The sequence below is a fragment of the Triticum urartu genome, chromosome 3 (genome assembly GCF_003073215.2).
Source record: "Triticum urartu cultivar G1812 chromosome 3, Tu2.1, whole genome shotgun sequence".
Classification (NCBI taxonomy): Eukaryota; Viridiplantae; Streptophyta; class Magnoliopsida; order Poales; family Poaceae; genus Triticum; species Triticum urartu.
Genome location: NC_053024.1, coordinates 125380545 through 125452633, shown reverse-complemented (window position 1 = coordinate 125452633; position 72089 = coordinate 125380545). Strand labels below are relative to the sequence as shown.

The following is a 72089-nucleotide window of genomic DNA, read 5'->3' as shown; positions in this document are numbered from 1 at the left end:
TAATATAAGAAAGAGACCCGGGGGACGTAGGTTTCACTAGGGGCTTCTCTCGTGAAAAATAGCAAACGGGGGGTAAACAAATTACTGTTGGGCAATTGATAGAACTTCAAATAATCATGACCATATCCAGGCAATTATCATTACATAGGCATCACATCCAAGATTAGTAGACCGACTCCTGCCTGCATCTACTACTATTACTCCACTCATCGACCGCTATCCAACATGCATCTAGTGTATTAAGTTCATGGAGAAACGGAGTAATGCAATAAGAATGATGACATGATGTAGACAAGATCTGTTTATGTAGAAATAGACCCCATCGTTTTATCCTTAGTAGCAATGATACATACGTGTCGGTTCTCCTTCTGTCAATGGGGTCAAGCACCATAAGATCGAACCCACTACAAAGCACCTCTTCCCATTGCAAGATAAATAGATCAAGTTGGCCAAACAAAACCCAAATATCATAGAAGAAATACGAGGCTATAAGCAATCATGCATATAAGAGATCAAAGAAACTCAAATAATTTTCATGGATAAAAAGAGATAGATCTGATCATAAACTCAAAGTTCATTGGATCCCAACAAACACACCGCATAAGAATTACATCATATGGATCTCCAAAAGATCATTGTATTGAGAATCAAACGAGAGAGAGGAAGCCATCTAGCTACTAGCTACGGACCCGAAGGTCTACAAAGAACTACTCACGCAACATCGGAGAGGCACCAATGGAAGTGGTAAACCCCTCTGTGATGGTGTCTAGATTGGATCTGATGGTTCTGGATTTTGTGGCGGATGGAATTGATTTTCGTCAACTCCCCTAGGGTTTCTGGAATATTGGGGTATTTATAGAGTAAAGAGGTGGTCCAAGGGGCACCCCAGGTGGGCACAACCCACCAGGATGCGCTTGGGCCTCCAGGCGTGACCTGGTGGGTTGTGCTCCCCTCGGAGCTGCCCCAGGTCCTTCTTCGGCCCATTGGATGCCTTGTGGTCCAAAAAAATCCACAAAAAGTTTTGCTGCATTTGGACTCCATTTGGTATTGATTTCCTACTATGTAAAAAACATGCAAAAACAACAACTGGCACTTGGCACTATGTCAATAGGTTAGTACAAAAAATGATATAAAATGACTATAAAATGATTGTAAAACATCCAAGAATGATAATATGAGAGCATGGAACGATAAAAAATTATAGGTACATTGGAGCCGATGCATATAATGCAATATCCAGGATGCCGAAGAGTTCCCTAAGGGAGTTTGGACTTGGGATGTGCAGGGCCGAGTATAGCCCCCGGTGTTAAGGCCGGCACCTGTGGCAGTCTGAAGTGGGGGGAATACAGGTGATAATAGAAAATAAATGGGTACCAAACAAAAGGTGGTAATCAACTACTTCCTTTATACCCCTATTAAGACATCGAGACGTGTTATTGCAGATAATGCCATAGATATCAAGGCCATTTTACATGCCAAGAGTTTACACATGGCCTAAAAGTAGTGATTCGAAAATCCCAATGATGCCCTGCTGCACGTCTGCGTTGTTTCTCCTTGGTGAGTAATCCTTTGAGAGGAGGAATCGATGGTCGTCTGCGAAACGGAGGGTCCTAGAAAAGAGCCCATGTACAACCGTAGAGTCGGCAGGTTTTTTTAACGAACCCGAAGTGGAGAAAATATGTAAGGTCCGAATAGGGTCAAGCCGTACTATAAACCTTTTCCGCAGTGTGCCTCCGGCGCTGCCCAAGGTATTTTAAGTGCATAGTGATGTACGCGCGGCGCATATGCTGCAACCTTATGGGGCGGTCGGAAGAGGCTAAATTGCTATTTAAGCTCCGGTTCCACCATGCCATCGCATTGTGATGCCGATCGTACTCTCTTAGCAGTGTCATGGGTCTTGATGACTGATGAGTTGTTCGGCTTGATGAGGCCGCCCTGTACTTCAGCTGCTAGGGCTGCGGTGTGCTCCTCAGTTCGGAGGGAGCGCTCCATATTCCCATTTACTGTGATGACGCCGTGAGGTCCAAGGAATTTGAGCTCCAGGTAAGCGTAGTGCGGGACCGCATTAAAACGGGCGAAATCTGTTCGTCCGAGCAGTGCATGATAACCACTACGAAAAGGGACGATGTCGAAGATCAAGTCTTTGCTTTGGAAGTTGTCTGGAAAGCCGAATACTACTTCAAGTGTTAAGGAGCCCGTGCAGCAGGCCTCCACGCTGGCTATTACTCCTTTAAAGGTAGTATTACTGGGCTTGATTCTGGAGGGGTCGATACCCATTTTATGGACATTATCTTGATAGATCAAGTTTAGGTTGCTACCGCCGTCCATAAGGACTCTAGTGAGATTGTATCCATCGAATATATGATCGAGTACTAGGGCTGCCGAACCTCTGTGATGGATACTGGTTGGGTGGTCCCTGCGATCGAAGGTGATCGGACAAACCGACCATGGGTTGAATTTTGGGGCGACAGGCTCTACGGCGTAGACGTCCCTTAATGCGTGCTTGCTTTCTCTTAGGGATGTGGGTGACATATATCATGTTCACCGTTTTTACCTCGAGGGGAAACTTCTTTAATACTCCAGTGTTCAGAGGGAGAGACTCATCATCGTCCTCGCTTTGAGGTCCTTTCCCCTTATGTTCGGTATTTAATTTACCAGCTTGTTAAAAAACCCAAGCAGTTTCTGTTGGTGTGGTTGGAAGGCTTGTGAGGGGTGCCATGAATCTGGCAAGGCCTATTCAATATTTTATCCAAATTGGAGGGACCTTCCCTATTTCCATTGAACGGCTTCTTCCGCTGACCGGATTTAGAGCCACTGAATCCGGCGTTTACTGTCGTATCCTCTGTTTCGTCGTTGTTGTTTCGACGCTTATTTTTGTTGTGTCGCGGCCTTCCATTGTCGTCCCACACCTCAGAAGTGTCGGGGTCGCTGGTACTGTTGCTTCTATGAGCCAACCAGCTATCTTCGCCCGCACAGAAGCGGGTTGATGACCCGCAAGTATAGGGGATCTATCATAGTCCTTTCGATAAGTAAGAGTGTCGAACACAACGAGGAGCAGAAGGAAATGATAAGCGGTTTTCAGCAAGGTATTCTCTGCAAGCAATGAAATTATCGGTAACAGATAGTTTTGTGATAAGGTAATTGGTAACGAGTAGCAAGTAATAAAAGTAAATAAGGTGCAGCAAGATGGCCCAATCCTTTTTGTAGCAAAGGACAATCCTGGACAAACTCTTATATGAAGTGAAGCGCTCCTGAGGACACATGGGAATTATCATCAAGCAAGTTTTCATCACGATCATATGATTCGCATTTGGTACTTTGATAATTTGATATGTGGGTGGACTAGTGCTTGGGTGCTGCCCTTACTTGGACAAGCATCCCAGTTATGATTAACTCCTATTGCAAGCATCCGCAACTACAACAAAAGTATTAAGGTAAACCTAACCATAGCATGAAACATATGGATCCAAATTAGCCCTTTAAGAAGCAATGCATAAACTAGGATTTAAGCTTCTGTCACTCTAGCAACCCATCATCTACTTATTACTTCCCAATGCCTTCCTCTAGGCCCAAACAATGGTGAAGTGTCATGTAGTCGACGTTCACATGACACCACTAGAGGGATGGCAACATACATCTCATCAAAATATCGAACGAATACCAAATTCACATGACTACTAATAGCAAGACTTCTCCCATGTCCATAGGAACTAACGTAACTACTCACAAAGCATATTCATGTTCATAATCAGAGGGGTATTAATATGCATAATGGATCTGAACATATGATCTTCCACCAAGTAAACCAACTAGCATCAACTAATCAACACTACTAGCAACCCACAGGTACAAATCCGAGGTTTGGATACAAAGATTGGATAGAAGAGATGAGCAAGGGTTTGAGATGAGATGGTGCTGGTGAAGTTGTTGATGGAGATTGGGCCCCTCCCAATGAGAGGATCATTGGTGATGACGACGGTGATGATTTCCCCCTCCTGGAGGGAAGTTTCCCCAGCAGAACAGCTCTGCCAGAGCCCTAGATTGGTTCCGCCAAGGTTCTGCCTCGTGGCGGCGGAGTCTCGTCCCGAAAGCTTGCTTTTGATTTTTTCTCGGATGAAAGACCTCATATAGCAGAAGATGGGCATCGGAGGGCCACCAGGGGGCCCACAAGGCAGGGGGCGCGCCCGGGGGGTAGGGCACGCCCCCCACCCTCGTGGCTGGTGGGTGGCCCCCCTCTAGTACTTCTTGCGCTCAACATTTTTTATATATTCTGGAAATAACTTCCGTGAAGTTTCAGGACTTATGGAGTTGTGCAGAATAGGTCTCTAATATTTGGTCCTTTTCCAGCCCAGAATTCTAGCTGCCGGCATTCTCCCTCTTTATGTAAACCTTGTAAAATAAGAGAGAATAGGCATAAGTATTGTGACATAATGTGTAATAACAGGCCATAATGCAATAAATATCAATATAAAAGCATGATGCAAAATGGATGTATCAACTCCCCCAAGCTCAGACCTCGCTTGTCCTCAAGCGAAAGCTGAAATCAAAAAATATGTCCACATGTTTAGAGATAGAGGTGTCGATAAAAATAGAATACGGACATGAGGGCATCATGATCATTCTTAGAACAGCAACATATATATGATCTCTTATGCTAAAGTAACAATTCAATCGCAATTTCAAATATGAATCATAAACTTCATTGAGAACCAGCAAACTCTAATCTCAGTCATTGAGGCAATTGCAATTTATCATAATATAGGAAAGAATCAATATAAGATATTTTCAGCAAGTCCACATACTCAACCATCTTTTAATCTTTCACAATTGCTAACACTCACGCAATATTTATGGGTACAAAGTTTTAATCGGACACAGAGAAAGATAGGGGCTTATGGTTTTGCCTCCCAAAGTTTTACCTCAAGGGTAATGTAAACAATAATAGTTCATGAAGACTCACATCCAATTAGCTATATATATCAGGATCTTTCCAACACATTGTGCTTGCCAAAGTATAAAATGTAAAAAGGAAAGGTGAAGATCACCATGACTCTTATGTAAGGTAGAAGATAAAAGTAAAAGATCGGCCCTTCGCAGAGGGAAGCAGAGGTTGTCATGCGCTTTTATGGTTGGATGCACAAAATCTTAATGCAAAAGAATGTCACTTTATATTACCACTTGTGATATGGACCTTTATTATGCAGTCCGTCACTTTTATTTCTTCCATATCACAAGATCGTATAAAGCTTATTTTCTCCCCACTAATAAGTTATACATATTTAGAGAGCAATTTTTATTGCTTGCACCGATGACAACTTACTTGAAGGATCTTACTCAATCCATAGGTAGATATGGTGGACTCTCATGGCAAAAACGGGTTTAGGGATATTTGGAAGCACAAGTAGTATCTCTACTTGGTGCAAAGAAATTGGCTAGCATGAGAGGGAAAGGCAAGCTCAACATGTTGGATGATCCATGACAATATAATTTATCTCAGATGTAAGAAAACATAACCCATTACGTTGTCTTCCTTGTCCAACGTCAACTCTTTAGCATATCATACTTTAATGAGTGCTCACAATCATAAAAGATGTCCAAGATAGTATATTTATATGTGAACCTCTCTTTCTTTATTACTACCTATTAATTGTAACGATGACCAAAACTATGTTTGTCAACTCTCAACAACTTTTATTCGTCATACTCTTATATGTGAAGTCATTACTCTCCATAAGATCCATATGATCTCTTTGTTTCTTTTTATTCTATTCCCTCAAGATCATAGCAAAATAAGCGAGCCCTTGACTCAACACTAATCTTTATTATATAGCTCACGGACTCCATTACATAGAGGGATCATAAAGCAAAACTCACAACTAAATCATACTAAAACTCTATTCTACTAGATCAAGATATTATCAAAAGGATCGAACTAAAAAACGGTAAAGATAAAAGTGATGGTGATACGATACCGGGGCACTCCCCCAAGCTTAGCAGTTTCCAAGGGGAGTGCCCATACCCGTGTGATTATGTCTCCTTCTTTGGGGGAGGAGATGGAGTTGTTGATGGTGTAGGCTTGTCGTCCCTCTTCCAAGGCATAGGCTCACCATCATAGAAGGATGATAGAGTCTCCGGAATCCTCAAATCTGTAGCCAAACTCATACTCTTGAATCTATATTCATACTCACAGTTTTGATTTTGCAGGTCATAGATCTGGGCTTGGAGGTGCTCGATTTTCTCATGATGCTTGAAGATGGCCTCCCCAATGTCCTTGCCGTCTAGCTTGTGGTTGTTGGTGAACTCCGTGATCATTATGTGATTGGAGTCGAGTCCACGCTCCACCATCTCCTGACACTTGAAAACTTGTTGCTCCATTGCCTCGAGCCTTGTCTCCACGCTTCCGGTTCTCCTTGGTCCCTCAACATCGCGGATGTACAACAACCCCTCACGCATCTCAATGGTTTGAGGGTGTTGCAGCACCTCCGTGAGGTAGGGGTTGATGACCTTCTCGAAGAACTTGTCCTTGGGGGCACTTGAAGACGACATGGCGACCTAGATTTGTCAAAAAAAACAGCTCGAAACAAAGACAAGAGGTGTTTGTGTGATACGGTGCTCAAAACCTTCGGGAGATTATATAGTGAATTTTTACCGACCAGGAGGAGTATCTTGCAAGAAAACGGAGTCTGGAGGGCACACGAGGTGCCCACGAGGCAAGAGGCACGCCCAAGGGGGTAGGGCGCGCCCTCCACCCTCGTGGAAGTCTCGTGTCCTTTCCGGTCTGCTTCTTATTTTCCTATTTTTCTAAATATTCCAAAACGGAGAAAAATTGCCATTAGAACTGTTTTGGAGTCGGTTTACCTACTGTAACGCATACATATTCCTTTTCGGAGTCTGAAACATTCTGGAAAGTGTCCCTTATATATTCCTCCAGGGTTACGATTTCAATAATATTGGTTTCAACATTTATGGGATTACCTGAGATATAATGTTTGATTCTTTGACCGTTCACCACCCTCAGATTTGTGCCTTCGAAGTTGTTGATTTTTATGGCACTGGAACGATAGACCTCATTGATGATGTAAGGACCTTCCCATTTAGAGAGGAGTTTGCCTGCAAAAAATCTTAAATGAGAGTTGTATAACAATACATAATCACCTACATTGAACTCATGCTTTTGTATCCTTTTATCATGCCATCTTTTAACTTTTTCTTTAAATAGCTTGGCATTTTCATATGCCTGGGTTCTCCATTCATCAAGTGAGATAATGTCAAATAACCTCTTCTCACCAGGAAGTTTGAAATCATAATTGAGCTCTTTAATGGCCCAATATGCCTTATGTTCTAGTTCGAGAGGTAAGTGACATGCTTTTCCATAAACCATTTTGTACGGAGACATACCCATAGGATTTTTGTATGCAGTTCTATAGGCCCATAATGCATCATCAAGTTTCTTGGACCAATTCTTTCTAGATCTGTTAATAGTCTTTTGCAAAATTAATTTGAGCTCTCTGTTACTTAATTCTACTTGACCACTAGACTGTGGGTGATAAGGAGATGCAATTCTATGATTAACATCATACTTAGCAAGCATTTTACGAAAGGCACCATGAATAAAGTGTGAACCACCATCAGTCATTAAGTATCTAGGGACTCCAAACCTCGGGAAAATAACTTATTTAAGCATCTTAATAGAGGTGTTATGATCAGCACTACTAGTCGGAATAGCTTCTACCCACTTAGTGACGTAATCAACAATGACTAAAATATATGTATACCCGTTAGAGGAAGGAAAGGGTCCCATATAATCAAAGCCCCAAACATCAAATGGTTCAATAACAAGTGAATAATTCATAGGCATTTCTTAACGTGTACTAATATTACCAATTCTTTAACATTCATCACAAGACAAGACAAACTTATGGGCACCCTTGAAGAGAGTAGGCCAATAAAAACCGGATTGCAATACCTTGTGCGCAGTTCTATCTCCAGCATGGTGTCCTCCATAAGCCTCGAAGTGACACTTGCGTAGGATCTGTTCCTGTTCATGCTCAGGTACACAACGTCTAATCATACCATCTACTCCTTCTTTATAAAGATGTGGGTCATCCCAAAAGTAATGTCTCAAATCATAGAAGAACTTTTTCTTTTGCTGGTATGTGAAGCTAGGTGGTATAAATTTAGCAACAATATAATTAGCATAATCAGCATACCATGGAGCAGTACGAGAAGCATTTATGACATTTAATTGTTCATCAGGAAAGCTATCATCAATAGGTAGTGGGTCATCAAGAACATTTTCTAACCTAGACAAGTTATCTGCAACGGGGTTCTCAGCTCCCTTTCTATCAATAATATGCAAATCAAATTCTTGTACCAGGAGAACCCATCTAATAAGTCTAGGTTTAGCATCTTTCTTTTCCATAAGGTATTTAATAGCAGCATGATCAGTGTGAATAGTTACTTTAGAATCAACAATATAAGGTCTGAACTTATCACAAACAAATACAACTGCTAAGAATTCTTTTTCAGTACGTAGTAGCATAATTTCTCTGGGCATTGTCTAGAGTTTTACTAGCATATTGAATAACATTAAATTTCTTATCAACTCTTTGCCCTAGAACAGCACCTACAGCATAATCACTAGCATCAGACATAATTTCAAAGGGTAAATTCCAATCAGGTGGCTAAACAAATAGCTGCAGAAATCAATGCCTTCTTAAGTATTTCAAATGCTTCTACACAATCATCATCAAAAACGAAAGGAATATCTTTTTGTAATAGATTAGTCAGAGGCCGAGAAATTTTTGAGAAGTCCTTAATGAACCTCCTATAAAAACCGGCATGACCCAGAAAACTTCTTATACCTTTGATGTCCTTGGGACACGGCATCTTTTCAATAGCATCAAATTTAGCTTTGTCAACTTCAATGCCTCTTTCAGAAATTTTATGACCCAAGACAATACCTTCATTAACCATAAAGTGGCACTTCTCCCAATTCAAGACAAGATTAGTTTCTTCACATCTCTACAAAACTCGATCAAGGTTGCTTAAGCAATCTTCAAAAGAGGATCCATAAACGGAGAAATCGTCCATGAAAACCTCACATATCTTTTCACAAAAGTCAGAAAATATAGCCATCATGCATCTTTGAAAGGTAGCAGGTGCATTACATAAAACAAAAGGCATACGTCTATAAGCAAAAGTACCGAAAGGGCAAGTAAAAGTGGTCTTTGATTGATCATCAGCTAACACAGGTATTTGAGAGAAGCCAGAGTAACCATCTAGAAAGCAAAATTGTGTGTGTTTGGATAATCTTTCTAGCATTTGATCAATAAAAGGTAGGGGGTAATGATCTTTTTTAGTAGCCTTATTTAATTTGCGGAAATCAATTACCATCCTATAACATGTAATAATTCTTCATGGAATCAATTCATCTTTATCATTAGGAACAACAGTAATACCTCCCTTCTTAGGGACACAATGGACAGGACTTACCCACTGACTATCAGCAACGGGATAAATTATACCTGCCTCAAGGAGCTTTAATATTTCCTTTCTTAATACTTCTTTCATATTAGGATTCAGCCGTCGTTGGTGATCAATAACTGGTTTGGCATCTTCCTCCAAATTTATTTTGTGTTGACATAGAGTGGGACTAATGCCCTTAAGATCATCAAGAGTATATCCAATAGCAGCACAGTGCTTCTTTAGAGTTTTCAATAATTTCTCTTCCTCCTTCTCTGAAAGGTTAGCACTAATAATAACAGGATATGTTTTCTTTTCATCAAGATAAGCATATTTAAGAGTATCAGGTAATGGTTTAAGTTCAAACACGGGATCACCCTTGGGTGGAGGAGGATCCCCTAGGATTTCAATAGGCAAGTCGTGTTTCAGAATAGGTCCCTGTTTAAAGAATACTTCATCTATTTCCCTTCTTTCATTCATGAAGATGTCATTTTCATGGTCTAGCAAATATTGTTCTAAGGGATCAGTAGGAGGAACAGCAATAGAAGCAAGACCAATAATTTCATCTTTACTAGGCAATTCTTTATCATGGGGTTGTCTACAAAATTTAGCAAAATTAAACTCATGAGACATATCCCCTAGACCAACAGAAACAATATCCTTATTGTAGTCTATCTTAGCATTGACAGTGTTCAAGAAGGGTCTACCAAATATAATGGGACAAAAGCTATCTTGTGGGGAACCAAGAACAAGAAAATCAGCAGGATATTTAACCTTCCCACACAAGACTTCAACATCTCTAACAATCTCAACTGGTGAAATAGTATCTCTATTGGCAAGCTTAATGGTAACATCGATATCTTCTATCTCAGCTGGTGCAATATCATGCATAATTTATTTGTATAAGGAAATAGGTATTGCACTGGCACTAGCACACATATCACATAAGCCATGATAACAATGATCTCCTATTTTAATAGAAATAATAGGCATGCCTACAACAGGTCTATGTTTATTTTTAGTATCAGGTCTAGCAATTCTAGCAGCTTCATCACAGAAGTAAATAACATGCCCATCAATATTATCGGCCAAGAGATCTTTAACCATAGCAATTTTAGGTTCAACTTTAATTTTCTCAGGGGGTTTAGGTGTCTTAATATTACTTTTGTTGACCACAGTTGAAGCTTTAGCGTGATCCTTTATTCTAACAGGGAAAGGTGGTTTCTCAACATAAGCAGTAGGAACAATAGGATCATTATAAGTGATAGTCTTTTATTCAACTTTAATAGGTGCAACTACTTTTGTTTCAATGGGAGGATTATATTTAAACCACTTCTCCTTGGGGAGATCAACATGATTAGCAAAATATTCATAGAAAGAAGCTACTATCTCAGAGTCAAGTCCATATTTAGTGCAAAATTTTGCGGAAAACATCGGTATCCATAAAAGATTTAACACAATAAAACTTAGGTGTTATACCTGACTCCTTACCTTCGTCGAGATCCCAATCTTCAGAGTTGCGTTTAATTCTCTCTAATAAATTCCATTTGAATTCAGTAGTCTTCATCATAAAGGAACCAGTACAAGAAGTATCGAGCATGGAGCGATTGTTGTCAGAAAGCCGAGCATAAAAGTTTTGAATAATCATTTCTCTTGAGAGATCATGTTTGGGGCATGAATATAACATTGACTTGAGCCTCCCCCAAGCTTGAGCGATGCTTTCTCCTTTGCGAGGCAAAAAATTATATATATAATTATGATCATGATGAACGAGATGCATAGGATAAAACCTCTAATGGAATTCCAATTTCAACCGCTTGTAGTCCCATGATCCCATATCATCACATAGCCTATACCATGTCAATGCATCTTCCTTCAAAGATAAAGGGAAGACCTTATTCTTGATAACATCATCGGGCATACTTGCAAGCTTAAATAATCCACAAACTTCATCCACATAGATTAAGTGTAAGTCGGGATGCAATGTTCCATCTCCTGCAAAAGGATTAGCTAGCAGTTTCTCTATCATACCCGAAGGAATTTCAAAGTAAACATTTTCAGTAGGTTCAGTGGGTTGAGGATTAACTAATTGTGTTTCCGGACAAGGTGAAGATACCCCGAACAAACCCCTCAAAGTATTATGTTCCATAGTAACAAGTGACAGTAAATTTCAGCACACTTTATAAATTTTTCCTTGCCAAATTCCACCTACCAAAGGCGCTTCACTCCTCGACAACGGCACCAGAAAAGAGTCCTGATGACCCACAAGTATAGGGGATCTATCGTAGTCCTTTCGATAAGTAAGTGTCGAACCCAAGGAGGAGCAGAAGGAAATGATAAGCGGTTTTCAGCAAGGTATTCTCTGCAAGCACTGAAATTATCGGTAACAAATAGTTTGTGATAAGGTAATTGGTAACGAGTAGCAAGTAATAAAAGTAAATAAGGTGCAGCAAGATGGCCCAATCCTTTTTGTAGCAAAGGACAAGTCTGGACAAACTCTTATATGAAGTGAAGCGCTCCCGAGGACACAAGGGAATTATCGTCAATCTAGTTTTCATCACGATCATATGATTCGCGTTCGGTACTTTGATAATTTGATATGTGGGTGGACTGGTGCTTGGGTGCTGCCATTACTTGCACAAGCATCCCACTTATGATTAACTCCTATTGCAAGCATCTGCAACTACAACAAAATTATTAAGCTAAACCTAACCATAGCATGAAACATATGGATCCAAATCAGCCCCTTACGAAGCAACGCATAAACTAGGGTTTAAGCTTCTGTCACTCTAGCAACCCATCATCTACTTATTACTTCCCAATGCCTTCCTCTAGGCCCAAACAATGGTGAAGTGTCATGTCGTCGACGTTCACATGACACCACTAGAGGGATGACAACATACATCTCATCAAAATATCAAACGAATACCAAATTCACATGACTACTAATAGCAAGGCTTCTCCCATGTCCTCAGGAACTAACGTAACTACCCACAAAGCATATTCATGTTCATAATCAGAGGGGTATTAATATGCATAATGGATCTGAACATATGATCTTCCACCAAGTAAACCAACTAGCATCAACTACAAGGAGTAATCAACACTACTAGCAACCCACAGGTACCAATCTGAGGTTTGGATACAAAGATTGGATACAAGAGATGAACTAGGGTTTGAGATGAGATGTTGTTCGTGAAGATGTTGATGGAGATTGACCCCTTCCTGATGAGAGGGTTGTTGGTGATGACGACGGTGATGATTTCCCCCTCCTAGAGGGAAGTTTCCCCGGTAGAACAGCTACGCCAGAGCCCTAGATTGGTTCCACCAAGGTTCCGCATCGTGGCGGCTGAGTCTCGTCCCGAAAGCTTGCTTCTGATTTTTTCTCGGACGAAAGACCTCATATAGCAGAAGATGGGCACCAGAGGGCCACCAGGAGGCCCATGAGGCAGGGGGCGCACCCAGGGGGGTAGGGCGCGCCCCTCTAGTACTTCTTGCGCTCAGTATTTTTTATATATTCTGGAAATAACTTCCGTGAAGTTTCAGGACTTTTGGAGCTGTGTGCAGAATAGGTCTGTAATATCTGCTCCTTTTCCAGCCCAGAATTCCAGCTGCCGGCATTCTCCCTCTTTATGTAAACCCTGTAAAATAAGAGAGAATAGGCATAAGTATTGTGACATAATGTGTAATAACAGCCCATAATGCAATAAATATCGATATAAAAGCATGATGCAAAATGGATGTATCACGGGTCATAAGTGCAGTAAGAGCTGCCATGGTCTTTGGCTTTTCCTGACCGAGGTGTTGGGCAAGCCATTCATCCTGGACACTGTGCTTAAATGCCGCTAAGGCTTCAGCGTCCGGGTAGTCCATGATTTGATTCTTTTTAATTAAGAACCGATTCCAGAGTTTGTGAGCTGACTCTCCGGTTTGCTCAATTATGGGACTCAGGTCGTCGGCGTCCGGTGGCCGGACATAAGTGCACTGGAAGTTGTCCCGGAAAGCATCCTCTAAGTATTCCCAATTGCCCATGGAGCTCTCTGGGAGCCTATTCAACCAGTGTCGTGCTGGTCCTTTTAACTTTAGAGGGAGGTATTTAATGGCATGGAGATCGTCTCCACGAGCCATGTGAATGTGGAGAAGGAAATCTTTAATCCATATGGCGGGGTTCATACGTCTCCAATGTATCTACTTTTCCTAACGCTTTTCCTCTTGTTTTTGACTCTAATTTGCATGATTTGAATGAAACTAACCCCGGACTGATGCTGTTTTCAGCAGAACTACCATGGTGTTGTTTTTGTGCAGAAATAAAAGTTCTCGGAATGGAACGAAACTTTGCGAGGAATTTTTATATAATATATAAGAATTTCTGGAGCCAAGACCTACCGAAGGGGGGCACCAGGGTGGGCACAACCCACCAGGGCGCGCCCCCTCACCAGGCGCGCCCAGGTGGGTTGTCCCCACCTGGTGGCCCCATAGACCCTAAAACCGACGCTGTAAAATCATATTTCTCCAGGAAAAAAATCAAGGAGAAAGAATTATCGCGGTCCACGAGACAGAGCCGCTGTCACCTCCTATTCTTCATCGGGAGGCCAGATCTGGAGTCCGTTTGTGGCTCCGGAGAGGGGGATCTTCGTTCTTCGTCATCACCAACCCTTCTCCATTGCCAATTCCATGATGCTCCCCACCGGGAGTGAGTAATTCCTTCGTAGGCTCGCTAGTCGGTGAGGAGTTGGATGAGATTCATCATGTAATCGAGTTAGTTTTGTTAGGGCTTCATCCCTAGTATCCACTATGTTCTAAGATTGATGTTGCTATCACTTTGCCATGCTTAATGCTTGTCACTTTGGGCCCGGGTGGCATGATTTCAGATCTGAACCATTTATGTTATCACCATTATATCCATGTTCTAGATCCGATCTTGCAAGTTATAGTCACCTACTACGTGTTATGATCCGGCAACCCCGGAGTGATAATAATCGGGACCACTCCCGGTGATGACCGTAGTTTGAGGAGTTCATGTATTCACTATGTGTTAATGCTTTGTTCCGGTTCTCTATTAAAAGGAGGCCTTAATATCCCTTAGTTTCCAATATGGACCCCGCTGCCACGGGAGGGTAGGACAAAAGATGCCATGCAAGTTCTTTCCATAAGCACGTACGACTATTTACAGAATACATGCCTACATTATAATGATGAACTAGAGCTAGTGCTATATCACCCTAGGTTATAACTGTCTCATGATGAATATCATCCAACAAGTCACCGATCCAATGCCTACAAATTTATCCTATATAGTTCTTGCTAAGTTACTACTGCTATGATCATTGTTACACTTGCTGCAAAACTACTGCTATCACTGTTACTGTTACCATTGCTACTGCTACTACTATCAAAACTATCATATTACTGTGCTACTGATCACTTTGTTGTAGATAATTAATCTCCAGGTGTGGTTGAATTGATAACTCGGCTACTAATACCTTCAAATATTCTTTGGCTCCCCTTGTGTCGAATCTATAAATTTGGGTTAAATACTCTACCCTCGAAAACTGTTGCGATCCCCTATACTTGTGGGTTATCAAGACCTTTTTCAAGCGCGGTTGCCGGGGAGAATAGCTACATTTGTTGAGTCACTTGGGATTATTATCATATTATCACTATGAAGAATCTGAAGGATGCTAAGACTAAGATATTTCCCTCAAAGACGAAGGGAGGTAAGGAACTGCCATCCAGTTCTGCTTTAGATTCACCTTCTGTTATAAGTAAACACTACTAGGAAAAGGGCTATAGATGAAATGGATACTAATGGCGCACCTGACATGTGGTGCGCCACTACAATATAGCAGTGGTGCACCATGTGCAGGTGCGCCATTAGTGTGGAAGACACTAATGGCGCACCAGATACATGGTGCGCCACTACTAACATTTTTTTTTCATTTTTTCAAACATACTAATGGCGCATCAAGTAGACAGTGCGCCATTACTAGTTAAAACTAGTAATGGCGCACTGTCCATAGGTGCGCCATTACTAAGTGTTTTTCAAAAAAAATCAATTTTTTTTAAAACTAGTAATGGCGCACCGTGGGAGTGGTGCGCCATTACTAGTTTAACTAGTAATGGCGCAGCACTCCCACGGTGCGCCATTACTAACTTTCCCCCCTCTATCCCTTTTCCCCCGAGCGCCGCCTCCTCCCCGGCCGAGCCCAATCCCCTATCCCCCGAGCCCTCGACCTGCTGCTCCGCCGCCGCCCCGACCCACTGCACCGCCACCAGTCACCCCACGCCGCACGGAGATGTCCAGGAGGACCGTCGTCGACTGCTTCTTCATCTACGGGTTCTCAATCGACCGGAGCTGCACCGTATCGTCGCCATCGTCGTCTTCCCCAACCTCGGCCTCCTTCATCTACCTCATCACATCGCTCTGCCCCGGCCACCCCGACCTCCCGAGATCATCGTCGAGCACCTCTGTGAGGCCCTTGACCGATTTCCCCCTTCCCCCGTCAGGTTCTCGCGCTCCGTGCGCGCGCGGCCCTCCTTGTTGCGGCCCTGGAGCTCCTTCCGGTCCATCACCTTGGCCGCCACCAGCGCCCCACCCTTGCCCTTCACCTCGGCTAGGTAGACGTTGCCGATGTCCCCGGCCCCGAGCCGCTGCATGAAGCGGATGTCGGAGAGCTGCACCGTGCCGAGGCGCGGGGCGAGGGCGGAGGGGTTGGAGGAGCGCGACGCGGGGACGCCGGCGATTGGCCCCGAGGAGGAGGTGGTGGAGCAGGAGGCCGTGGCGGTGGAGACGGTGGATGCGGAGCGGGAGCGCTCGGAGGAGCCGAAGCTGAGGCTCTGCAGCTCATCCGCCGCCAGCTCTGCGTCGCCGTTCGGAGGCATTGCTGCCTGCTGCGGTGAATGGTGAGGTGAGGCGGGTCTGCTCTGGGCTGCTGGATGTGGCAAGTGCGGGGACATGGGAGGAATAGGAGGAGGAGGAGGAGGAGCTCGAGCGCGAAGTGGGTGTTTCTCTCAAAAATTTCAAAAGAGTAGGATGGGTCTTTGTTCAAAAATGATTTATAGGAATTATAGGGTCTCCCAAAAATTTTGTGGCAATTTTATAAAAATTATTTGAATTAGTTTTAGTGCAACAGAGGCAACTCAGAGTTTGAGAATGGCATTAAAGGAATTTGTTTTGGGGGTAAATTCTATTATGAAATATTTCCTATTGTTATTTAAAATATAAATGAAATGATTTGGAACACCAAGCAAGAGTTACGTTTCAAGTTGCTGAACATTTTCATATAATCTTGCAGAAGATTTAATTGATCATACAAAAAATGAAAAACGAAGGTCATACCGATCCTAGTTGGTATTATTTTTCATGGCTAGAAGATATATTGTTGTACCCCGAGTGAAGGGAAGGAGTTTGCTAGGTTTCGTCTCCGACCATCGTGTCGTGATGATTTTGCAGGTACCCGAGAGGCCCTTGAGTTTGCTGGAATGTTGTTAACTTCCGTTCCGGCAAATTCGGGTACTCCATATGTCCTATTTTCAGCAAAGGTCATGCTGAAATTTTTTGTGAATTTTAGCATGACTTTTCTAAAAATAGGACATATGGGGTACTTGCGACAAATGCATGGGCTGGGGTATCTTAGTACTTAATTAAGTAGGATCAACTGCCACTTGTGTTATACATATAGAAGTGTGATATCAACTCATAGTTATTACTAATGTCAGCTGCTCGTCATCGATAAACCCTAATCTGGAAGAGGAACCACTCATCCTATGTAGTTTTGAATTATGAACGTAGGAAATGTCTTCATCGGACGACGAAAGTCTCCCGGGGGAGTGCGACTGGTGCCACGACGATCGAGGTCTGTGCGACAGGCCTCACCTGGACGATGATCGACGCTTCAGCATTAAGCTCGAGGAGACCTTCGAAGTTGAAACGGTACGCAACGACGACAATTGTTTTTTCATAATTAAGCATGACTTCAACTATTTCAACGTGTACTTTTCATCTTTTACAATTCGAGTATAGCTTATCCCATGCCATGCAAGACGCTATGTCTTGGAGAGGATGGATTTTGAAGACCATGAAATTTCTGAAACAAAAAAAATTCACCTAAGGACTCATCACAATGTGGACTTTGAAGTAAATCTGTATAATTCTGGGAGCGTAACACATTTTGGTTGCAAAAATTGGGAAGCATTTTGCAATATATATGGTTTTGATGAGGGTATGGTTGTCACCATGGATCTTGGTAATCCTGACATCGACCAAGACAATATGGACATTTGGGTCCTTGTTGATACGCCTCCAGTTCTACCGCTATGTGAGTTTCTCAAACATAGTTATTAGCTAATTTATATTGTTTATTTCAAAATAGTTGACAGCTTATTTCCATTGATAGCTTATTTTTATTGTTCAAAGAATGTGCGGGAGATGGTAGACAAAACCCACTACACCGATGGCTCCGAATTAACAACTTACAAGGAGAAAAATCATCTGGTCGGATTTTGTACTCACATTGAGAATTACAATATCTACAATCAAACTCCTCAACATTATGGTCAATACGTGCCACTAGTGCATGTGTTCAACTACGGTAACTACCATGGAGATACCCTAGTAAGATTTTTACTATTATGACATCCGTGCATCTTTTGCATACTTCTAAAACCAGTACATCATTGCTAACTATGAAGTTATTACTATGTTTTTCAACAGATAATCCCAGAGAATTGTGTGCCTCATTTGATGTATCAGAAAGGTACTCTTAATGTTTTGAACATACAGCCAGGTCATCCTATGAATCTCAACTGTCCATACGAGATTTCTAAAAGAAGTGGATACATGAAAATCAAAGGATGGAAAAAATGAATGGACAGTCGTGAGGAGGTTCTTGGAAGAAAAAGGAAGTGAAGCGCAAGAATTGGAGACAGGATGTTCTCCATTCTCCATAATGGAGAGTCAGGGTCTATATTGTTTTATGCTATTTTACCTTAAATAGGGTATTTAGGTCCTACCTAATACTGATGATCATGTGCTAAGAACAATTAAGTAGGGTTGGTTCGATGACTATCAAGATGATGATCGTATGACTTGTTATTCGGTCTTTTGAATTCGGAGACTAATATGATGAATTGTATTCGGAGACTAATCTTCTATTGTATTCGATGAATCTGTTGTTGTTGTGTGGTGCTGTCTATATTCTGTCAAATAATATATTTTGTAACCTGTGCAAAAATCAGAAAAGTAAAAAAATAAAACCTAATATTCATACTAATCGCGCATCACCCCATAGTGCGCCATTAGTATGCCAAAGCACATGGGTAAATATGGCCCCCTGGGAGGCATACTAATGGCGCATGTTGGTCTATACTAATGGCGCACGGCGTGGTGCACCATTAGTATACCAGATACTAATGGCGCGCTAGTGGTGCGCCATTAGTATACTAGATACTAGTAGCGTGGTACTAGTGGCGCACCAGTAGTGTGCCATTAGTAGGCAAAACTGGTGCGCCACTAGTAGGCCTTTTCCTAGTAGTGAAACTTGCAACACCACCACATGCTATTAATTTTGATATGTCACAAGTTATTAATGATGCTACCTCTACTATGGATAACGCTTATGATGATGCTAGTACCTTGCTTAATGATGATGTGCCACTTGGTGACTTTCTTGATAAACAAATTGCTAGAGTTATACAACATGATGTTGTTGAATCTGATGATGAGCTTGAAACTGAAACTCCTGAAACACCTGCTAGAACTAGCCCTCCTAGATATGAATTGCCTAAGGTACTGGAAGGTTATGTTATGAGTGAGGAGACAACTAGAGATATCCTTGCTTGGAGAGATAGAGATGATCTAGAGAAATTATTATGCAAGTATAAAGAAAAATCTCTGAATGCTAGAATGAAATGTGATCCTAAGTTTGCTACTTCACCTACCTTTATTGATGATAAGGATTATGAATTCTCTGTCGACCCAGAGTTAATTACTTTGGTTGAATCTGATCCTTTCCATGGTTATGAAACTGAAACTGTTGTGGCACATCTTACCAAGTTGAATGACATAGCCACCCTTTTTACTCACGATGAGAAAACTCGCTATTACTATATTATTAAATTATTTCCTTTCTCATTAAAGGGTGATGCTAAAGCTTGGTACAATACTCTTGCTCCCGGTTGTGTGCGTAGTCCTGAGGATATGATTTATTACTTCTCTGAAAAATATTTCTCTGCTCATAAGAAACAAGCTGCCTTACAAGAAATATTTAACTTTGTGCAAATTAAAGAAGAGAGTCTCCCACAAGCTTGGGGGAGGCTTTGCCAATTACTTAGTGCTTTGACTGATCATCCTCTTAAGAAAAATGAAATACTTGATATCTTCTATAATGGATTAACCGATGCTTCTAGCGACTTCCTAGATAGTTGTGCTGGTTGTGTTTTCAAGGAACAAACTGTTGGGGAAGCTAAAGAATTATTGAATAACATATTGAAAAATCATGCTGACTGGAATCTTCCTGAATCACCTCCTAAACCCACTCCAAAGAAGAGGGGTATATTATATCTCAGTCCTGAAGATATGCAAGAGGCAAATAAATATATGAAGGAAAAAGTATTAAAGTTGAGGATGTTAAAAATTTACCTCCTATTGAAGAAATACATGGGCTTAATAAACCACCACTGCCTAAGATGGTAGAGGTAAATTCTCTTATGAAGTTCAACGATAATGATAATCCTCACAAAATGCATCCTAACCAATGCCTTTATGAGTTTGAAAATTATGTTAGGAAACAAGATCACTTCAATGCAAATGTTATGAAACAATTGAAATACAATTCTGATATGATTGCTCGCTTGAGTAACTTGTTATTTAGAATCTCAAATGATGTTAGAGGTGTTGGAAAACATGCTTCTATGGTTCAAACTCGGTTAGAACTATTGGAAATATGCCCTAGATGCAATAATAAAATGGTTATTATTATATTTCCTTGTTCATGATAATTGTCTATTGTTCATGCTATAATTGTGTTATCCGGAAATCATAATACATGTGTGAATACATAGACCACAACATGTCCCTAGTGAGCCTCTAGTTGACTAGCTCGTTGATCAATAGATGGTTACGGTTTCCTAACCATGGACATTGGATGTCATTGATAATGGGATCACATCATTAGGAGAATGATGTGATGGACAAGACCCAATCCTAAGCATAGCACAAGATCGTGTAGTTCGTCTGCTAAAGCTTTTATAATGTCAAGTATCTTTTTCCTTTGACCATGAGATTGTGCAACTCTCGGATACCGTAGGAGTACTTTGGGTGTGCCAAACATCACAACGTAACTGGGTGGCTATAAAGGTACACTGCGGGTATCCCCGAAAGTATCTGTTGGGTTGGCACGAATCAAGACTGGGATTTTTCACTCCGTATGATAGAGAGGTATCTCTGGGCCTACTCGGTAGGACATCATCATAATGAGCTCAGTGTGATCAAGGAGTTGATCATGGGATGATGTGTTACTGAACGAGTAAACAGACTTGCCGTAATGAGATTGAACAAGGTATCGGTATACCGATGATCGAATCTCGGGCAAGTGCTATACCGATAGACAAAGGGAATCGTATACGGGATTGATTGAATCCTTGACATCGTGGTTCATCCGATGAGATCATCGTGGAACATGTGGGAGCCAACATGGGTATCCAGATCCCGATGTTGGCTATTGGTCGGAGAGATGTCTCAGTCATGTCTGAATGCCTCCCGAACCCGTAGGGTCTACACACTTAAGGTTTGATGACGCTAGGGTTATAGGGAATAGATGTACGTGGTTACCGAATGTTGTTCGGAGTCCCAGATGAGATCCCGGACATTATGAGGAGTTCTGGAATGGTTCGGAGGTAAAGATTTATATATGGAAAGTCCAGTTTCAGTCACCGGAAAGGTTTTGGGGTTTATCGGTATTGTACCGGGACCACCGAAGGGGTTCCGGGGGTCCACCGGGAGGGTCCACCTGCCCCGAAGGACCTAATGGGCTGTAGTTGCGTGGGAACCAGCCCCTTAGTGGGCTGGTGCGCCCCCCCCAAGGGCACAAAGCGCCTAGGGTTGGAAATCCTACGGGGCCGCTGCCCCCCCCTCCACCGAGGGGCCGCCGCCCTAGGCCCCCCCCCCCCTAGATGGATTTAGGGGGCCAGCCCCCTCTCCCCTTCCCCCTATAAATAGTGGGGGTGTGGGAGGGCAACCGCACCCCTTCTCCTGGCGCAGCCCTACCCCTCTCCCTCCTCGTCTCTCGCAGTGCTTGGCGAAGCCCTGCTGGAGTGCCACGCTCCTCCACCACCACCACGTCGTTGTGCTACTGCTGGACGGAGTCTTCCCCAACCTCTCCCTCTCTCCTTGCTGGATCAAGGCGCGGGAGACGTCACCGGGCTGCACGTGTGTTGAACACGGAGGCACCGTTGTTCGATGCTTAGATCGGAATCGACCGCGATCTGAATTGCTTCGTGTACGACTCCACCGACCGCGTTCTTGCAATGCTTCCGCATCGTGATCTTCAAAGCTATGAAGATGCACTCCCCTCTCGTTGCTAGTAAAATCCATAGATTGATCTTGGTGATTCCTAAAAAAATTTTAATTTCTGCAATGATCCCCAACAGTGGTATCAGAGCTAGGTCTATGCGTAGTTTCTATGCACGAGTTGAACACAAATTGTTGTGGGAGTCGATTTTGCCAATTTACTTGCCGTTACTAGTCTTATCTTGATTGGGCGGCATCGTGGGATGAAGCGGCTCGAACCGACCTTACACGTACGCTTACGTGAGACAGGTTCCACCGACTGACATGCACTAGTTGCATAAGGTGGCTAGCGGGTGTCTGTCTCTCCCACTTTAGTCAGATTGGATTCGATGAAAAGGGTCCTTATGAAGGGTAAATAGAAATTAGCATATCACGTTGTGGTTTTCGCGTAGGTAAGAAACGTTCTTGCTAGAAACCTATAGCAGCCACGTAAAAATTTGCAACAACAATTAGAGGACGTCTAACTTGTTCTTGCAGCATATGTCATGTGATGTGATATGGCCAAAAGGATGTGATGAATGATATATGTGATGTATGAGATTTATCATGTTCTTGTAATAGGAATCACGACTTGCATGTCGATGAGTATGACAACCAGCAGGAGCCATAGGAGTTGTCTTAATTTATTGTATGACCTGTGTGTCAATGAAAACGCCATGTAATTACTTTACTTTATTGCTAACCGTTAGCTATAGTAGTAGAAGTAATAGTTGGCGAGACAAATTCATGAAGACACGATGATGGAGATCATGGTGTCATGCCGGTGACGATGATGATCATGGTGCCCTGAAGATGGAGATCAAAAGGAGCAAAATGATATTGGCCATATCATGTCACTATTTGATTGCATGTGATGTTTATCATGTTTTACATCTTATTTGCTTAGAACGATGGTAGCATAAATAAGATGATCCCTCATTAAAATATCAAGAATTGTGTTCCCCCTAACTGTGCACTGTTGATAAGGTCCGTTGTTATGAAGCACTACGTGATGATCGGGTGTGATAGGTTCTAATGTTCGCATGCAACGGGTGTAAGCCAGATTTACACATGCAATACACTTTGGTTGACTTGACGAGCCTAGCATGTACATACATGGCCTCGGAACACGGAAGACCGAAAGGTCGAACATGAGTCGTATAGAAGATACGATCAACATGAAGATGTTCACCGATGATGACTAGTCCGTCTCACGTGATGATCGGACACGGCCTAGTTGACTTAGATCATGTATCACTTAGATGACTAGAGGGATGTCTATCTGAGTGGGAGTTCATTAAATAATTTGATTAGATGAACTTAATTATCATGAACATAGTCTAAAACTTTGCAATATGTCTTGTAGATCAAATGGCCCACGCTAATGTTGCCCTCAACTTCAACGCGTTCCTAGAGAAAACCAAGCTGAAAGACGATGGTAGCAACTACACAGACTAGGTCCGTAACCTGAGGATTACCCTCATAGCTGCCAAGAAAGCATATGTCCTTGAAGCACCGCTAGGTGATGCACCTGTTTTCCCAGCAACTCAAGACGTTATGAACGCCTGGCAGCATGTAGTGATGATTACTCCCTGGTTCAGTGCGTCATGCTTTACAGCTTAGAACCGGGGCTCCAAAAGTGTTTTGAGTAGCACAGAGCATATGAGATGTTCCAAGAGCTGAAAATGTTTTTCCAAGCTCATGCCCGGGTCGAGAGATATGAAGTCTCTGACAAGTTCTACAGTTGTAAGATGGAGGAGAATAGTTCTGTCAGCGAGCACATACTCAAAATGTCTGGGTTGCACAACCGCTTATCTCAGCTGGGAGTTAATCTCCCGGATGATGCGGTCGTTGACAGAATCCTTCAGTTGCTCCCACCTAGCTACAAGAGCTTTGTGATGAACTTCAATATGCAGGGGATGGAAAAGACCATTTCTGAGGTATATTCAATGCTGAAATCAGCGGAGGTGGAGATCAAAAGGAACATCAAGTATTGATGGTGAATAAAACCACTAAGTTCAAGAAAGGCAAGGGTAAGAAGAACTTCAAGAAGGATGGCAAGGGAGTTGCCGCGCCCGGTAAGCCAGTTGCCGGGAAGAAGCCAAAGCAAGGACCCAAACCTGAGACTGAGTGCTTTTATTGTAAGGGAAACGGTCACTGGAAGCGGAACTGCCCCAAGTACTTAGCGTATAAGAAGGCCGGCAATACCAAAGGTATATGTGATATACATGTTATTGATGTGTACCTAACCAGCGCTCGTAGTAGCTCCTGGGTATTTGATACCGGTGCGGTTGCTCATATTTGTAACTCAAAATAGGAGCTGCGGAATAAACGGAGATTGGCGAAGGACGAGGTGACGATGCGCGTCGGGAATGGTTCCAAGGTCGATGTGATCGCTGTCGGCACGCTACCTCTACATTTACCTACGAGATTAGTTTTAAACCTCAATAATTGTTATTTAGTACCAGCTTTAAGCATGAACATTGTATCTCGATCTCGTTTAATGCGAGATGGCTACTCATTTAAATCTGAGAATAATGGTTGTTCTATTTATATGAGAGATGTGTTTAATGGTCATGCCCCGTTGGTCAATGGTTTATTCTTATTGAATCTCGAACGTGATGTTACACATATTCATAGTGTGAATGCCAAAAGATGTAAGGTTGATAATGATAGTCCCACATACTTGTGGCACTGCCGCTTTGGTCACATTGGTGTCAAACGCATGAAGAAACTCCATGCGGATGGACTTTTGGAGTCTCTTGATTATGAATCATTTGACACGTGCGAACCATGCCTCATGGGAAAAATGACCAAGACTCCATTCTCCGGAACAATGGAGCGAGCAACCAACTTATTGGAAATCATACATACTGATGTGTGCGGTCCAATGAGCGTTGAGGCTCGCGGTGGTTACCGCTATGTTCTCACTCTCACTGATGACTTAAGTAGATATGGGTATGTCTACTTAATGAAACACAAGTCTGAGACCTTTGAAAAGTTCAAGGAATTTCAGAGTGAGGTTGAGAATCAACGTGACAGGAAAATCAAGTTCTTACGATCAGATCGTGGGGGGGAATATTTGAGTCACGAATTTGGCACACACTTAAGGAAATGTGGAATTGTTTCACAACTCACGCCGCCTGGGACACCTCAGCGTAATGGTGTGTCCGAACGTCGAAATCGCACTCTATTGGATATGGTGTGATCCATGATGTCTCTTACCGACCTACTGCTATCATTTTGGGGTTATGCTTTAGAGACTGCCGCATTCACTTTAAATAGGGCTCCGTCGAAATCCGTTGAGACGACACCGTATGAATTATGGTTTGGGAAGAAACCTAAGCTGTCGTTTCTGAAAGTTTGGGGATGCGATGCTTATGTCAAGAAACTTCAACCTAAAAAGCTCAAACCCAAATCGGAAAAATATGTCTTCATAGGATACCCTAAGGAAACTATTGGGTATACCTTCTACCTCAGATCCGAAGGCAAGATCTTTGTTGCCAAGAAGGGATCCTTTCTAGAGAAGAGTTTCTCTCGAAAGAAGTAACTGGGAGGAAAGTAGAACTTGATGAAGTATTGCCTCTTGAACCGGAGAGTAGCGCGGCTCAAGAAAATGTTTCTGTGGTGCCTGCACCGACTAGAGAGGAAGTTAATGATGATGATCATGAAACTTCAGATCAAGTTGCTACTGAACTTCGTAGGTCCACAAGGACACGTTCCGCACCAGAGTGGTACGACAACCCTGTCCTGGAAATCATGTTGTTAGACAATGGTGAACCTTCGAACTATGAAGAAGCGATGGCAGACCCGGATTCCGACAAATGGCTTGAAGCCATGAAATCCGAGATAGGATCCATGTATGAAAATGAAGTATGGACTTTGACTGACTTTCCTGATGATCGGCGAGCCATAGAAAATAAATGGATCTTTAAGAAGAAGACAGACGCGGATGGTAATGTAACCATCTATAAGGCTCGGCTTGTCGCTAAGGGTTATCGACAAGTTCAAGGGGTTGACTACGATGAGACCTTCTCACCCGTAGCGAAGCTGAAGTCTGTCTGAATCATGTTAGCAATTGACGCATTATATGATTATGAGATATGGCAAATGGACGTCAAAACGGCATTCCTTAATGGTTTCCTTAAGGAAGAATTGTATATGATGCAGCCAGAAGGTTTTGTCGATCCTAAGAATGCTGACAAGGTATGCAAGCTCCAACGCTCAATCTATGGGCTGGTGCAAGCATCTCGGAGTTGGAACATTCGTTTTGATGAGATGATCAAAGCATTTGGGTTTACGCAGATTTATGGAGAAGCCTGTGTTTACAAGAAAGTGAGTGGGAGCTCAGTAGAATTTCTTATATTATATGTGGATGACATACTATTGATGGGAAATGATATAGAACTCTTGGAAAACATAAAGGTCTACTTGAATAAGTGTTTTTCAATGAAGGACCTTGGAGAAGTTGCTTACATATTAGGCATCATGATCTATAGAGATAGATTGAGACGCCTCATTGGTCTTTCACAAAGCACGTACCTTGACAAGATATTGAAGAAGTTCAATATGGATCAGTCCAAGAAGGGGTTCTTGCCTGTATTGCAAGGTGTGAGATTGAGCACGACTCAATGCCCGACCACGGCAGAAGATAGAGAAAAGATGAGTGTCATCCCCTATGCCTCGGCCATAGGGTCTATTATGTATGCCATGCTGTGTACCAGACCTGATGTAAACCTTGCCGTAATTTTGGTAGGAAGGTACCAAAGTAATCCCGGCATGGAACACTGGACAGCGGTTAAGAATATCCTGAAGTACCTGAAAAGGACTAAGGATATGTTTCTCGTTTATGGAGGTGACAACGAGCTCGTCGTAAAGGGTTACGTCGATGCAAGTTTCGACACAGATCTGGATGACTCCAAGTCACAAACCGGATACGTGTATATTTTGAATGGTGGGGCAGTCAGGTGGTGCAGTTGCAAGCAAAGCATCGTGGCGGGATCTACATGTGAAGCGGAGTACATGGCAGCCTCGGAGGCAGCACATGAAGCAATCTGGATGAAGGAGTTCATTACCGACCTAGGAGTTATTCCCAATGCGTCGGGCCTGATGACTGTCTTCTGTGACAACACTGGAGCTATTGCCCTTGCCAAGGAGCCCAGGTTTCACAAGAATACCAGGCATATCAAGCGTCGCTTCAACTTCATTCCTGAAAATGTTCAATATGGAGACATAGAGATTTGTAAAGTGCATACGGACCTGAATGTCGCAGATCCATTGACTAAACCTCTTCCACATGCAAAACATGATCAACACCAGAACTCTATGGGTGTTCGATTCATCACAATGTAACTAGGTTATTGACTCTAGTGCAAGTGGGAGACTGTTGGAAATATGCCCTAGAGGCAATAATAAAATGGTTATTATTATATTTCCTTGTTCATGATAATTGTCTATTGTTCATGCTATAATTGTGTTATCCGGAAATCGTAATACATGTGTGAATACATAGACCACAACATGTCCCTAGTGAGCCTCTAGTTGACTAGCTCGTTGATCAATAGATGGTTACGGTTTCCTAACCATGGACATTGGATGTCATTGATAACGGGATCACATCATTAGGAGAATGATGTGATGGACAAGACCCAATCCTAAGCATAGCACAAGACCGTGTAGTTCGTCTGCTAAAGCTTTTCTAATGTCAAGTATCTTTTTCCTTAGACCATGAGATTGTGCAACTCCCGGATACCGTAGGAGTACTTTGGGTGTGCCAAACGTCACAACATAACTGGGTGGCTATAAAGGTACACTGCGGGTATCCCCGAAAGTATCTGTTGGGTTGGCACGAATCGAGACTGGGATTTGTCACTCCGTATGACGGAGAGGTATCTCTGGGCCCACTCGATAGCACATCATCATAATGAGCTCAGTGTGATCAAGGAGTTGATCACGGGATGATGTGTTACAGAACAAGTAAAGAGACTTGCCGTAATGAGATTGAACAAGGTATTGGTATACCGACGATCAAATCTCGGGCAAGTGATATACCAGTAGACAAAGGGAATCGTATAAGGGATTGATTGAATCCTTGACATCGTGGTTTATCCGACGAGATCATCATGGAGCATGTGGGAGCCAACATGGGTATCCAGATCCCGCTATTGGCTATTGGCCGAAGAGATGTCTCAGTCATGTCTGCATGCCCCCCGAACCCGTATGGTCTACACACTTAAGGTTCGATGATGCTAGCGAGATAGTGAATATATGTACGTGGTTACCGAATGTTGTTAGGAGTCCCGGATGAGATCCCGGACGTCACGAGGAATTCCGGAATAGTCCGGAGGTAAAGATTTATATATGGGAAGTCCAGTTTCAGTCACCGGAAAGGTTTCAGGGTTTATTGGTATTGTACCGGGACCACCGAAGGGGTTCCGTGGGTCCACCGGGAGGGTCCACCTGCCCCGAAGGACCTAATGGGCTGTAGTTGGGTGGGAACCAGCCCCTTAGTGGGCTGGTGCACCCCCCCCCCCAAGGGCCCAAGGCGCCTAGGGTTGGAAACCCTAGGGGGCTGCTGCCCCCCCCCCTAGTTGGAAACCCTAACGGGGCCGCCGCCCCCCCCCCCCCCCGAGGGGCCGTGATGTCTACTACACAACCTTCTTCTTGTAGACGTTGTTGGGCCTCCAAGTGCAGAGGTTTGTAGGACAGTAGCAAATTTCCCTCAAGTGGATGACCTGAGGTTTATCAATCCGTAGGAGGCGTAGGATGAAGATGGTCTCTCTCAAGCAACCCTGCAACCAAATAACAAAGAGTCTCTTGTGTCCCCAACACACCCAATACAATGGTAAATTGTATAGGTGCACTAGTTCGGCGAAGAGATGGTGATACAAGTGCAATATGGATAGTAGATAATAGTTTTTGTAATCTAAAAATATAAAAACGGCAAGGTAACTAATGGTAAAAGTGAGCGTAAACGGTATTGCAATGATAGGAAATAAGGCCTAGGGTTCATACTTTCGCTAGTGCAAGTTCCCTCAACAATAATAACATAATTGGATCACATAACTATCCCTCAACATGCAACAAAGAGTCACTCCAAAGTCACTAATAGCGGAGAACGAACGAAGAGATTATGGTAGGGTATGAAACCACCTCAAAGTTATTCTTTCCAATCAATCCGTTGGGCTATTCCTATAAGTGTCACAAACAGCCCTAGAGTTCGTACTAGAATAACACTGGACAGCGAAAAGTGCAGGGTATTAGAGAGGCTAGCAATGGTGGAAAGAAGGAAAGTGCGTATAATCCATGTACTCAACATTAGTCATAAAGAACTCACATACTTATTGCAAAAATCTATTAGTTATCGAAACAAAGTATTACGCGCATGCTCCTAGGGGGATAGATTGGTAAGAAAAAACCATCGCTCGTCCCCGACCGCCACTCATAAGGAAGGCAATCAATAATTAAATCATGCCCCGACTTCATCACATAGCGGTTCACCATATGTGCATGCTACGAGAATCACAAACTTTAACACAAGTATTCTTTAAATTCACAACTACTAAACTAGCATGACTCTAATATTATCACCTCCATATCTCAAAACAATTATCATGCTTCAAACTTCTCATAGTATTCAACACACTCATAAGAAAGTTTTATTATTAATCTTGTATACCTAGCATATTAGGATTTTAAGCAAATTACCATGCTATTTAAGACTCTCAAAATAATCTAAGTGAAGCAAGAGAGTTCATCTATTTCTTCAAAAATAAAACTACCACCATGCTCTAAAAGATATAAGTGAAGCACTAGAGCAAACAACAAACTACTCCGAAAGATATAAGTGAAGATCAATGAGTAGTTGAATAATTATGCAACTATATGAAGACTCTCTAACATTTAATAATTTCAGATCTTGGTATTCTATTCAAACAGCAAGCAAAGCAAAATAAAATGACATCTAATAATAGCAAACATCATGTGAAGAAGCAAAAACTTAGGATCAACTGATACTAACCGATAGTTGTTGAAGAAGAAAGGTGGGATGCCAACCGGGGCATCCCCAAGCTTAGACGCTTGAGACTTATTGAAATATTATCTTGGGGTGCCTTGGGCATCCCCAAGCTTGAGCTTTTGTGTCTCCTTAATTCCTCTCATACCACGGTCTCCCTAAATCTCAAAAGCTTCATCCACACAAAACTCAACAAGGACTCGTGAGATAAGTTAGTATAAACCATTGCCAAAACCTTATCATACTCTACTGTAGCAAATCACTAAAATTATTATTAAACATTGCATACTAAATTACTATGCATATTTAATAGTCCTATTTTCAAATAGAATCATTAAAGAAGTAAACATATGCAAACAATGCAAACATAACAGCAATCTGCCTAAACAGGATAGTCTGTAAAGAATGCTGCAACATCCATACTTCCCTAGCTCCAAAAATTATGAAAGAAAATTCCCACTGTAGTAAATTTATCAGAGATTAATATGCAAAAGGTTTCAACATTTTATCACATTCTGACTTTTCTAGGGAATTATTGCAACAGCGGTAAACTTTCTGTTTTCAAACAGCAACATGTATACTTGTAACATAGGCATAGTAAAGGCTATCAATGACACTTTTATTGAAATAAAAGATGCAAAACATTGTTCTAAATAAAATCAAGCAAATCCTAACAAAATAAATTGACGCTGCAAGCAAAACACATATCATGTGGCGAATAAAAATATAGCTCCAAGTAAAGTTACCGATGAACGAAGACCAAAGAGGGGATGACTTCCAGGGCATCCCCAAGCTTAGCTCTTGGTTGTCCTTGAATATTACCTTGGGGTGCCTTGTGCATCCCCAAGATTAGTCTCTTGCCACTCATTATTCCATAGTCCATCGAATCCTTACCCAAAACTTGAAAACTTCACAACACAAAACTTAACAGAAAACTCGTAAGCTCCGTTAGCGAAAGAAAATAAAACACTACTTCAAGGTACTGTAATGAACTCATTATTTATTTAAATTGGTGTCAAACCTAATGTATTCCAACTTCTCCATGGTTTATAAACTATTTTAATAGCCATAGGTTCATCAAAATAAGCAAACAACACACGAAAAACAGAATCTGTCAAAAACAGAACAGTCTGTAGTAATCTGGATCAAACATATACTTCTGGAACTCATAAAAGTCTCAAATAAATTGATGGACCTGAGGAATTTATCTATTAATCATCTGAAAAAAGAATTAACTAAATAGCACTCTCCAAATATAAATGTCAGCAATTCTCGTGAGCGCTAAAGTTTCTGTTTTTTACAGCATGATCAACAAGACTTCTCCCAAGTCTTCCCAAAGTTTCTACTTGGCACAAACACTAATAAAAAGCATAAAACCACATCTAAACAGAGGCTATATGAATTATTTATTACTAAACAGGAGCAAAAAGCAAGTAACAAAAATAAAATTGGGTTGCCTCCCAACAAGCGCTATCGTTTAACGCCCCTAGCTAGGCATGATGATTTCAATGATGCTCACATAAAAGATAAGAATTGAAACATAACAAGAGCATCATGAAGCATATGACAAGCACATTTAAGTCTAACCCTCTTCCTATGCATAGGGATTTTGTGAGCAAACAACTTGTGGGAACAAGAATCAACTTGCATAGGAAGGTAAAACAAGCATAATTTCAAAACTTTAAGCACATAGAGAGGAAACTTGATATTATTGCAACTCCTACAAGCATATGCTCCTCCCTCATAATAATTTTAAGTAGCATCATGAATGAATTCAACAATATAACCAGCACTTAAATCATTCTTTTCATGATCTACAAGCATAGAAAATTTACTTATCTCCACATAAGCAAGATTCTTCTCATGAATAATAGTGGGAGCAAACTCAACAAAATAACTATCATGTGATTGAAAATTAAGATCAAGATGACAAGGTTCATTGTTATTATTATTCTTTAAAGCATATGTGTCATCACAATAATCATCATAGATAGGAGGCATGCTTTCATCATAATAAATTTGCTCATCAAAACTTGGGGGACAAAAAATATCATCTCCGTCAAACATAGCTTCCCCAAGCTTGTGGCTTTGCATATCATTAGCATCATAGATATTCAAGGAATTCATACTAACAACATTGCAATCATGCTCATCATTCAAATATTTAGTGCCAAACATTTTATAGATTTCTTCTTCTAGCACTTGACCACAATTATCCTTTCCATCATACTCACGAAAGATATTAAAAAGGTGAAGCGTATGAGACAAACTCAATTCCATTTTTTGTAGTTTTCTTTTATAAACTAAACTAGTGATAAAACAAGAAACTAAAAGACTCGATTGTAAGATCTAAAGATATACCTTCAAGCGCTAACCTCCCCGGCAACGGTGCCAGAAAAGAGCTTGATGTATACTACACAACCTTCTTCTTGTAGACGTTGTTGGGCCTCCAAGTGCAGAGGTTTGTAGGACAGTAGCAAATTTCCCTCAAGTGGATGACCTAAGGTTTATCAATCCGTAGGAGGCGTAGGATGAAGATGGTCACTCTCAAGCAACCCTGCAACCAAATAACAAAGAGTCTCTTGTGTCCCCAACACACCCAATACAATGGTAAATTGCATAGGTGCACTAGTTCGGCGAAGAGATGGTGATACAAGTGCAATATGGATAGTAGATAATAATTTTTGTAATCTGAAAATATAAAAACAGCAAGGTAACTAATGGTAAAAGTGAGCGTAAATGGTATTGCAATGATCGGAAATAAGGCCTAGGGTTCATACTTTCGCTAGTGCAAGTTCCCTCAACAATAATAACATAATTGGATCACATAACTATCCCTCAACATGCAACAAAGAGTCGCTCCAAAGTCACTAATAGCAGAGAACGAACGAAGAGATTATGGTAGGGTACAAAACCACCTCAAAGTTATTCTTTCCAATCAATCCGTTGGGCTATTCCTATAAGTATCACAAACAGCCCTAGAGTTCATACTAGAATAACACCTTAAGACACAAATCAACCAAAACCCTAATGTCACCTAGATACTCCAATGTCACCTCAAGTATCCGTGGGTATGATTATACGATATGCATCACACAATCTCAGATTCATCTATTCAACCAACACATGGAACCTCAAAGAGTGCCCCAAAGTTTCTACCGGAGAATCACGACAAAAACGTGTGCCAACCCCTATGCTTAGGTTCATGGGTGGAACCCGCAAGTTGATCACCAAAACATACATCAAGTGAATCACGTGATATCCCATTATCACCATAGATATCCACGGCAAGACATACATCAAGTGTTCTCAAATCTTTAAAGACTCAATCCGATAAGATAACTCCAAAGGGGAAACTCAATTCATTACAAGAGAGTAGAGGGGGGGAGAAACATCATAGGATCCAAATATAATAGCAAAGCTCGCGATACATCAAGATAGTATCATCTCAAGAACACGAGAGAGAGAGAGAGAGAGATCAAACACATAGCTACTAGTACATACCCTCAGCCCCGAGGGAGAACTACTCCCTCCTCGTCATGGAGAGCGTCGGGATGATGAAGATGGCCACCGGTGAGGGTTCCCCCCCCCCTCCGGCAGGGTGCCAGAACAGGGTTCCGATTGACTTTTGGTGGCTACAGAGGCTTGCGGCGGCGGAACTCCAGATCTAATCTCCGTTCTGGAAGTTTTACGATACGTAGGTATATATGGGTACAAGGGGTACGTCGGTGGACCGAAGGGGGGGGGCACGAGGCAGGGGGGTGCGCCCCAGGGGGTGGGCGTGCCCCCTACCCTCGTGAGCACCTCCTTCATCTTCTGACGTAGGGTCCAAGTCTATCCGGTAGGTTTCCTTCCAAAAATAACTTCTCCAGTTGATTTCGTTCCGTTTTGACTCCGTTTGATATTACTTTTCCTCGAAACACTGAAATAGGCATAAAACAGCAAATCTGGGCTGGGCCTCTGGTTAATAGGTTAGTCCCAAAATTAATATAAAAGTGGAAAATAAAGCCCAATATTGCCCAAAACAGTAGATAATATAGCATGGAGCAATCAAAAATTATAGATACGTTGGAGACGTATCAGGCCGCCGCCCCAGGGGCCGCCCCCCTCTAGATGGATCTAGGGGGCCGGCCCCCTCTCCCCTTCCCCCTATAAATAGTGGGGGGTGGGAGGGCAACCGCACCCCTTCTCCTGGCGCAGCCCTACCCCTCTCCCTCCTTGTCTCTCGCAGTGCTTGGGGAAGCCCTGCTGGAGTGCCACGCTCCTCCACCACCACCACGCTGTCGTGCTGCTGCTGGACGGAGTCTTCCCCAACCTCTCCCTCTCTCCTTGCTGGATTAAGGCGTGGGAGATGTCACCGGGCTGCACGTGTGTTGAACGCGGAGGCACCGTTGTTCGGTGCTTAGATCGGAATCGGCCGCGATCTGAATCGCTTCGTGTACGACTCCACCGACCGTGTTCTTGCAACGCTTCCGCATCGCGATCTTCAAAGGTATGAATATGAACTCCCCTCTCATTGCTAGTAAACTACATAGATTGATCTTGGTGATGCGTAAAAAAAATTAATTTTTGCAACGATCCCCAACAAGAACAAGTTGCTAAATCTCAAAGAGAATTGCTTGATGAAATGAATAATAATATGCATGACTTTGCTGTTAGAGTTGCAACTAGAGGAGGTAAAATGACTCAGGAACCAATTTATCCTGAGGGACACCCAAAAAGAATTGAACAAGATTCACAAAGAGCTAACACTAGTGCACCTAGTCCTTCTAAAAAGAAAAGGAAGAAGAAAAATGATAGGACTTTGCATACTTCTAGTGAACCTGAACTAGAAAAACCTCCTGATAATGATAATGAAACTTCTATCTCAGATGCTGAAACTCAGTATGGTAATGAACACTCACCTAGTGATAATGAAAAAGATAATGCTGATGTTCATGAAGACTCTCAAACAAATAATAAAGAGACAGACAATGATGTTGAGATAGAACCACCTGTTGATCTTGATAACCCACAACCTAAGAATAAAAGGTGTGATAAAAGAGACTTCACTGCTAGAAAACACGGTAAAGAAAGAGAACCGTGGGTTCAAAAACCTATGCCTTTTCCACCCAAGTCAACTACAAAGAATGATGATGAAGAATTTGAACGCTTTGCTGAAATATTGAGGCCAGTCTTTTGCGTACTCGCTTGACTGATATCTTGAAAATGCCTCATTATGCAAAGTATATGAAAGACATCATCACAAACAAGAGAAAAATACCAGAAGCTGAAATATCCATTATGCTTGCTAATTATACTTTTAAAGATAGAGTGCCTAAAAAACTTGGAGATCCGGGAATACCAACTATACCTTGCTCTATCAAAAAGAATTATGTGAAAACTGCTTTGTGTGATTTAGGAGCTAGTGTTAGTGTTATGCCTTTCTATTTATATAAAAGAGTTGATTTGAATAAACTCACACCTACTGAAATATCTTTGCAAATGGCTGACAAATCAACTGACATACCTATCGGTATTTGTGAGGATGTGCCAGTTGTTGTTGCTAATGTTACTATTTTGACTGACTTTGTTATACTTGAGATGCCCGAGGACGACAACGTGTCGATTATCCTTGGTATACCCTTCTTGAATACTGTAGGGGCTGTTATTGATTGCAATAAAAGCAAGGTCACTTTTCATACCAATGATAATGAGCATATGGTGCACTTTCCGAAGAAACAATTCCAAGTGAATGGTATTAATGTTATTCAGGAATCTCCGACAATCACTATTGGAAGTTTTCAAATACCTCTACCTACTGTTAAATAGAAATATGAAATGCTTATTGTTGGGGACATTCATATCCCCATTGAGGTAACTTAGTGATTTACGAAAGTTCTTCGGTTTCATGCTATTCGAAAGTGGTTGTTAATAAGACTTTATCAACCTTATTAATGGATCATTTTTGAACGGTATGAAGTTGATTGATTTAGTAAGCACTACCTTTTGTCCCTACTTTTTATTCTCTATTTTTATTAGTTAAATAAAATAAAATGCCATGTTTTGTCTGTTTTCTGAAATTCCGTGCAATGAAAAAATGACCCAAAAATAAAAGTTCTCAGAATGCCCTGAAAATTTAATACGATTTTTTCCGAATATTTCTGAATTTTGGTGTAAATAATACCAGAGGAAGGTGCACCACGTGGGCATAACTCACCTGGGCGCGCCAGGACCCCCAGGTGCGCCTTGGTGGGTTGTGGTCCCCACATGGGCCCCCTCACCTATCTCTTCATACCACATCATCACCTACCTCCAGAAAAAAATCTCCATTGCTCTCCCTCCCATGTTCTTGCTCTCAAACCCGTGGGTTTCGATCTCTTTGCTCGAAACTCTGTTTTCGAAACTGTTTCGGGGGATTGTTGCGTGAAAATTGTACGTGGACATGAAGAACCTATTTGGAAGGAGTTCTTCGAGGAGGCGATCCTCGAGGGCATCTTCTAGTGACAGCTCCGCTCGCCGGTCATATGTTGAACCAAGTGAAAGTTCCACTCGAGATGCCGCCACCAAAACATGCTTATGGCCTTGCGATGAGTATATGATGCGTGTGGGTACTAAAGAAGAATTTGAGCAATATGTTCACAATTCCGGCCTCGGTCCCTACATTTCAGATAAGTGTGAATAACGCCACCTTCTCACTAAATCATTTGTGAAAGGATTGAAATTCCTTCCCCGTGAGTCTAGGGTGTCGTTTATGCTTTATGATAATCCATTTACCATCTCACTAGAAAATTTTGCTTACCACTACAAACTTCCATTCCGGGGTTCTCTTGACGAACCGCCAAGGGCTGAGTATCAAACATTCTTGTCTAACCTTTGTTACGGTGAGACGAGGGGAGTGACACAAGGTAGAATAAAGAGAATTCATTTTCTCGCAATTCTGTACTTTGCATTATTTAACGGGAAATGTATAGTAGGCAAGCAAGACTGCAGTACACTTTATGCTCCAGACTTGAGCCTCATACACACCGCTCTCATTAGTGAAAGGAATTATAACCTTGGAGCGATTGTTGCATGCAGACTTTAGCACAACGCTCATAGTGGCTATTTCTATGGTGGAATATATGCCACGTGTTTAGCACAAGGGCTGGGTGTTGCACCTTTGCCCTTTGATCCTATCCTACCCACGCAGTATTTAGATTTTGACACTTTAAAATAACATAAGATTCTCAAGGGAAAGGTTGACAACTTCACTTATAATCTATTGTTTAACCAAAAATCTGTTGTGCACACATATTTTCCTGCGCCTACTCTTTTTGATTATCACAACAAAGGAAGATATGTTGTTCTTGAGGGCGAGGCCCGAGCTCACAACGCAGCAGTGGAGGCAGCGCGGCAGGCCGAGGCATCCGCACCGAGAGCCTCCGTGAGCTACCACGCCAACTACTATCCAGACTACTGATCGACTACCAAGTTAGACCAAAAGCCTAAGCTTGGGGGAGTACATGTTTCTCACTGACATTACATTCATGTTCACTTATTCCATCTATCGGTGTTCACACTTTTCATTGTATCATTCGTGCTTAAATTTATTTTTCTTGATTTCTTCTTATGTGTTTGAAAAACTTTAGAAAAACAAAAAAATATTTGTAGTTAATTTACTTTCTATGCATGCTTAGTTGTAATATTAAAAAGAAAACCCAAAAAGATTTTCATGTTCTTATTTTGCTTGTTGGGAGTTTTCCCGTGTAAATAGTTTTTCTCGTTTTTGCTTTTCCCTTTTTATTTGCTTGTTCAAGAAAACCCAAAACTCCAAAAATATTTCAGTGTGTTTCTCTGAATTTCTTTTCCTTTTAGTCGAGTTGTACCAAGGAGAAGACCACGATGAAAACATTGAGTGGCTCTCTTATGAATAACTGTTGAACTAATAAAGAGCCCATTTTACCTTGTCTTCTCCTGTTGAATAAAATGTTTTGCAGATTCCAGCTTAGTCCACGGCACTCTTGCACTATTATTATTTTCATATCGTTCGGTCGTGCAAGTGAAAGGCAATAATGACGATATTCGATGAACTGGCAGTGGCAGAGAGAAACTGGTATGAACTCAACTTGTTCTATTTGTGTAAATATGTTTAACCTAGTATCCATGATTCAGCCCATTATGATTAAACATGTTTGCAATGACAATTAGAGATTATAGTTTCTCATGCCATGCATAAGTAGCTAGGAGTGAATAATGATTTATCTTGGATATCAACATTGCGTTAAAATGATTGTGATGTAGTATGATGATATGATATCCTCCTCTGAATGTTTGAGTGGCTTGACTTGGCACATGTTCATGCATGTAGTTGAATCAAAACCAACATAGCCTCTATGATATTTATGTTCATGGTGATCATATCCTACTCATGCTAGTGTCCAATGTTATTTATCCATAATGCATGATCATGATCGTTGTTGCTCTCTAGCTGGCCGCTTCTCAATCTAATTGCTAGCCTTCGCCTGTACTAAGTGGGAATTCTGCTTGTACATCAAAAACCTTGAACCCAAAGTTATTCCAGATGAGTCCACCATACCTACATATATGCGGTATTACCCTGCCATCCTAAGTAAATTTGCATGTGCCACCTCTAAAATATTCTAAAAATTATATCCTTTTTGTGTGCCTGGATCGTCCATGGAACGACAGGAGGTGGTCGGTATCTTCCATGCTAAGTGGGTTATTCTTAGGTCGAGTGTTTATTCACTCTCCATGGCACGAGAAAAGGACGGTAATAGGGATGCCCAGTCCCAAACTGCAAACACAAAAAGAGTTAATCGCTCAAATAATCAAATAAAAACTCCGATGGAGTCAAAACCTTTACTTTTTATCGCTTGGGAACCGCCACTAGCTTGTTTAGCATGGGAGATATTGATAAATGATGGTCATGAAGTAAATGAGAAGGGTGCATGTCTCAAAATATCATTTATCTCTGTTTTTAAAAACATGAGCTCTTGCACCTCTGCAAATCACTGCTTCCCTCTGCGAAGGGACTACCTATTTACTTTTGTGTTGTGTCATCATCTTCTAAAACAAGCGCTAGAACCTGAGAGCACAACTGTCATGACTTATGCATTGTGTGTAGCTAATGTTGGGTTCATCATGACTGGATCTTTTCTACCATGAATCGCAATGTTTAGTCGCTGCTTGGACTTTGGAGGTGCTCTGCATTTTGTTTTGCGGTCTCAGAAAGGGCTAGTGAGATACCACTATTGTCATATTATATCATGGTTGTTTTGAGAACGTGTTGCTGTTTGAGATGTCTTATTATTGCTCGCTAGCTGATTATGTCATTGATATAAGTTAATATAATCTTTAAGAGTTATTGCCAACATGGTTAGTTATAATGTTGGCTGAAAACCTAGGTGTTGTTTAAGCTTATTTATGCAAACAAGAGCAAAAGAGTTCGTAAAAGTTTTTATTTTTCACTTTCAGTTTATCAACTGAATTGCTTGAGGACAAGCAAAGGTTTAATCTTGGGGGAGTTGATACGTCTCCAACGTATCTACATTTCCTAACGCTTTTCCTCTTGTTTTGGACTCTAATTTGCATGATTTGAATGAAACTAACCCCGGACTGACATTGTTTACAGCAGAACTGCCATGGTGTTGTTTTTGTGCAGAAATAAAAGTTCTCGGAATGAAACAAAACTTTGTGAGGAATTTTTATGTAATATATAAGAATTTCTGGAACCAAGACCTATCGAAGGGGGGCACCTGGATGGGCACAACCCACCAGGGCGCGTCCCCCTCACCAGGCACGCCCAGGTGGGTTGTCCCCACCTGGTGGCCCCGCAGACCCTAAAACCGATGCTATAAAATCCTATTTTCCAAAAAAAATCAAGGAGAAAGAATTATCATGATCCACGAGATGGAGCCGCCGTCACCTCCTGTTCTTCATAGGGAAGCCAGATCTGAAGTCTGTTTGGGGCTCTAGAGAGGGGGATCTTCGTTCTTCGTCATCACCAACCCATCTCCATCACCAATTCCATGATGCTCCCCACCGGGAGTGAGTAATTCCTTCATAGGCTCGCTGGTCGGTGAGGAGTTGGATGAGATTCATCATGTAATCGAGTTAGTTTTGTTAGGGCTTGATCCCTAGTATCCACTATGTTCTAAGATTAATGTTGCTATGACTTTGCCATGCTTAATGCTTGTCACTTTGGGCCCGGGTGCCATGATTTCAGACCTGAACCGTTTATGTTATCACCATAATATCCATGTTCTAGATCCGATGTTGCAAGTTATAGTCACCTACTACGTGTTATGATCCGGCAACCCCGGAGTGACAATAATCGGGACCACTCCCGGTGATGACCGTAGTTTGAGGAGTTCATGTATTCACTATGTGTTAATGCTTTGTTTCGGTTCTCTATTAAAAGGAGGCCTTAGTATCCCTTAGTTTCCAATATGGACCCCGCTGCCACGGGAGGGTGGGACAAAAGATGGCATGCAAGTTCTTTGCATAAGCACGTATGAATATTTACGGAATACATGCCTACATTAAATTGATGAACTGGAGCTAGTGTTGTATCGCCCTAGGTTATAGATGTCTCATGATGAATATCATCCAACAAGTCACCAATCCAATGCCTACGAATTTATCCTATATTGTTCTTGTGAAGTTACTACTACTATCATCACTGTTACACTTGCTACAAAACTACTACTATCACTGTTACTGTTACCATTGCTAGTGCTACTACTATCAAAACTATCATATTATTGTGCTACTGATCACTTTGCTACAGATATTTAATCTCCAGGTGTGTTTGAATTGACAACTCAGCTGCTAATACCTTCAAATATTCTTTGGCCCCCTTGTGTCGAATCTATAAATTTGGGTTGAATACTCTACCCTCGAAAACTGTTGCGACCCCCTATACTTGTGGGTTATCAGGGGTCCATCATTCCATCATATGGCTCGATGTTTATGGGTTTAAACCATTCCGGAAACTGGTGCTGCATTACCTCATCGGTAAAGCACATAGGGTGTGCGGCGTCTCTGTATTGGGTGACATCGCGACAGAGTTCGGATGATATCTATGTTCGGGGCTGACCCCGAATTTGGTTATCTCTGTCATGCCAGGCCTGATGGCCATCATCCCATGTTGGAGCACGTCCTCTTGATCCGTAGATTGGTCTTGTCTGGCCGGCTCTATTGTCCAGGTTCTGACATAAGTCATATGTGTAGCCCGGAGCTGTTGTCTCCTTGCCTCTACGACAAGGTGGCGCGGGCTAGTGTTCGGCATAATTAGCCGCTTTGTCCCGTCCATGTGGCGGTCGGTCCTGCTGGTCAGCCTAACTGTATTTTGACGGTATTGGCTCAAGGGCCTCATCGTCAAATTGTGGCAGTAGCCTGCGTTTTTGGTAACTCTTTGTTAGGCGCTCGAGGCCGTATTCTTCGGCAGCCAGGACCTTGGTCCATCTGTCGTTGAGTGTCTCCTGCCCGGCTTGAAGCTGCTGCTGTTTCTTTTTCAGGCTTCGTGTGGTGGCGATGAACTATTTCTTGAAGCGTTCTTGTTCGAGGGGTTCTTCTGGGACGATGAAATCTTTGTTGGCGAGGCTGACATCCTCTTCAGAGGTAGGTAAGTAGTTATTGTCTTTCGAATCCTCGTGATCGGCGTGTTTGGGGCTGTATGGACCTTCTTCCCTTTCATCCTGCTCAAACGCGGGCTCAACGGGGTGATCGGGATCTTCGGCGTTGTCTGGAGTGTTATTATCTCCGGTGTCTGTATTGCTTTCGCTTGCGTGACGCGATTGTGACTGGTGCCGCTGATATGGCGCTTTGGTGGTTCATCGACAGGCTTATCCTCATCTGGGTTTTGAGTGCCATCGTCATCCTTCTTCTCAGGTGTGTCCACCATGTATACGTCGTAAGTAGAAGTGGTCGTCCAACGCCCAGTGACGGGCGGGTTTTGGCCTGGTTCGGCCTCGACATTGTCATCCAAGCCATCGATGTCTTCTGAGGTGTAGTCTAGCATGTCGGTTAAGTCTTCGACAGTGGCTATTAAGTGGGTGGTGGGTGGGACGTAAAATTCCCTACCCTCAGCCCCCAGCTCAAGCTGGGCGTATTTCGGAGGCGATACTTCCACGATGGCGAGAGATCGCATTAGGTCCAGCATTTCGTTTAAGAGCGAAAGCTGGACAGACGCATGAGGATCTACAGAGCTAGGTTTGGTAATAACCACTTGACCGAGCCCGTTAGATGCAGGTCACGAGAGATTGGAGTTGACGTCCAGAACAAATCCAGCTTCCCGATGACGGGGAGAACCCCGTTTGAGTCCGGGTCCGCCGACGGCATGATTGCATCTGGGTCTTCGGCTGAAAGCTCCTTGACGGGAGAGAGTCCGGCGCGGTTCACCTTCCCGTCTTCGGACAGGGTGGTCTGCCCCGGATCTAAGGACAGGGCAGGCGTGAGAGTCGACCACTGAACGGGATTTGATGACGGATCCGAAGGGCCTTCTTCGTATGGGTGTGGAGTGGCGGCCGAGGCCGTGAGTCCCTCGAAGATCAGATCTCCTCGAATGTCAGTGATGTAGCTCAGGCTTCCAAACCTGGTATGGTGACTAGGGGCATAGCTGTCGACCTGCTCAAGGCGGCCGGTCAAGTTGGCACGTAGCGTGACGCCGCCAAACACAAAGAGTTGGCCAGGAAGAAAGGTCTCCCCAAAAACAGCGTCGTCGTCGATGACGAGGCAAGCCATCGATTCTTCCATTGACAACACAACGAAACTCTCAATGAAAGCACCAATATCAGTGTCAAAACCGACAGATCTCGGGTGGGGGGTCCCGAACTGTGTGTGTGAGGATCAATGGTAACAAGGGACGATGGGGACAATGTTTACCCAGGTTCGGGCCCTCTTAAAGGAGGTAAAACCCTAGGTCTTGCTTGATTGTATTCAATGAGTACAGGGGTCACAAGACTTGATCTACCTCGAGATCGTAACGGTTAAACCCTAACTGTCTAGCCTATTAATATTCTGATAGCCTCTACATACTAAACCCTCCGGTTTATATATACACCGGAGAGACCTAGGGTTGTACAGAGTCGGTTTGTAGAGGAAGGAAACAATAGATCCGGACACAAAACTTGCCATCCACGCATATAGGAGTCCTACCCGGATACGGGGTACAGTCTTCTGCTTTATCCTTTCGGCCCATCAGTCCGGCCCATATGGAGCGCCAGTGCCGTGCTCTGAAGGAGATCGCCGCATGGCGCCGCCGCCGCGACGAGGGTGGTGTCATCGTCCTCGACGACAACGACGAGGAGGCGTCGACGCTGACCAACCTCGTCCACAACGGCGATCCAGGGTAGGGGTGCAGCAAGGACGGCGACGTGCAGGACGACGGCGATGACGACAACGACAGCGACGACGGCATGGACTACACCGCCTTCTACCAGCTCCTCGGCATGAAGTAGGCTCGGGCCGGCGGCGTAGTTTTTTTAGGGTTTCTTATGTGTGTCTTTAAATTTGTACAAATATGAATGAAACCGCCTAAATTTCGTCCAATATCAAGTTATTTTGGGACTACACCGCCTTCTACCAGCTCCTCGGCATGAAGTAGGCTCGGGGCGGCGGTTTAGTTTTTTTAGGTTTTCTTATGTATGTCTTTAAATTTGTACAAATATGAATGAAACCGCCTAAATTTCGTCCAAAATCAAGTTATTTTGGGACTACACCGCCTTCCACCAGCTCCTCGGCATGAAGTAGGCTCAGGGTGGCAACGTAGTTTTTTTAGATTTTCTTATGTATGTCTTTAAATTTGTACAAATATGAATGAAACAGCCTAAATTTCGTTCAAAATCAAGTTATTTTGTTCACATTTGGGCCCAATTTAAATTTGAAAAATGGCGTCTGGGGGTCAACTTGGGCGGCGGTTGAAAACCCGACCATCCCACGACGAAGATAGCGTCGGTTAGCCCCCAGCCGACGCTATTCCCACGACGAAGATAGCGTCAGTTAGCTCCCAGACGGCGCTATTTCGGTCCTTTAAGGGGCAAACGGTTGGAGATGCCCTTAGTCCGTTAAAAAGCCCTCCACAAGTCTAGCAGTTTTGTTTGCGCACTCCACTAGCTCCTAGCCGTGCGAGGAGTGAGCTTTTCCATGCCGGCCGGCATTGGGTCTCTCATGTGTTGCACGCATTGTGTCATCGTGATCACAGGTTTCCGGAGCAGATTGAAACGCACAGTCATTATATAGTACTCCCTTCCTCCGTCCCAAAATAAATGACTCAACTTTATTTTGTACTAAAGTTAAGTCACTTATTTTTGGGACGGAATGGAGGGAGTAACAGGCGAATCAACACTTGCACCTCGATCTAGCTTCTGTCCAGTTGGTCACCCATAGCATAGCCATTACACAGATCAGTCACGAAAACTACCGGAGCTTAACAAGCAAGCACACACGCTAGAAGCAAGGAGGCTGAGGGTCAGAGCAGCCTGGGGCTGGTGTAGGGGCCGTGGAGGATGCTGTCGGCGATGGCGTGGTAGGCGGCCTCCGTCAGGTGGACGCCGTCCCAGTTGGCGTACGCCGACGGGTCGGCGCACACGCTGGACCCCCGCACGCCGCAGCTCGCCTTGGGGTTGAAGTTGTACGGCCCCCCGCCGCCGCAGCACGTCTTCAGCGGCCCCTGCTTGAACCCTGCAACCCCCACACAACCTCACAAGTTAGTAGCATTCAGCAACGCCACCACTAATTAGCAAGGTGACACTTCACCTGCCAGTGCCAACCCATAAGCCACCTCATCAACATACTCTTGATGGAACTTATATACTTGGTGATGCTTAGTGCATGCCAATAAAACAGAAAAATGTGCTTATTATGTACTTAACTGGACCATGTCTTTTCAGTCTAGGAGCAACAAGTCCTTTTATGCTCCAACACGGCTCGCCTTTCCCCAAAGGCCAGCCAATAGGAACATTCAAATCCCCAAAAATCTTTTCAATCTTTTGCAGCATCTTCCTGGCCCCTATTTCAGCCGGCATCAATACTGTGCCGGTGTACGTGCCCCATACTGATGATGGCACACCGTGACCGTGGCGGGCCATCGCTCGGACATGGTTACCTCTAAGTGTAGCTGTCATTCTTGAATGATTCGCATCATGGTGCTTCATTCATCACGTACAGTAGAAAACTCCAACGCATCCCTGTCCGTTCAGCTCGGATGCTATCCTAGTCCTAGACTAGATATCGCCGCCGGTCGATCGATCGGCGTGTGCTCGCTCCTATGAACGGAAAAAATGGCAGCGGTTGCAAAGCTAAGTTTATAAACTCACCGAACTGCTTGGGGTTCTTGGCGAAGGACATGGCCGCGCCGTAGTAGTCGGCGTACATGATCCGGGCCTTGGGGTACTTGAGCCGGAGCACCTGCAGCTTCTGCTGGACCATGGCGTTGTGGCGCTGCGCGAAGTCGTTGTACGTCCTCAGGCACCCGACGGCGTCGTAGTCGCTCCTGCTCCTGCCGGGGTGCAGCGTCAGGTACGCCGACGAGCACCCCATCGGCAGGTTCCCCGGCACCACCAGGTGCATCGCGCCTGCCTTGATCAGCCTCTGCGCCAATGCACACACAGCCAGCAGAGTTAGAGCTGCGCTGGTGAAACAATGGAAGAGAAGAGGATGCGGCTCTGCTCACCTCGGTTGCGTCGATGATGGCGGAGGAGACGGTGGGGACGTAGGACTTGGCGTCGTCCAGGGTCTTGCCCTTGAAGAAGGCGTAGTTGTAGTCGTTCCCCCCGATCTCCCCCACGAGGAAGAGCGACCGGCTGAAATACTTCTTGCAACCTGCTCCGATTTTAAAAAGACAAGCGGAGGAATCTTGCAATGAGCAACTGGTTGTGGAGATTGACCCCAAAATCCGACTGCTAATTGGTAAAGAAATGGCGGCGGCGACGACGAACTTTTGGGTGAGCCGCAGAGTGAAGGCTTGAGCTTGTCGAACCAGTCGAGCTGGACGCTGAGCGACAGGTTGGTCCAGAGCTTGTCCGACGCCCCGATCCCCTCGAAGAAGGGCGGATCCATGGCCGTGGCGCCGCCCACGGCGAAGTTGACGCCCTGCCGGACGTCCTCCCCGCGCGACAGGTACGGCTGCAGCAGCGGCAGCCCGAACGCTTGCGCTGCGGCCAAAAGAAACCGGATAAGATTGGCAGAAATGTCAAAATGTCGGCAATGGGTGGCAGGGCACGCACCGAGGAAGTCGACGACGAGGCGGCCGTCGGAGCAGCGGCCGGTGGGGCGGTGGAAGTAGGTCATGCCGTAGGGGAAGCGGCCGACGATGTTGAAGGAGAGCGGGCTGGACACGAGCAGGTTGCCGGTGTCGGTCAGGGAGTCGCCGAAGCTGAACATGGAGGTGTAGTTCTGCCCGCCGCCCCCGCCGCCGCATTGGGCGAGCCGCGCGAGGCAGCAGCAGGCCAGCGCGGCGACGAGCACGGAGAGCCGGGAGACCGCCATGGAACCGCGCGAGAGCCGCAGCGCCGCAAAGCAGTGGCGCGCACACACACACTCACTCACTAGCTGGCTAGCTCGACCCACGGACGTCCACTCACTCCTCAAGCCTATACAGACAGCCGGGCGACTAGGCGAGGGTCGAGACGAGAGACACCGGCACGAGGCGCTGCCGTCCGTTGCCGCAACGGGGCAGGTCCAGTAATGGTGGCTCCTTAAAGGCTCATTCACCTCTGCCGTGCTTGAGATTGTGGTTGGGCGAGTTAATGCGCGCCGAGGGCGAGGCCAAAGCGAGCCCGGAATCCATGGTGAAGGTGAAGGTGAAGTGCGCGGTAACTCTGCGGGCTGCCGCCGGGATCGCGCGGCCCGGTTCGTCCCCTACTGACTGACTGAGTGAATGGATAGATAATTGACGGATCACGTGTGAGCTCGGCCCCTGGCTGACACTCCCAAGGCTCAATTATTCGGACGAGGACGAGGCGGTGGCGCTCACGATGTGCTTGGGAGTACGGGGATCTTCGCTCGAGGCGCCCTGTCCCTGTTCCGCCGGTGACCACGCCTCGAGATTGGCATGGCGTGCATGCACAGCAGGGTCACTTGTAGTTCATGCAGACGTGTAGTCGTGTCGTGACTCTGTAGGAGCTGTTACCATGGGATGAACTCAACCGTACGTGTAGGCAGCCCATTGGCACTCTGTTCCCTCTGAATAGTACTACTCCTAATAGTGGCATTGGCGAGTTTCAGCAGAAAGATACTGGTGCTATTCACAAGTTGGTCTTTCCCATTCACGGATCTTTTTCCGGAATCTGGAGTCGTCATTACATTCATTGATGGCTTACTGGTGTGCATTTAGAGCTCATAATTGCAATCTGATAGACATGAGGAAACCTTGATAGGGACTGGAGCATCACATGTGATCTTAGGCTGCTTGTAATAGGTAGTATCGTAAGTTAGTATCATACATATGATATTAGTGTGTGATACTACCTTCATAATGCATAGTATCATGTACTAGTATCATAGATGATTTTATTTATTGCCATGCATGACACATAGTAGTATTGCATTTATTATAATACGGTATCATGATATGATACTGAACCATCTTTTTCTTCATTTAATACTATGCCACATCATTAAAATTGCTTAATTTACATGTATGATAGTTATGATACTCCCATTACGACCAGTCTTAGCGCTAAATCATGATGCGATATCATTCGGGCTGCTGGGCAAGTGAATGAACTCTGTCCAAGGCATTTCCAATGAGTTCAGTGAACTGAGAAATGCAAGTACTAGTAGGAAATGCAAGTAGTAGATTTTTCCACTGTGCTTGTGCAACTAATCCAAGTGCCAGTGAGTGGTTCACTTTTGGCTTCTGTCGCTGCTGTTACCGATGTCCTAAACCGGCCAGGAAATGTTTGGACGAATGTGCAAGATCTAAGCATCAGACAAGGCGTACGTGTTAATATAATCAATCAGGCCTACTGCCAACCTGACGTGTAAGGTTACCAAGAGAGATACTATAAACAAACGCGCTCTTATATGTGCCAGCCAAGCGATATGGCATCAAACATCAGCCGAATATGCAGCTTTACTGGCATAAAAGTCTCCGTCCCTTTTTCCCACGCTAGTAGGCCCTGGCCTTTTTTTTTTGCTGATGCACTGCCACGGAGGCTTGGAGCGAACCGACTTGTTGATGCATGTTTAAGAGGACATGGGTATTTTAGCCTGTGAGGGTTTAAGTTCTGGGACTCGCATTATTTTGAATTTATTTTAGGATTATCATCAATGCAAGTTTAGTGGGAGGAGACATTTTCGTTGACTACGAGGCGTCTACCGTTGACTAAGAGACGTATATAGTGATTTCGTCAATCTCAAAATGATATGCCGGCTCAGTCTTTCGGAGGCGCTCATAGGAGGTGCGTGTGTGTTCATAGAGGTGAGTATGTGCGTGTATCTATGAGCGCCTGCGTCTGCACTATGTCTAAAAAAAGCATGAGGCATAGAGCGGAAGGGAGCACTCCTTTTACGATCGCAGTTCGGCAGAAAAAGGCCAGGTCGATCGCCATGCACTGATCTCATCTTTGTGGTCGTTGTACTGTGTTACTCTACGCTGGGTTTTTTGACGAGACTCTGTTTTTTTTTCTTATCAAATAATTTGTGGACGTGTTTGGTTGAGCGCATTGAGCCCAACCAGGACCATGAGGGGAGAAATTTGACGGTTTGGTTGCATGTATTTGCATCACATGGGCTTTAAAGCACCTCCTTATCAGACCCGCTAGGAACGGCAGTTTCCAGCCAGCCAGGCTCGGGTGATGCAGGGGAAGGGAAGATGGCGCCGAGTTCATGTGACCACGAAGATGGGTCAAACTCACGCGCATCTCCGAAAAAGCGGAGGGAGGAATTGGGGTCACCTCTCGTCGCCCTATATAGCCAGCTTCACCTCATCGCTCAAACTCCTGCCATCGTCCCTCCCCTCTTTCGATCTTTCCCTCCCACGTGGATTGACACCCATGTGCAGGTAGCAGCACTTCTTCTCCGGCTGACGGTACACGGCGGAGGTGACTCGTGTCCTCTACTTCTCCGACCCGTTCCGCACCTCCTTCGAGCTACATCGATGGTTGTTAGTTCGATCGCCCCCATCTATGTACTCGTTCTAGCTAGATCCATGAGCATGTGGTAGGTTAGATCAGTGACCATATTGTAGCATTGTACACTGCCGGTCTCTGAAAATGTGATGTTCTAGTAGCTAGTGGTGATGGATTTGTAGCATGCTAGGGGTTGTTTCATGTCGGCAAGGATTGGTAGCTAGTTGTGATGGACTAGTATGCTTGTTGTTATGTGCTAGTGTGTTAGAACTCCATGGATTGGAAGCATGCATGTTGATGTGTGGTAGTGTGTTGAACTCCATGACTGGTAGCATGCTAGTTGATGTGTGGTACTCATATGGTGTTGTGTTGAACTTGATGGTTTGGTAGTGTGTGCTATGCTTATTGCCCATGTGTGTGCTACGATTGTAGGACATGAGCACACAAGAGTTAAGTCAGGCCATCGTCCCATCCAAGAGCCAGTTCTCAGCATCCTATGTCGAGGACTCCCAGCCTCCCAAGGACCAGATGCCTCCTTATTCAAATGTGTTTGTGGTTTCGGCTATGGCTCCTTCTTCTATGCCTACATCATTTGTGCTGGTTGTGCCAAATATTGTTGCTCTTGCTGCACAAAAGGCAGTTGTGAAGGCAAAGAAGGATGGTAGGGGAACTCCATGAAATGGTAGTTGTTCCTGTCCCCATTCGTGCTTAACAAGATGTGTGAGATCATAGCCAGTGGGGTTAGGACTGACAAGGTCTTTTAGGAGGTACACTTGAACTCTGTTGCCAAGCAGGTGTTCGAGTTCTATGGCCAGGAGATCACCACCACCCAGGTCTACAACCACCTTGGGAAGTGGAGAGCTAGATGGATCCAAGTGTCCAAGCTCAGAGACCTTAGGGGCGCCTCATGTGATCAGACCACCTGCTCGATCGTTTTCGAGGAAGAGCACTACCAAGGCACACCGTGCTTAGCTCACGCACCCCTTATTTAAGCCCATCAACCATTGTCCTATCACAAGGAACCTCTCTATGTTTCTTTCTTAGGACCACCCGAAGGATGTAGAGTTCCTCAACACGCCTATCCATAACTATACCCCGATGCAGCACATCTTCTCCTTTGGGCTGGCGACCGACAAGCATGCCATGGGCTCTGGTGAGCCGCTCGTTTAGCCCATGCCTGACTATCCATACACTCAGGAGTTAGAGGCCATCGTACTTGATGGTCCTAATAAGGGTGGTGATCACGATCATGTGCCTGACAGGAAGAGGAAGAGGTGCGGCTTCATGGATGAAAATCTGAGCGTCTTCAACAACATGACTGAGGTCATCAAGCAGGTGGCAACCGTCATTAATTAGGGAGAGCAAGTGGGTCAACGTCCACCCTGACCTCTACCGCGCTGTCATGGACCAAGTGAAAGAAATATGCCCTAGAGGCAATAATAAAGTTATTATTTATTTCCTCATATCATGATAAATGTTTATTATTCATGCCAGAATTGTATTAACCGGAAACATAATACATGTGTGAATACATAGACAAACATTGTGTCACTAGTATGCCTCTACTTGACTAGCTCGTTGATCAAAGATGGTTGAGTTTCCTAGCCATAGACATGAGTTGTCATTTGATTAACGGGATCACATCATTAGGAGAATGATGTGATTGACTTGACCCATTCCGTTAGCTTAGCACTTGATCATTAAAGTTTACTGCTATTGCTTTCTTCATGACTTATACATGTTCCTATGACTATGAGATTATGCGACTCCCGATTACCTGAGGAACACTTTGTGTGCTGCCAAACGTCACAACGTAACTGGGTGATTATAAAGGTTCTCTAAAGGTGTCTCCGATGGTACTTGTTGAGTTGGCATAGATTGAGATTAGGATTTGTCACTCCGATTGTCGGAGAGGCATCTCTGGGCCCTCTCGGTGATGCACATCACTAAAGCCTTCCAAGCAATGCAACTAATGAGTTAGTTGCGGGACAGTGCATTACGGAACGAGTAAAGAGACTTGCCGTTAACGAGATTGAACTAGGTATTGAGATACCGACGATCAAATCTCGGGAAAGTAACATACCGATGACAAAGGTAACAATGTATGTTGTTATGCGGTTTGACCGATAAAGATCTTCGTAGAATATGTAGGAGCCAATATGAACATCCAGGTTCCGCTATTGGTTATTGACCAGAGACGTGTCTCGGTCATGTCTACATAGTTCTCAAACCCGTAGAGTTCGCACGCTTAAAGTTCTGTGACGATCGGTATTATGAGTTTTTGTGTTTTGATGTATCGAAGGTAGTTTGGAGTCCCGGATGTGATCACAGACATGACGAGGAGTCATGGGCCTTAGTGGAAATAGAGGGCAGCAAGGGGAGTGTGGGCCCCCCCCAAGGCCCAAACCGAATTGGTTTAGGGCAAGGGGGGCCGGCCCCCTCTTTCCTTCTCCTCCTCTCCCTTTCCTTCCCCCTCTCCTACTAGGACTCCCCCTTGGCGCGCCCTCCTTGGCTGGCCGCCTCTCCCCCTTGCTCCTTTATATATGGGGGCAGGGGGCACCTCTAGACACACAAGTTGATCATTGATCTCTCCCAGCCGTGTACGGTGCCCCACTCCACCATAATCCACCTCGGTCATATCGTAGCGGTGCTTAGGCGAAGCCCTGCGACGGTAGCTTCATCAACATCGTCACCACACCGTTGTGCTGATGAAACTCTCCCTCGAGCTCTATTGGATCATGAGTTCACGGGACGTCACCGAGCTAAACGTGTGCTGAACACGGAGGTGCTCTACGTTGGGTACTGAGGATCGGTCGATCGTGAAGACGTACGACTACATCAACCGCGTTGTCATAACGCTTCCGCTTAACGGTCTACAAGGGTACGTGGACGACTCTCCCCTCTCGTTGCTATGCATCACCATGATCTTGCGTGTGCGTAGGAATTTTTTTGAAATTACTACGTTCCCCAACAGTGGCATCCGAGCCAGGTTTATGAGTAGATGTTATATGCACGAGTAGAACACAAGTGAGTTGTGGGCGATACAAGTCATACTTCTTACCAGCATGTCATACTTTCGTTCGGCGGTATTGTTGGATGAAGCGGCCCGGACCGGCATTACGCGTACGCTTACGCGAGACTGGTTCTACCGACGTGCTTCGCACACAGGTGGCTGACGGGTGTCAGTTTCTCCAACTTTAGTTGAACCGAGTGTGGCTACTCCCGGTCCTTGAGATGATTAAAACAACACTAACTTGACGAACTATCGTTGTGGTTTTGATGTGTAGGTAAGAACGGTTCTTGCTCAGCCCGTAGCAGCCACGTAAAACTTGCAACAACAAAGTAGAGGACGTCTCACTTGTTTTTGCAGGGCATGTTGTGATGTGATATGGTCAAGACATGATGCTATATTTTTGTATGAGATGATCATGTTTTGTAACAGAGTTATCAGCAACTGGCAGGAGCCATATGGTTGTCGCTTTATTGTATGCAATGCAATCGCCCTGTAATTGCTTTACTTTATCACTAAGCGGTAGCGATAGTCGTAGAAGCAATAGTTGGCGAGACAACAACGATGCTATGATGAAGATCAAGGTGTCGCACCGATGACGATGGTGATCATAACGGTGCTTTGGAGATGGAGATTAAAGGCACAAGATGATGATGGCCATATCATATCACTTATATTGATTGCATGTGATGTTTATCCTTTATGCATCTTATTCTGCTTTGATTGACGGTAGCATTATAAGATGATCCCTCACTAAATTTCAAGGTATAAGTGTTCTCCCTGAGTATGCACCGTTGTGAAAGTTCGTCGTGCCGAGACACCACGTGACGATCGGGTGTGATAAGCTCTACGTTCAAATACAATGGGTGTAAGCCAGTTTTGCACACGCAGAATACTCGGGTTAAACTTGACGAGCCTAGCATATGCAGATATGGCCTCGGAATACTGAGACCGAAAGGTCGAGCGTGAATCATATAGTAGATATGATCAACATAGTGATGTTCACCATTGAAAGCTACTCCATCTCACGTGATGATCGGACATGGTTTAGTTGATTTGGACCACGTGATCACTTAGATGATTAGAGGGATGTCTATCTAAGTGGGAGTTCTTAAGTAATATGATTAATTGAACTTAAATTTATCATGAACTTAGTACCCGATAGTATTTTGCTTGTCTATGTTGTTGTAGATAGATGGCCCGTATTGTTGTTCCGTTGAATTTTAATGCGTTCCTTGAGAAAGCAAAGTTGAAAGATGATGGTAGCAATTACACGGATTGGGTCCATAACTTGAGGATTATCCTCATTGTTGCAAAGAAGAATTACGTCCTGGAAGCACCGCTAGGTGTACCACCTGCGCCGGCAACTGCAGACATTGTGAATGCCTGGCAGTCGCGTGTTGATGACTACTCGATAGTTCAGTGTGCCATGCTTTACGGCTTAGAACCGGGACTTCAACAACGTTTTGAACGTCATGGAGCATATGAGATGTTCCAGGAGTTGAAGTTAATATTTCAAGCAAATGCCCGGATTGAGAGATATGAAAAGTATCCAATAAGTTCTACAGCTGCAAAATGGAGGAGAATAGTTTTGTCAGTGAACATATACTCAAAATGTCTGGGTACTACAATCACTTGATTCAACTGGGAGTTAATCTTCCGGATGATAGTGTCATTGATAGAATTCTTCAATCACTGCCACCAAGCTACAAGAGCTTCGTGATGAACTATAATATGCAAGGGATGGATACGACAATTCCCGAGCTCTTCGCAATGCTAAAGGATGCGGAGGTAGAAATCAAGAAGGAGCATCAAGTGTTGATGGTCAACAAGACCACCAGTTTCAAGAAAAAGGGTAAAGGGAAGAAGAAGGGGAACTTCAAGAAGAACGGCAAACAAGTTGCTGCTCAGGAGAAGAAACCCAAGTCTAGACCTAAGCCTGAGACTGAGTGCTTCTACTGCAAACAGACTGGTCACTGGAAGCGGAACTGCCACAAGTATTTGGCGGATAAGAAGGATGGCAAGGTGAACAAAGGTATATGTGATATACATGTTATTGATGTGTACCTTACTAATGCTCGCAGTAGCACCTGGGTATTTTATACTGGTTCTGTTGCTAATATTTGCAACTCGAAACAGGGACTACAGATTAATCAAAGATTAGCTAAGGATGAGGTAACGATGCGCGTGGGAAATGGTTCCAAAGTCGACGTGATCGCAGTCGGCACGCTACCTCGACATCTACCTTTGGGGTTAGTTTTAGACCTGAATAATTGTTATTTCATGCCAGCGTTGAGCATGAAAATTATATCTGGATCTTGTTTGATGCGAGACGGTTATTCATTTAAATCGAGAATAATGGGTGTTCTATTCATATGAGTAATATCTTTTATGGTCATGCACCCTTGAAGAGTGGTCTGTTTTTATTAAATCTCGATAGTAGTGATACACATATTCATAATATTGAAGCCAAAAGATGCAGAGTTGATAATGGTAGTGTAACTTATTTGTGGCACTGCCGTTTGGGTCATATTGGTGTAAAGCGCATGAAGAAACTCCATACTGATGGACTTTTGGAATCACTTGATTATGAATCACTTGGTACTTGCGAACCATGCCTCATGGGAAAGATGACTAAAATTCCGTTCTTCAGAACAATGGAGCGAGCAACAGATTTGTTAGAGATCATACATACTGATGTATGTGGTCCGATGAATATTGAGGCTCGCGGCGGGTATCGTTATTTTCTCACCTTCACAGATGATTTGAGCATATATGGGTATATCTACTTAATGAAACATAAGTCTGAAACATTTGAAAAGTTCAAAGAATTTCAGAGTGAAGTGGAAAATCATCGTAACAAGAAAATAAAGTTTCTATGATCTAATCGTGGAGGAGAATATTTGAGTTACGAGTTTGGTCTACATTTGAAACAATGCGGAATAGTTTCGCAACTCACGCCACCCGGAACACCACAGAGAAATGGTGTGTCCGAACGTCGTAATCGTACTTTACTAGATATGGTGTGATCTATGATGTCTCTTACTGATTTACCGCTATCGTTTTGGGGTTATGCTTTAGGGACGGATGCATTCACGTTAAATAGGGCACCAGCGAAATCCGTTGAGACGACGCCTTATGAATTGTGGTTTGGCAAGAAACAAAAGTTGCCGTTTCTTAAAGTTTGGGGCTGCGATGCTTATGTGAAAAAGCTTCAACCTGATAAGCTCGAACCCAAATCGGAGAAATGTGTCTTCATAGGATACCCAAAGGAGACTGTTGGGTACACCTTCTATCACAGATCCGAAGGCAAGACATTCGTTGCTAAGAATGGATCATTTCTAGAGAAGGAGTTTCTCTCGAAAGAAGTGAGTGGGAGGAAAGTAGAACTTGATGAGGTAACTGTACCTGCTCCCTTATTGGAAAGTAGTTCATCACAGAAACCGGTCCCTATGACAACTACACCAATTAGTGAGGAAGCTAATGATGTTGATCATGAAGCTTCAGATCAAGTTACTACTGAACCTCGTAGGTCAACCAGAGTAAGATCCGCACCAGAGTGGTACGGTAATCCTATTCTGGAGGTCATGTTACTTGACCAAGGCGAACCTACGAACTATGAGGAAGCGATGATGAGCCCAGATTCCGCAAAATGGCTTGAGGCCATGAAATCTGAGATGGGATCCATGTATGAGAACAGAGTGTGGACTTTGGTTGACTTGCCCAATGATCGGCAAGCCATAGAGAATAAATGGATCTTCAAGAAGAAGACTGACACTGACGGTAATGTTACTGTCTACAAAGCTCGACTTGTTGCGAAAGGTTTTCGACAAGTTCAAGGAGTTGACTACGATGAGACTTTCTCGCCCGTAGCGATGCTTAAGTCTGTTCGAATCATGTTAGCAATTTCCGCTTTTTATGATTATGAAATTTGGCAAATGGATGTAAAAACTGAATTCCTGAATGGATTTCTAGAAGAAGAGTTGTATATGATGCAACCGGAAGATTTTGTCGATCCAAAGGGAGCTAACAAAGTGTGCAAGCTCCAACGGCCATTTATGAACTGGTGCAAGCCTCTCGGAGTTGGAATAAACGTTTTGATAGTGTGATCAAAGCATATGGTTTTATACAGACTTTTGGAGAAGCCTGTATTTACAAGAAAGTGAGTGGGAGCTCTGTAGCATTTCTGATATTATATGTGGATGACATATTGCTAATTGCAAATGATATAGAATTTCTGGATAGCATAAAAGGATACTTGAATAAGAGTTTTTCAATGAAAGACCTCGGTGAAGCTGCTTACATATTGGGCATCAAGATCTATCGAGATAGATCAAGACGCTTAATTGGACTTTCACGAAGCACATACCTTGACAAAGGTTTGAAAAAGTTCAAAATGGATCAAGAAAAGAAAGGGTTCTTGCCTATGTTACAAGGTGTGAAGTTGAGTCAGACTCAATGCCCGACCACTTCAGAAGATAGAGAGAAAATGAAAAAGGCTCCATATGCTTCGCCAATAGGCTCTATCATGTATGCAATGCTGTGTACCAGACCTGATGTGTGCCTTGCTATTAGCTTAGCAGGGAGGTACCAAAGTAATCCAGGAATGGATCACTGGACAGCGATCAAGAACATCCTGAAATACCTGAAAAGGACTAAGGATATATTTCTCGTTTATGGAGGTGACAAAGAGCTCGTCGTAAATGGTTACGTCGATGCAAGCTTTGAAACTGATCTAGACGATTACAAATCGCAAACCGGATACGTGTTTACATTGAACGATGGAGCTGTCAGTTGGTGCAGTTCCAAACAAAGCGTCGTGGCAGGATCTACGTGTGAAGCGGAATACATAGCTGCTTCGGAAGCAGCAAATGAAGGAGTCTGGATGAAGGAGTTCATATCCGGTCTAGGTGTCATACCTAGTGCATCCGGTCCAATGAAAATCTTTTGTGACAATACTGGTGCAATTGCCTTGGCAAAGGAATCCAGATTTCACAAGAGAACCAAGCACATCAAGAGACGCTTCAATTCCATCCGGGATCAAGTCCAGGTGGGAGACATAGAGATTTGCAAGATACATACGGATCTGAATGTTGCAGACCCGTTGACTAACCCTCTTCCACGAGCAAAACATGATCAACACCAAGACTCCATGGGTGTTAGAATCATTACTATGTAATCTAGATTATTAACTCTAGTGCAAGTGGGAGACTGCAGGAAATATGCCCTAGAGGCAATAATAAAGTTATTATTTATTTCCTCATATCATGATAAATGTTTATTATTCATGCTAGAATTGTATTAACAGAAACATAATACATGTGTGAATACATAGACAAACATTGTGTCACTAGTATGCCTCTACTTGACTAGCTCGTTGATCAAAGATGGTTGAGTTTCCTAGCCAAAAATATGAGTTGTCATTTGATTAACGGGATCACATCATTAGGAGAATGATGTGATTGACTTGACCCATTCCGTTAGCTTAGCACTTGATCATTAAAGTTTACTGCTATTGCTTTCTTCATGACTTATACATGTTCCTGTGACTATGAGATTATGCAACTCCCGATTACCGGAGGAACACTTTGTGTGCTGCCAAACGTCACAACGTAACTGGGTGATTATAAAGGTGCTCTACAGGTGTCTCCGATGGTACTTGTTGAGTTGGCATAGATCGAGATTAGGATTTGTCACTCTGATTGTCGGAGAGGTATCTCTGGGCCCTCTCGGTAATGCACATCACTAAAGCCTTGCAAGCAATGCAAATAATGATTTAGTTGTGGGATAGTGCATTACGGAACGAGTAAAGAGACTTGCCAGTAACGAGATTGAACTAGGTATTGAGATACCGACGATCGAATCTCGGGCAAGTAACATACCGATGACAAAGGGACAACGTATGTTGTTATGCGGTTTGACCGATAAAGATCTTCGTAGAATATGTAGGAGCCAATATGAACATCCAGGTTCCGCTATTGGTTATTGACCAGAGACGTGTCTCGGTCATGTCTACATAGTTCTCGAACCTGTAGGGTTCGCACGCTTAAAGTTCTGTGATGATCGGTATTATGAGTTTTTGTGTTTTGATGTACCGAAGGTAGTTCGGAGTCCCGGATCTGATCACGGACAAGACGAGGAGTCTCGAAATGGTCAAGACATAAAGATTGATATATTGGAAGGTTATATTCGGACACCGGAAGGGTTCCGAGGGTTACCGGATAAATACCGGAGTACCGGGGGTTACCGGAACCCTCCCGGGGGCTTAATGGGCCTACATGGGCCTTAGTGGAAATAGAGGGAAGCAAGGGGAGTGTGGGGCGCGCCCCCCAAGGCCCAAACCGAATTGGTTTAGGGCAAGGGGGGCCGGCCCCCTCTTTCCTTCTCCTCCTCTCCCTTTCCTTCCCCCTCTCCTACTCCTACTAGGAAAGGAGGAGTCCTACTCCCGGTGGTAGTAGGACTCCCCCCTTGGCGCGCACTCCTTGGCCGGCCGCCTCTCCCCCATTGCTCCTTTATATACGGGGGCAGGGGGCACCTCTAGACACACAAGTTGATCATTGATCTCTCCCAGGCGTGTGCGATGCCCCCCTCACCATAATCCACCTCGGTCATATCGTAGCGGTGCTTAGGCGAAGCCCTGCGACGGTAACTTCATCAACATCGTCACCACGCCGTCGTGCTGACGAAACTCTCCCTTGAGCTCTACTAGATCGTGAGTTCATGGGACGTCACCGAGCTGAACGTGTGCTGAACGCGGAGGTGTCGTACGTTCAATACTGAGGATCGGTCGATCGTGAAGACGTACGACTACATCAACCGTGTTGTCATAACGCTTCCGCTGAACGGTCTACGAGGGTACGTGGACGACTCTCTCCCCTCTCGTTGCTATGCATCACCATGGTCTTGCATGTGCGTAGGATTTTTTTCGAAATTACTACGTTCCCCAACACCAAGGTGGCTTTAGCCCAAAGTCTTTCATGACAGCTCTGGGCCACCTGCTGGACAACAAGGCTCAGGGTGTTAGGTTTGTTGGAGTAGACGGCCGTAGGTTGCTCTAGCTCAGGACCAGGCTGGGCCAGCACTACTACTAGTGATGTTTCTGGTTCTCCACTAAGCTTAGCTAAGATTTTCTTGAGCGTACTCAAGCAATACCTAGGAAAATAAAGGTTGGACAGGTCTTCGAGCCAAATTCAGGAATAAATGCATGTGAAAGAGAATGCTCTCGAGGGCGCATGAGTCTTTTCTGTCTTGGGTGAATTGACTCATTTCGAGGTCTTTGCCTGACTTCAGCTTTGGGTCGAAACTACATACTACATACCCGACCCGGTGCTGGAGCCACTCGCACCCATTAGAGACTTTAAATAAAGGTATGGATTAGACCAGATATGGGGAGAAGTCTCCATTTCTCCTCACATCTCATCTTTTAGCGGAATGCAAGATCCAAGAAAAATTGGTGGTGGTGACAACATGCATGATCATTGACAGCAATGGTTATGGCGATGACGATGACGATGTATATTTTGTGCTAGCTAGGGCTTGAGAACTATAGTTGGTATGTATATTTCGATAAGGTGGTATATACTAACCCCTCGTGTTGATGGCAAACTTGCGGTGGTAGGATTGCACCCTATTTTGAATGTGATGGTAGGATGACACCATAGTAGTGGTAGGTTGAACTAGCTGTGATGTATGATCATGCATGGTTTCTCTTGTTATGTGTCTAGTGTGCTCCATTGCTTGCTGCTTGAATTGTTGCTCTTCTGCCATGGTAAGACAAGTGTTATGTGGTGTTCTGGGGGAGGGTTCCAGGGGTTTACAGTTGATGGGAAGCATGTGATAAATAAGTGAAGGGTTACAAAGTAGCCACTACGTAGGGTTTAAGAGTAGGCAGGCGACATAGAATGCTCACTCCAAGACCATGCTCAAGCAGACGTGTAGTGTTTAAGTTAGCAAGTCGGATCGACAGTTTGGGATAAAGTAATTCATCAAAACATCCAGTTTGTGTAACACCCACGATGCGGCTATATCTCCCACGTGTCGGGGCGTTACAGTTTGTCATGATAGCAGTGTTGTTTTATTGGTGTGATCAGTGATATCGTGCATAAGGTGTAGTTGGTAAGCTCACCATGCAGGGTACATGATAAGCCACAAGTATAGGGGATCGCAACAGTTTTCGAGGGTGGAGTATTCAACCCAAATTTATTGATTCGACACAAGGGGAGCCAAATAATATTCTCAAGTATTAACAGTCGGGTTGTCAATTCAACCGCACCTGAAAGACTTAATATCTGCAGCAAATTATTTAGTAGCAAATTAATATGGAAGCAGTGGTAACGGTGGCTGAGGGAGTCCTGGATTAGGGGGTCTCCGGATAGCCGGGCTATATCCTTTGGCCGGACTGTCGGACTACGAAGATACAAGATTGAAGACTTTGTCCCGTGTCCGGATGGGACTCTACTTGGCGTGGAAGGCAAGCTAGGCAATACGGATATGTATGTCTCCTCCTTTGTAACCGACCTTGTGTAACTCTAGTCCCCTCTGGTGTCTATATAAACTGGAGGGTTTTAGTCCGTAGGACAACATACAATCATACCATAGGCTAGCTTCTGGGGTTTAGCCTCTCCGATCTCGTGGTAGATCAAATCTTGTAATACTCATATCATCAAGAATAAATCAAGCAGGACGTAGGGTTTTACCTCCATCAAGAGGGCCCGAACCTGGGTAAAACATCGTGTCCCCTGCCTCCTGTTACCATCCGCCTTAGATGCACAGTTCGGGACCCCCTACCCGAGATCCGCCGGGTTTGACACGGACATTGGTGCTTTCATTGAGAGTTCCTCTGTGTCGTCGCCATTAGGCTTGATGGCTCCTTCAATCATCGATAGCGATGCAGTCTAGGGTGAGACTTTTCTCCCCGGACAGATCTTCGTATTCGGCGGCGGCGCACTGCGGGCCGACTCGCTTGGCCATCTGGAGCAGATCGAAAGTTACGCCCCTGGCCACCAGGTCAGGTTTGGAAGCTTAAACTATATGGCCGATAATCCGCGGAGACTTGATCTTCGACGGATTCAAGCCCCTGCCAAGTCCGTTGCACGGTCTCGATGAGCATGATTTAGCTCTGCCGTCGTACAATGTTCAGGATATCGCACCGGCAACCACTCCGACCCTCAATTCGGAACCATTCGCGCCATCCATGGACGGGTGGATAGACCCCTCCACGGAAGTCGTATCCTCAGCGGCGATCGAGCCGAATATCGACCTTACCTTTCACGAGAGCCGTGTTGCCAAACTGCCGGATCCTTCTCCGGCCACGGACTCTGAACCGCCCGCACCCGTGCCTGTCGAATCTGACTGGGCTCCGATCATGGAGTTTACCTCCGCGGATATCTTTCAGCATTCGCCCTCCAGTGACATACTGAACTGGTTAAGGTCTTTCTCCTTGTCAGGAGAGTCCTGGCCGAACTGTGTCCGGCAGGATTGGGATGCAGATGACGAAGAAATTCGTCGCCCACCCACCACCCATTTAGTAGCCACTGTCGATGACTTAACCGACATGCTCGGCTTCGACTCCGAAGACATCGACGGTATGGACGACGATGCAGGAGACGAACAGGAACCACCGCACATAGGGCACTGGACGCCCACTTCATCACATGACGTATACATGGTGGACACACCCAAAGAAAACGACGACGAGGGACGGAAGGATGCAGCGAAGGGTTGTTCCCTCGAGAAGCAGTCAAAGCGGCGGCGTAAATGCCGCTCCAAATCCCACATCGGCAGAAATAACGATTATATAGACCCAGCGTTAGAGCAAGGTGAACCATTGCCCGATCACGGCAAAAAGGAAAATCAAGCCGAACAACCCAACCCCGTCGAAGATAACAGTCCGGACGACATCACACCAGACAGGCACCTGGAGCAACAGAATGCCCATCAAAGGCTGGTTGCCACTGTGAGGAGCCTGAAAAAACAGAAGCAAAGGCTCAAGGCTGCACAAGACACACTCAAAATCAAATGGAGTGAAGTACTCAACACTGCAGCAAAGTACGGCAGTAATCGCCACACCAAGAGCTATCCGAAGCGAAAGTTGCTACCTGAATTCGATGAGGAGGCCTTAGATCCTCCACAATTAAAAAATAAAATGGCCATCCGGTCGGATAGACGACCTCATAGCCAACATAAAGCGGCAAACGACGCCGCACATAAACCAGTACGCGATCCGCGTAAGGGCTCGCATCAAAAGGACGACGCAACCAGATCCATCTATGGACCACGCAAGCACGCTCCAACATACAATGCAACACAACAAACATCCGAACACCACGGTACACCCAAATACAAGGGTGCCGCACACCCCCTATGTTTCACCGACGAGGTGCTGGACCATGAATTTCCAGAGGGATTCAAACCCGTAAACATAGAGGCGTACGACGGAACAACAGACCCTGGGGTCTGGATTGAGGACTACATCCTCCATATCCATATGGCTCGAGGAGTCGATCTCCACGCCATCAAGTACTTACCCCTCAAGCTCAAAGGGCCAGCTCGGCACTGGCTTAAAAGCCTCCCCAGAAACTCCATCGGAAGCTGGGAAGAGCTCGAAGACGCCTTTCGGGCAAATTTTCAAGGGACATATGTCCGACCACCGGATGCAGACGATTTAAGTCATATAACTCAACAGCCCGGTGAGTCAACCCGAAAACTTTGGAACAGGTTCCTCACTAAAAAGAACCAAATAGTCGACTGTCCGGACGCCGAAGCCTTACCAGCTTTCAAGCATAGCGTTCGAGACGAATTGCTTGTCAGACACCTCAGTCAAGAAAAGCCGAGAACAATGTCAACATTAACAAGCCTCATGACCCGCTTTTGTGCGGGCGAGGACAACTGGTTAACCCGATGCAGCACCAGCGACCCAAGTACATCCGAAGTCAGGGATGGAAACGGGAAATCACGACGTGGCAATAATAAGCGCCGGAATAAAGAAGATAGCCCGAAGAGCACGGCGGTAAACGCCGGATTGAGAAGCTCTCGGCCAGGTCAACAAAAGCCGCCCTCCAAAGGCAACAGAGACGAACTGTCCAGCCTAAACAAAATTCTGGACCAAATATGTCAGATCCATAGCACCCCTGATAAACCTGCAAATCATACCCATAGAGAATGTTGGGTCTTCAAACAGTCCGGCAAGCTCAACGCCGAACACAAGGGGCAGGATACACCAAGTGAAGATGAGGACGAGCCTCGCAAGCAAAGCACATGGGAACAGAAGAAATTCCCACCAGAAGTCAAAACAGTCAACGTGTTACACATGATAAAAGGGACAAACAAAGTGGCACCTTTAGAGAAACATGCCCCATGGCCTATCACCGTGGAGCTCCGCCATCGGTCATCTCAATCAATCACCTTCAATCATCGGGACTACTCGGCAAGTATCCGGCATGCAGGATGGGCTGCCTTGGTATTAGATCCAATAATTGGTGGATACCACTTCATATGAGTCCTGATGGATGGCGGCAACAGTTTCAATCTAATATATCAGGATACAGTCCGCAAAATGGGGATAGACCCAACAAATATTTGCCGCAACAATGCTACCTTTAAAGGAGTAATGCCAGGTCTAGAGGCTCATTCCAAGGGCTCCCTGCTACTAGAGGTTATATTCGGTTTCTCCGATAACTTCCGCAGCGAAAATTTAACCTTCCACATCGCTCCGTTCCAAAGTGGCTATCAAGCACTACTCGGACGCGAAGCTTTCGCTCGCTTTAATGCAACACCACATTACGCTTCCCTCACGCTTAATATGCCCGATCCATGTGGCATCATTACAGTAAATGGAAATATTGAGTGTTCCTTGAGCGCCGAAGACAGTGCGGCCGCCTTGGTAGCCGCACACTAAAACGGCCTCACCAACTCAAACATTCGACAGGTCGTTAAGACCACGGACGTGGTTAGACGAGTCCGGTGCAGCTATATGTAATTAATACAGGTTTGATGGCCATACCCCTAGTACAATACAAGGGGCTTAGCGTGCGCAAACAAGTGGCAATTAGGCTCAATCCTACTCATCTTGCATTGTACATGGTTTCTTTAGTATAACCTACCTTTTTGCGCGACAACTTTTCAACTAAGTTCCTCTCTTTTACAGATGACCATCGCACTACACCCGTCCAGGATACAGCACAACGGAGACACAGGCGCAGACGTGCAGCAGGGACCCGTTCCAAGGATTCTTTTTAGATTAAGACCCTGCGTAAACCTTTTTTACTGTCACTTGTTGCTACACATCCCTTGAATTCTCAGTACAATTGAGAAGGATGCTGACGTCTTGGCATGTGTCCACGTCAGAATAATCCATGTACCTGGACACCAGGGGCTTATTATAAAGGGCACTGTTTAGGCCCGGTTTACACCATAAAAGACCGAATACCTTAGGGAGTGTTCGGCGTCGCGAGTTTGGCCTTATATGCATCAGCTCCGAATCATGTCTTTGGTCAAATGTTGGGTTTGCCCGGCTCCTATGTTTTGCTGCCTTACGTTCCGCTCTATCGGCTAAGGCGGCACCAGGAGAACTACTGCGATTGTGCCCTGGTTCATCCGGACGAGCACCTCAGTAGAGAAAGCCGAAAATTGACTGTCATGATATAGCGTGAGACTGGTCAACCACTCAATGACCTATTGGAATCTTTGGATTCCTCCGCATTAACGAAGGGCCGTTTCCCGGCCAGGCATGTACGCACCCTGAATCCGGATGAGTGCAGAGCCACCAGGGGCTATATGGTAGCCCCACTGTCAAACTCCTCTGGCTAAGTGAAAGTGTTAAAGCATTATAGTCCGGTTGCCTAGTTCGCTGCGCTATCACCTCCTTAATAGGACCAAGACGTTGGATTAAGTGTGAATACGTGTCTTCTGCGAACACCCCCGCATTATATGCGTGGGGGCTGAAGCCTACGACTGCAATCTTTCAGGTTATATACATGTATACATAAACTGCCGCACAGGAGGCATCACAATACTTTCGGGCAAAAGTATAAATACAGCCTTGATAAATTCAATAAAACGTTGTTTTTACAATAGGAATACATGTCACTCAAACATAACATTCTTCGAGCACTGGGCCTCTATCGAATGAGCGCCCTCAAGAACTTCTTCAAAATAGTGCTCGGCAGCCACTCGGCCTATGGCCGAACCCTGCGCCGCGACAATGGTGGCATCCATCTCCGCCCAATATGTTTTGACACGGGCAAGGGCCATCCGCGAGCCTTCTATACACGCCGACCTCTTCATCGCATTAATGCGTGGCACCGCACCAAGGAACTGTTGCACCAAGCTAAAATAGTTGTTCGGCTTTGGCCTTTCCGGCCACAAATGATCCACGATAGACCTCATGGCGAGTCCGGACAATCTATTGAGTTCGGCCCATTCGGCAAGCTGGTTAGTCAATGGAAGCGGACGCTCTGGAACGTTAAATTGCGATCAGAATAGCTTGTCCACTTCACGATCTGTTTGATCTAGGAAGTATTCGGCCGCATCGACAGCGCTCGCCGCCAAGTCCAGATATGCGTCGGCCGAACTCCACAACCGATCCAGAGGGGCATACTGCGGATCTCCGAACTTCCTCCGCAGCATAAAGGGCTTCCCAGCCACAATGTCCCCGGCTTCATGCAGTTCCTCCTTCTTAGCTCTCATTGCAGAGCGGGTGTCTTTGGTCGCCATTGTGGCCTTTTCTAGGTCCGTAGCCTTCGCCCGGTTTTCTTCTTCAAGAAACTGGCAGCGGTCGGCAGCGTCTTTTAACTTCACAGCCATTTTGGCCATTTTCTCTTTGCTCTCACTATGCGCAGCCTTCTCGGCTCTCAACTCTTCGGCCGCCTTCAAAGCGGCCACATTACTACTCCTTGCTTGCTCCTTGGCTCGGGCAAGCTCCGCCCGCAAGGCCTCCATGGTGGCAGCTCCATCTGCAGTCACAGCATAGTAAAGATACTGGCATCACACTACTCTTATTATGTGACATTCACTATAAACATCACCTACCCTATGCCTCGTCAAGCCGCTTGTTAACAAGCTCGATGTCGGCATCCGCCGCATCCAGTCGCCGCTTTAGTTCGGCAACCCCATCAGTCCGGCTAGCCATCGGAGCTTCAGACACCTGCACATAAAGGAGGTCTGGTTATTACCTGGGACTATGATCCTCTGTTTGCCGCCGTTCTCGACGACAACCAGAGTCTCAGGGGCTACTATCTACACAGGACGCACCTAAAAATGTGCGGTACTATCACAAATGTATATCATTTCATGTACCTCAAAGCCCGTCAGTAGACTCATAAAGGCTTCATGCAACCCGCTTTCGGCGAACGAAATCCTTTCAATCACCGTACCCATCAATGTACGGTGCTCTTCTGAGATAGTGGCTCGCTCCAGCAGATCCCTCAGTGCGTCCGACCGCATACCAGATGGTGTCGGATTCTTTCGGTTGCTCTCTTCAAGAGCCGGATACTGGGGACTTCGGGCGACCATAGGATTATCTTGTGGCCTCACCGGATCCTGAGGGACCCTCCGCGACGACACTTCAAGGTCGCCCGCTTCTTGAGCCGGGGAATCCGGGGGAGGCGTTTCGCTCTCCATCATCTCCGGAAGAAGATCCCCCGAAGACGAGCTCTGCTGAGAAGGGCTAAGATCCAAACTGCAAGATAAATGCTTCGGTCATTCTCCTCGAAGATAAGGTAGTATATCTTCACTGGTAAGTACTTTTTGATTACTTACAGCTCGTTAGAGGGTTGATCCTCGCGCGGACTTTGTGCGGCAAGAGCACCCTCCGAGGCAGGACCCTCTGGTGAAGTTTTCTTCTCTCGTTTGGAAACTTTGGTTTCCGTATCTTCAGAGGTAGTCCTCTTCCTCCCTCGGGGCGAGGGAACGTCATATTCTTCCCCTTGTTTATCCTCCCTCACGGAGGCGCTCGTTCCCTCGGTTGGAATAGGTAGCGGTGGAGGCCCGCTTTTGCCCTCTTTACTCCCCCCCTTCATCTTCCTTTGAGAGCACCGGGCAGGGTGCTAGCTCGAGCATCTTTTCCAGCACCGGATTGTCCAATCCTTCAGGAAGGGGGGCCGAACACCGGATCATATTCGCCTTTGCTATCCAGTCCTGGTCAAAGAGCGACTCTTCAGAATGATGTCATGATAAATAAAAAGACTGTGTGTTCGGCCGTGGGATTATTTACTTGGGCCGCGGTGCGGTTGCTGCTTAGGCCCACGTCCTCGGTGGTGTCCGGACACTCTGCTTGGGGTCCGAAGAACGATTTGTACAACTCCTCGTGCGTTAGGCCGAGGAAGTTCTGGATAGTGCGCGGTCCTTCCGGGTTGAATTCCCACATACGGAGGGGCCGGCGTTTGCAAGGCTGGACTCAACGAACCAGCATGAGTTGCACTACCATAACCAAACTAAAATCCTCCTCGAAGAGATCTCGGATGCGGCTCTGCAGTATGGGCACATCCTTGGCTGGACCCCAGCTCAGCCCCCTGCTGATCCATGACATCAGTTGTGGTGGAGGGCCCGAGCGGAAGGCGGGGGAAGCTACCACTTGGCACTTCTGGGAGCGGTGACGTAGAACCACTCCTATTGCCATAATCCGGACACCTTTGGAAAGGAACCCTTTGGCCATGGAGCTCCAGCGATCTTGCTTATTAATGCACCTCCGCACGCTACATGCTGCCCCTCGACCGTCTTCGGCTTCACATCAAAGGTCTTGAGCCACAGGCCGAAGTGAGGGGTAATGCGGAGGAAGGCCTCACATACGACAATAAATGCCGAGATGTGGAGAAAGGAATACGGGGCTAGATCGTGGAAATCTAGCCCGTAATAGAACATCAAACCCCTAACGAAGGGATCCAGAGTGAGGCCTAGTCCTCGGAGGAAGTGGGAGATGGACATGACGTCTTCATTGGGTTCAGGAGTAGAGACGACCTGCCCTCAGGCAGGCAGCCGATGCGAAACTTCGGCGTTCAGGTATCTTGCCTCCCTCAACTTCTTGATATCCTCTTCCGTGACGGAGGAGGACATCCACCGGCCCTGGAGGCTGGATCCGGACATGATTGAAGGTCCGAAGCACCTGACCTGGGCTTTGGGTGTTAGAACTCGAGGAGGGGGAAGGATTCGATTGAGCATGGGAGGAAAAAAGTAAAAGCCTTGTCCCTTTATAAAGAGGGTGAATATCAAGCGTCCTCCTCGTGGCCGTTTGGGACTTGCCTAAAATCTAGGAGTCCTAGGCGCGGTTGGGTTACCCACGCCCGTATTGATGAGAATCCCGTAATAAGGGGGACACGATCTCTGCTTTGACAAGACGTGTCAAGAAACTGCCTCGCGTCATGTGCGGGGCTAGTTAAAGAAAAACGGTTTGAATAATCACCGAGCCATGGCATTATGTCATGTTGACAAAACGTGTCAGCAGATTAGATTTGTGGAAATATTGTTCTCTCTACGGTGGTATGTGGAACTTATTTTGCAGGGTCGGACACTATCCTTTTATTCGAACTCTTCTGTGGTGTATCCGGAGGAGGAACCCACCTTGCAATGCCGAAGACAACACTGTGCGCCGGACTCATCGTCATTGAAGCCTGGTTCAGGGGCCACTGAGGGAGTCCTGGATTAGGGGGTCTCCGGACAGCCGGACTATATCCTTTGGCCGGACTGTCGGACTACGAAGATACAAGATTGAAGACTTCGTCCAGTGACCGGATGGGACTCTACTTGGCGTGGAAGGCAAGCTAGGAAATACAAATATGTATATCTCCTCCTTTGTAACCGACCTTGTGTAACCCTAGCCCCCTCCGGTGTCTATATAAACCGGAGAGTTTTAGTCCGTAGGACAACATACAATCATACCATAGGCTAGCTTCTAGGGTTTAGCCTCTCCGATCTCGTGGTAGATCAACTCTTGTAATACTCATATAATAAAGAATAAATCAAGTAGGAAGTAGGGTTTTACCTCCATCAAGAGGGTCCGAACCTGGGTAAAACATCGTGTCCCCTGCCTCCTGTTACCATCCGCCTTAGACGCACAGTTTGGGACCCCCTACCCGAGATCCGCCGATTTTGACACCGACAGTGGCAAAAGTCAATATTGGTTTTGTAGTGATTGTAACAGTGGCAACGGAAAAATAACTAAGCAAAGATCAATATGTGAAAAGCTCGTAGGCAATGGATCAGTGATGGATAATTATGTCGGATGCGATTCCTCATGCAACAGTTATAACACAGGGTGACACAAAACTAGCTCCAATTCATCAAGGTAATGTAGGCATGTATTCCGAATATAGTCATACGTGCTTATGGAAAAGAACTTGCGTGACATCTTTTGTCCTACCCTCCCGTGGCAGTGGGGTCCTATTGGAAACTATGGGATATTAAGGCCTCCTTTTAATAGAGTACCGGAACAAAGCATTAACACTTGGTGGATACATGAACTCCTCAAACTATAGTCATCACCGGGAGTGGTCCCGATTATTGTCACTTCGGGGTTACCGGATCATAACACATAGTAGGTGACTATTGACTTGCAAAATAGGATCAAGAACTCACATATATTCATGGAAACATAATAGGTTCAAATATGAAATCATGGCACTCGGGCCCTGGTGACAAGCATTAAGCATAGCAAAGTCATAGCAACATCAATCTCAGAACATAATGGATACTAGGGATCAAACCCTAACAAAACTCACTCGATTACATGATAAATCACATCCAACCCATAACCGTCCAGCAAGCCTATGATGGAATTACTCATGCACGGTGGTGAGCATCATGAAATTGGTGATGGAGGAAGGTTGATGATGATGATGGCGACAGATTCCCCTCTCCAGAGCCCCGAACAGACTCCAGATCAGCCCTTCCGAGATAGATTAGGGCTTGGCGGTAGCTCCGTATCGTAAAACGCGATGAATCCTTCTCTCCTATTTTTTCTCCCTGGACGTGAATATATAGAGTTGGAGTTGAGGTCGGTGGAGCCTCAGGGGGCCCACGAGATAGGGGGCGCGCCCCCACCCTCGTGGACAGGGTGTGGGCCCCCTGGTGTTGATTATTTCGCCAATATTTTTTATAAATTCCAAAAATATTCTCCGTGAATTTTCAGGTCATTCCGAGAACTTTTATTTCTGCACAAAAATAACTCCATGGCAATTCTACTGAAAGCAACATCAGTCCGGGTTAGTTCCATTCAAATCATGCAAGTTAGAGTCCAAAACAAGGTCAAAAGTGTTTGGAAAAGTAGATACGATGGATACGTATCATCTCCCCCAAGCTTAAACTTTTGTTCGTCCTGAAGCAATTCGGTTGACAAACTGAAGTGATAAAGAAAACTTTTACAAACTCTGTTTGATCTTGTTGTTGTAAATATGTAAAGCCAGCATTCAAGTTTTCAGCAAAGATTATGAACTAACCATATTCACAATAACATTTAGGTCTCATGTTTACTCATATCAATGGCATAATCAACTAGAGAGCAATAATAGTAAATCTCAGATGACAACACTTTCTCAAAATAATCATAATATGATATAACAAGATGGTATCTCGCTAGCCCTTTCTGAGACTGCAAAACATAAATGCAGAGCACCTCTGAAATTCAAGGACTGACTAAACATTGTAATTCATGGTAAAAGAGATCCAGTCACAGTCATACTCAATGTAAACTAATAGTAATGCATGCACATGACAGCGATGCTCTCCAACTGGTGCTTTTTAATAAGAGGATGACGACTCAACATAAAAGTAAATAGATAGGCCCTTCACAGAGGGAAGCGGGGATTTGTAGAGGTGCCCGAGCTCGATTTTTTGAAATAGAGCTAAATAATATTTTGAGTGATATACTTTCATTGTAAACATAACAACCAAGAGGTCTCGATATCTTCCATGCTACACACAATATAGGCGGTTCCCAAACAGGATGGTAAAGTTTATACTCCCCCACCACCAACAAACATCAATCCATGGCTTGTCTGAAACAACAGGTGCCTCCAACTAACAACATTCCTGGGGTAGTTTTGTTTGCAATTATTTTAATTTAAGCATGGGACCGGGCATCCTGGTTACCAGCCATTTTCTCGTGAATGTGGAGCAGAGTCCACTCCTCGTGAGAATAACCCACCTAGCATGGAAGATATAGACAGCCCTAGTTGATACATGAGGTATTCGAGCATACAAAACATAATTTTATTTGAAGGTTTAGAGTTTGGCACATACAAATTTACTTGGAATGGCAGGTAGATACCGCATATAGGAAGGTATGGTGGACTCATATGAAATAACTTTTGGGGTTTATGGAAGTGGATGCACAAGCAGTATTCTCGCTTAGTACAAGTGAAGGATAGAAAGAGACTAGGAAGCAAGCCGCTAGAGAGCGACAACAGTCATGAACATGCATTAAAAGTAATCAACACTGAGTGCAAGTGATGGTGTCCTGGACTAGGGGGTACTCAACACGTCATCTCCCGATCTGATAGATTGGGCCGAGGACCCCCATGGCCGTATAGTCATGGGTCAGTTCGGACAACTGCCGCATACAAGGAAGATTCCACAAGACTTGGCGATCAAGACAAGGACTTCTCCCCACCGGCGTATTTGGCTAGGACTCTTGTTAACCTAGGCCTCTGGTGCATTATATAAACCAGGGCCAGGCTAGTCGATAGATCATATATACATACAATCATACCATAGGCTAGCTTTTAGGGTTTAGCCTCCTTGATCTCGTGGTAGATCTACTTTTGTACTACCCATATCCTCAATATTAATCAAGCAGGACGTAGGGTTTTACCTCCATCAAGAGGGCCCGAACCTGGGTAAAACATCGTGTTCCTTGCCTCATGTTACCATCCGGCCTAGACGCACAGTTCGGGACCCCCTACCCGAGATCCGCCGGTTTTGACACTGACATTGGTGCTTTCATTGAGAGTTCCGCTGTGTGATCGACAAAAGGATCGATGACTCGCCTGCAGATCAACTGCGACTTCG

At 44.7% G+C, this 72089-nt stretch overlaps 1 protein-coding gene across 1 annotated transcript; it reads right to left on the bottom strand.

Moving 5' to 3' along the window:
* Positions 1 to 44368: 44368 nt before the first annotated feature.
* Positions 44369 to 46845, bottom strand: LOC125543254 (GDSL esterase/lipase At5g45910-like). The gene is made up of 5 exons (XM_048706546.1): positions 46235 to 46845; positions 45947 to 46162; positions 45682 to 45830; positions 45326 to 45599; positions 44369 to 44690 (listed from the first exon to the last, which is right to left on the bottom strand). Exons 1-5 carry the CDS (start codon positions 46494 to 46496, stop codon positions 44479 to 44481), a joined length of 1113 nt encoding a protein of 370 aa, XP_048562503.1. The 5' UTR covers positions 46497 to 46845; the 3' UTR covers positions 44369 to 44478.
* Between the last annotated feature and the right edge of the window lie 25244 nt (positions 46846 to 72089).

Coding starts and splice junctions, on each gene's coding strand:
- LOC125543254 (XM_048706546.1), bottom strand. CDS start 46,496: ATGGCGGTCTCCCGGCTCTCCGTGCTCGTCGCCGCGCTGGCCTGCTGC. Junction 45,831..45,946: donor ACTCTGCGGCTCACCCAAAA/GTTCGTCGTCGC, acceptor AAATCGGAGCAG/GTTGCAAGAAGTATTTCAGC. Junction 44,691..45,325: donor CAAGAACCCCAAGCAGTTCG/GTGAGTTTATAA, acceptor TGGGGGTTGCAG/GGTTCAAGCAGGGGCCGCTG.